Below are 71,444 nucleotides of genomic sequence, written 5' to 3' on the forward strand. Positions count from 1 at the left end.
AATATATATTACAATAATATTCCGACAAAAAATGTAATTACTTATGAGTCTATATAATTACATAATTTATATGTAAGGGAATAAAAACAAGTTAATAGATGCTTCATATTCCAATTAATTGATTAGTATTTACTTATTGTGAATAACTATATATTAATTTTTTTCGTCAGATTATTATTGTAATCTATATTCACGCAACCTAACCTACGTATTATCTTTTTTATTTAAATTTAAAATAATGAATTGAAAGTTTTAATCCTCATATTTGTGTTCTACGGCTTAAATAACAATAATACATGGGATTTTTAGCCTGCGGGAAAAAATGCTTTTGTATTGTGTTAAGTAAGGTGTAAGGAAAGCTTGCATACGGAAAATTTGTATAGGGATAAAGGGTTGTAGGGCTCTTACCCCCCTCCTTTAACCCACGATCAATTACTTCCTTTGACATCATCACTTGTCACCTCTTTAAAGCAGGCTTGTACTCGTTCACCCTTGGCATAGACAATATAAGCAAATACTAATTGTGCTGTTCATTCAGGGGTGCCATAATGGGCGCTAAAAAAAAGGTGACCCCGAAACTAAACCGACGTTTGGGCTTGGCTTAATTTTTCCAACATTATAGTTGGTCCAAGTTGCTCCCATAAAACTAGGGTCTGGTCAGTTTTTAATTGTCCGATTTCATTTTTTTATTTTCTGGCTTAATTTTTTTGGAGAGGCCTCTGCTTAGTTTTTTATGATTTTACTGATATTTCAAGAGGTTGTAAACTCTTCATGTGAGTTCATCTCTGATATAACTTTTACCGAAGTTCTTGATCTATTATTTTTAGATGAGGGGGGAAATGACGTATACATTGAACCACCTGATGTTCGGAATTTAACGAATGAGGATTAGGGGGATTAGAACCTTGATGGGATCCTTAGAGCCGACAATTTGTCGGCTCAGCAACTACATGCACCTGCTGAATTGCGTCCTCGTAATTGAAATACTTTATACTATCCTCAAGGACATAGGGGTATACAATCTCCTTCATCCACAAATATTAGAGGGAAGCGACAAAAAGTTGTAAAAGAACAACACTGGAGGATCTGGTTTGTTTCCTGAAGGCAATTTTCCAAGTACTCGTCATCATCTCCTGTAGAACTATTTGAAATATTTTTCGGAGATGATATCCTTATATATATTCAAATTGAAATGAGTAAATAATCCTTAAAAAAGAATTGGCCTGATGTAAAAGTGAAAATCAAGGAGCTAGAGGTGTTTTTAGCCATATTACTATTAACTGGATATAATAGTCTACCCCAAAAACAAATGTATTGGTCAACAAGAAATTTAGATATTTTCAATACTGCTGTATCTAATTTAATGAGACGTGATAGATTTGATACAATTATAAAATGTTTACTTTTTAATGCCTCTCATATCACGGATACTTCAGACAAGTTTATCAAAATACATCCTCTTATACACCATTTGCAAAAAAAAAGTTTATGGAACACTTTATACCTTCAAAATGTATATCCCATGATAAATGGTCAAATATTTTGGAAAACATAGGTGCAAGCAAGCAATATTAAATAAACCAATTCGTTTTGGTTATTAAGTGTGGTGTCAAAATACATCTAGAGGTTATTTGTGTGCATTCGATATATATGAAGGAAAAACACACAGAGGTAATAGTATAATGGAAAGAAAATTCGGTAAATGCTTTTCCACAGTCCTTCATCTACTATCATTATACAGTGATGAAAAGACCCAACTTCCTTATAATTATTTCTTTGATAATTTGTTTACATTTCTGCCATTACTGAATGAACTTCAACGTAGAGGATGTGAGGCAACAGGAACCCTACGAGCTAATCGACATAATAAGCTATGTCCAATCCGATCCCCGAAAGATTTCGATAAATTGTCAAGAGGCACATATGGTGCAGTAACAGGAAATACTGATACCTCTCAAATAAGGATCACAAGATGGAAAACCAATATTATTGTGACTGCCGCATCCACCAACCTTGGAGAAAATCCAGCAGGCATTGTAAAGAGATGGTCAAAGGTTTTCAAGAAGCATATACAAGTTAAAATACCTCATGTGATCAAACAGTATAATGAGTATATGGGCGGAACTGATCGTATGGATCAAAATATTAATGCATACCGAATTGGAATAAAAGGTGGAAAATGGTGGGGGCCAATTTTTACTTGGCTGGTTGACGCTGCAGTCCAAAATGCATGGATTCTTGCAAGAGATGCTGGTCAAAATTTGGATCAATTGTCATTTACAAGAGAAATCGTTATATCGTATCTGCTAAAATATCAATGTTGTCCAAGAACTATTGGAAGGAAGCCATTGTTGAAACTGGGAGAAAATGAAGCTCGTTATGATCAGGTTGGACACTTCGTAGAACCAGTTCCCAATGGTGGAAGAAGGAGATGCTCTTTGGAAAATTGTAACTCACGTTGACGATCACAATGCTGTAAATGCCTTGTGGGATTATGGATTCAATGTTTTAAAAAGATTTATACTCGGTAATAGTTTCAGATAATAAATAGAATTTCAAAAATATAAATTAGATGTTTCCATTCTTTGCTATTACCCCTTAACTCCTTAAATACGGTGAAGTAATGTCATGCATATCCAAAATAAATAGGTTAATTATATCTAATTTTAAATATATGTGTTTCAACATCACAAAAGTCAAAAATAATCATCCCAAATCTACTCAAATAGTATCCAGGGCATATTTATAATAGAAAGTTTCAAAATACTGACTTATATGCATATCATTTTTGATGATAACTTATACTTGGTAAACTCATTTGAATTTTGTAAAATTATGTAATGTATTAGTGTTTTCTTCCACCTTGTCCTCTTCTCTTATTTCCTTGTAATATATACATGTGTCTTTTACCTCATTTTAAGTATAAATAGTCGTGTATTTTATGTATGTAGCAGAGTAGGTTTTTGTAATTATAGTAATATAGATGTTCCTATAAACAGACCTTTGTATTATTCCCCCACGCCTTTTCTTCCCTCACTTCTCTCGGTCGTCCTGGATTGGCGACGAGGATGGGATCAGGATCACGTGGCTGTGGGATTGTGTTGTGTCTTGACGAGGGAGAGACACACACTTATTTATAGTTGGAGAGATCCAGGATGACCGAGAGACATGAGGAGAAGAAATCACGTGGAGGAATAATATAACACTTATTTATAAGATCATGTGTATTCTTTATAATACAAAACCATACTCTAATTAATTTACACAATACGAGACTATTTATAATACGTAAAACACAGTACTTATAATACATAGACGAATATACAAGAAGTTAAGAACATGTAAGGAAATATTAAATACATAACAGATTGTCGGCGAAGCTAGCCCTGCTCGAGTTGGGTAGCCCTTTTTCGTCCCCAGGGAGAACATTCGTTCGTCTACGGAAGGCGGAACAATACGGGCTGTGCCTCAGTTTGGGCCTTGTTGAGGAAGGAAGAGAACCATGGTGAAGTGAAGTGTGTCTCCTTGTGGATTTCATCCTATGAAGTTCTGGTTCTCCGTTGTTCCTACTCTCCGTTCACCTTATTGGGTTATGGATGTGCAATGGTTTCTCCTCTGGATCATCCAGAGTTGGATGAGGGTACATCAAGTGAAATCGATATGTCTCCCAGGGACGAGCAGGGTGCTCGTGTCCCTAAAACCTCTATAAGGGTGAACGATATGTCTCCCAGGAACGGGCAGTGTGCTCGCGTTCCTAAAACCTTTATGAGGAATAGTGTTCTCCTTTCTCCGGTGCTCGTGCTGAGAGAGCGGATCAATAAGATTCTATTCATGGAGCGGAACCTGTATAAGTACCAGCATGGATTTGGTGCCGGGGGGGGTAGTGTAATGTATTATTATAGTTTTCTTCCCTCTTGTGCTCTTCTATTATTTTCTTGTATATACATATATGTGTAAAGTACAGTATTTTACCTCGTTTTAAGTATAAATAGTCGTGTATTTTATGTATGTAGTAGAGTAGGTTTTTGTAATTATAATAATATAGACGTTCCTATAAACAGACCTTTGTATTATTCCTCCACGCCTTTTCTTCTCTCACTTCTCTCGGTCGTCCTGGATCTCTCCACCTTTAAATAGTTTGTGTCTCCTCAACCTCGTCAAGACACAACAAATTATAAGATTATAATACTTGGCGTAGTTGAAATTTTGTCTCAACATCACATGGTATTTTCAACTATTCCATTTTTTTACATCTAATTTCACTGGATTATTAATTAGGGCTAATGAGTTATTTACTCACGGAGTCAGTTTACAACACAGAAAATATGCATATTTATCATTGATTTGGAGTCGCAAATTTTAAAAATACCTACAGATTTAGAGCCGGGATCTCTAAATATGATAAATCCAACCTCAAGAAACTATTAGAATCATACTCTAGATATTATATTTCACTTTTTAGTCCCTAAAATAATAAATCAATTTAAACAAGTTTATTAAAAATACACGAATCTTAGAATAAATTATTCTTGATTTATAGTTTGTAATAATATTTTGTGTTCTTTGTTTTGAATACATAAATTTCAATTATGTGACTCTAAATCTATTTATTCAAATATACTGACTTTATGAATTAATCACATTAGTATCCAAAGATCAATAATTGATATTAATTAGATATTTGAATGAAGCTTACTTCATAATGATCTTTTACAAACACAAACTTAAGTTGATCCTTTATTTTTGAAAGATAAATTTATCAATTTCAATAATTTATTTCAGTCAAAATTATTATTTCACCGTGAATACATAAATGAAATGAACATTTATTTGCTATAATATTATAGATACATTTATAATATTAAATATAATAATTTTTGGATTTAAACACATACAATTAATTCCAAATACATTTGACTGTTTATTTATTTATTCTTCATTTACTCCAGTATCACAATGTCTTTTGCGTTTTCTATTTTCCTGCACATTAACAGAGGGACTTTTTAACTATGAAATTAGACATTTTCTAAGCTATTAATTCAATCAATTTAAATATCATCGAATAACTTTAATACACACATAGCATTTAAAAACAAGGTCCATTGTATAATGTCTTCCTCCACTCTTATTTATGGTGAAGAGCAAAATTTTAAATTTCAACTTAATGGTATACGAGTTATTAGAAGAAATCAATTACTCAATTTTAGTAATAATCTTTTTTGGTTCCACATAGTCTTTCTACCTTTTAAATAAGGTATGATGTTATGAATTCCATCAACAATCTTAACTTTATTTGAACTCACAATATACACAAGCTTTGAAACTGAAGCCTTCTTATGATTTAAGAAGAATAAAAAGTCAGCTCTTGCGCTAAAAAAAACTTAATTGGATATTTGACAAATTATTGAGTTAATTGAATTAGTGAAACGCGTCTATTTGTTCATTTAATAATTTTCATGATTTCTTGTGTCTTGCTTCTGAAGATACTTAATTCGTATTTCACCTTTAACAAGATTAAGGAGTTTATTTCGGGTACAAATATTGATGGAACTATATTTACCTTTTTTAGTTTGCTTCTTTTTATTAGTTCATGACATGTAAAACTATATGAGTTGTTTTCGAATAGGTTCTTCTTCAAAGTCCTTATTCAAAAATGTTATGAGCCCACACCTGAATTCTAGTAGGGGTCTAATAATTTCTACATATATCTTACTGTAATATCAGAATGTTCTTTACACCATTCTAGATGTCTATTTTTCTCACTCATTCCTTTTGATGATGGTGTCTTAACCTTTTAAAGCTTCTTTACCAGTAGTAAGTGGATTAAAGATTGCAGCAATTGCTGATTGGGAGTCTGATCTGATTATTACATTGTTCAGTGCTTTTTGTACTGGAGTAGAGATTCTACACATTGTGTTATAGCGAAAATCTCTGCTTGAAACACAGAAGCCTCTTTATTCAATAAAGCCATTAAATGCCAAATTGATGGCCCATCCATCCCAGTGTTTCCGTTTTCGTTTTAGACCCGTCCATGTAGATGATTGCGTCAGGATTCTTAATCTGACTATTATTTATCCAAATACGATTACTTTTTTTTTGTAGTCACTTGGATGATCCATTCTGACTTGTATAAGTATTTTATCACTATGGAACCGATACCCACGGCGTTTTGGAAGATTACCTATTCCATTCCAGGTATCGTGTAACTTTCTTTTTGAACGGTGTTGAATATTTTCCTTGCACTTTTCTTTGTAGTGATGGCATGTCCCCATACTAGACACGCATAGGAGAGGTATTACCATAGCTTCATACAACCAGAAAACCTTCTCTGAAGTCAGTCCCCATTTTTGTCCTATGATTGCCCTGGCCATTTTTCATATCCAAGAACACTTGGATGCTTTATTTTTCAAATGCTCTGTCCAGGTGAGTCCTTGATCAAAAATCACACCATGTGGCATATTCTATCACTTTTCCATCCATTTCTAATTGTGGAAAGTATTTTGATCGAAGTTTATAAGCTTTCAAAAAAACTATAGCGCTTGATTTTGATGGGTTAAAGTAACGCATTAAAAGAAATTGGCGCCTCGAAGACTATTTCGTCGTGATTTTTTATTATTTGAGTGGAAACGAGATGCATTTTTTCCAACTAGGGTGCATTGATAGCTGAATAGGTAAATAATTAATAAATATGAAATCGTAATTTTTCAAATTTAAAAGGAATAGGCTAATTGTTTAATAGTGATACTAATAAATAATTTATAAGACTGGGACTATATAATTGAGAATTACGACTTCTTTTTCACTCGCAAAACTTAAAACACTTTACATTGTTAGGTTTTTTTTACTTCTTCTAGTAGTCCTTAACTCAATATACATCGTAAGAACCTATTTAAAGTCCTTGATGCAGTTATTTTTTGTAACCTACCCCCGCCAGAACATTTAATTTTTGAAAAAATCCCAAAGGGAACAGACTTTAACTCTATTAAAAGGTGGACATACTTCCAAGTCAATCCAGAAGATTACCAAGGTCAATCAGAAAATTGCTTAAAGGTGCAAAAAGCGATGGAGGATGGAATTGAGTCTAATAGCCATTAGGAGGTCGTCAGGGAGTAGAACAACCAAAACTGAGAACTCCAAGGTTGGTGAAAAATATCAGCAAAATCCACGAAGATACATACAAAAGCTGACCAAGGATCACAATGTAAGCAGATCCACTATGACCAAGATTGTTATAAATGACATCGGAGTCAAACCTTACAAAATTAAGTATCTTCAGCTTTTGTTAAAGGGTGCCACAACAAAGAGAAAAGGATAGAAGCAAAGTTATGCTCAATGGGCATGCAGTACATAATAATGTCATCATGATTTATTGTGACGAAATGTTATTTACTGTAAGTCTGAAATTCAACGAGCAAAGACATATGACAGCATTGATTCCAGCCAAAAATTTGCCTACGAAGTGCAATGACCAGATTCAATCATGGGTTGGGCACTGTGGCTTCAAGTGGGGGTAAACTCACCTATATTTCGGATTCCTGATGGGTAAAAATTAATCAAAAAGTTAAGCCCTGGTTTGGGACAGCATTTCCACGTCAAGAAGCTTGCTTCAATCAGAATTCAGCTCCAGCTCATGATGCCCACTCAGTTCAAAACTGGTATAACAAAAAATTCCAGTATTTTTGGGACAAGTCTATGTGGCCTCCCTCTTCACCTGATTTAAATCCCCTGGATTTTTTTATTTAGGAAATGTTGAAGAGGGAGGTCAATGCTTATCCTTCAAGAAATAAGGATGCTCTCGTGGCAAACCTTGAGAAGAATGGAAACAAATTTCGGATGATGTAGTACGTGCCAGTTAATAGCATAATAGTAATTGCAGACTAAAATATGGGGAAAGGAGGAGCATATTATTTTTGAGAGTTTAGAATAATCTTCTACTTGTTTTCCAAAGGCAAAATAGTCTTACAAGTACTAAGGAAATTGGTAGTGAGGCTTCAAGTGTTCAAGATGAACAATTGTCCATATTGGCAGTACAACACGAATACAAACTTATAAATGGAATTTCTATTTGTAATACAAGAATATTCTGTAGTGATTCGTGCGTTTTATAAATTAAGGACATTAAAGGACTCTTATTAAGGAAAGAGTTTAACTTAAGTAGGAGTTGACTTTAGGAGGATTTAACAGTTTCAATGAAGGAGCTGTGGGTGGAGGATGATAACTTTCTTTGTTTCTCATTGTATTTTCCATTATATTTTTCTTTGAGCAACTCTTCAGTTCGATAATTAATATAAGTATAGAATTATTTGATACAAGATACAATAACGACTAACATGCAATAGCAGAATAGAATATACATTCCAGACAAAACTATCGAGAAAAGAGAGGCACATTATCTTTAAGTTTCTAGAATCATCTTCCACTTGTTTTCAAATCACAAAAGACTCACAAGTAATAAAGAAATTAAGGGTGAGCATTAAAGTTTCCAGGTTAAATAATTACACATATTGATTATACATTACTAACTCCACATCATAAATGGAATTGATATCAATGTGATGGAGATGAGTCATTTCTGCCTTATATATGTACATCAAGAACACTTATCAATGAAATAGTTTTTTCATAGATTAGGGCGAAAAAGACTCAAAACTTCAATGAGCAGTGGATGATAACTTTCTCTGTTCGTCACTGGATCTTTCAGTCGATTATTCTGTCGTTTTATGGAACTCCTTAAAGTTCTTTTATGTTGAACTAGAAGTATACGATGATAGATGGTTCCGTAGAAGACATAGAGGAATTTATGTATTTTTGAGCTTAGACACAATGATTCACGAGGTCAAAAGTCATTATCACAGACCTTGATTTGAAGGGACAACTGCACAAGGAAGGATTCTTCAATTAAATGAGATCTACGGAGTAAGGCACAAAGAGGCGAGATCCCTTCAATATGAAGCTGTCAGCTGCAGAGAGTATCAGAAGACGTATTGGATATCGAAATGGAAAAATATGAATTCATGGAACGGGAAAAATGGGAGAATGCAGATCCCTATATTATCCAAATGGTTTGTACGAAAGTCCCATCCAAATCACTATGAATTCAATTTATTTCCTGGCAGTTCCAACTATTTTCTTTTCTCGCCTCTCTCTTATACTGAGTAATAATATTTGAAACTCACATCTACACACACGTCCAAAGTTTTCGTGAATCAAAAAGAATATTAATAATATTAATTATTAATTATGGTATTTTTCAATGAGTTCTAATAAAAACTCATTGTTTTTTTCCTTTCAGGTGTTTGAATACTCACTGCCAAAGAGTTCTTCTACTATCGACTATCGTATGCGGTATGACTTATGAGTTATACGGTATAACTCGTTGTCACTGCATATGTAAGTATTATAATTTTATAAATTGAGTCTAGCAGGAGGTAGGTGGATTGAAAGTGACGTCATGCTCCGTTCTACTTTGTGGATGAGGAGGTTGCGGATATTTTGAAAAGGTATAAAAGGTTATTTTGCTGAAGCCTTGCTTTGGTCTGAGGGAATTATTTGTCTTTCCCGGTTTTCAAAATATTTAATATCCTCGGCTGAGATTGAAAGTGAGCTAGATGTTTACTCCGACGAGGAATACGACCCGAGGCGGGACCCGGCGAAAAAGCTCAATCCTTCAGAATTCATCTCTTCAGCAACGTGGGATTCTCTCAGGGTAAGAAGTGACTTTGTATTGAGTGAGGAGAATCCTGAATCATTATTCATTTCTCAACATTTGCAGAAGTCGAAATGGAACGCCTCGAAGTGGCTCTTTCATGGACCAATCCTCTCAAATTCTACTGGAAGAGACAGACCTTCATGTTTTGGAATCCTTCGGGTCCGAGCTGCCTGTGGTGGTGACGGAGATGATCTATTTGTACGAAAAGACGTGTGACATGAGCGTGAATTTCTCTGTGAATGGCTGGGCGTGGCTTGTGAAGGGGCGGAGGTGCATTGTTTGGAAGTACAAGAACCTGGGCATGGGAGTCTCTTACCGGGAACTCACTCTTCCTCCTTCGGATCTGCATCACAACGCACGCCTCGTCAACATCTTTTTTACGACCCCAAACGAAAACGCGTCTCCTTCGTGCATCGCCGTTTCTCCAGAGGGTGTGATACGCTATTGGTCTTCAATTGCACATGAAGGATCCTCCACAGAAATCACTGCGGATCTACAGGGGCAGGAATCATGGATGTTGGCTGACATTCAACCCGTGGGATCGCTGTTAGGAACAACCACCTCCACTCTACTATTAATTCGTGTCTCCTCTCATTCCCGCATTACTTGTCGTCTCCTTCAGTCTCCTCAAGGCCTCTTGGGAGGTATTGGACGTCGAGTCACTTCTCTATTTTGGGGGTCAATGAATCCAGGGAATAACGGATCACCTGAATCCAAACTTATTCGAGTTTTTGGTAATGACCCATTGGTTCCATCAAGTGATACTGCTAAACAAAAGGATATTTATGTTTTAACCAATAAACATCTTCAAAAATGGAGACTAACTGAAGGGTTAGATGAAGACGAAATGTTTTATGAGTTGGAAGTGGAGGACATGATTCGGAATGGATTTCTCAAAAATGTTTGGGTAAGATCTTTTTGTATATTATGGGAATATCACATTTTTTTCTTTTTAATTCTTTATAAAAGTACATGCAATCAACAATTCAAATCTAACAACGGTAGGAATTGTAGACAGAAATTAACAAAGAAAACATATTTTTGAATAATTTTCAATAATAAAATGCATTTTTATTTGTATTTATTACTGATCTCTGTCGGCAGCCATACGTAGAATATTTAATGTTTCATCTCTTAGAAGAAAGGCTATCCTTTCCTCCACATAAGTTGTGTAATATTGAAGAAAGTAATTCAATCGCCCATGTAAAATATGAATAGAGTGAGTGAATGGTGTCCCCATGTTTTGAGCGCATATTATATGAAATATATCTTCTAATCGGATATTTCTCTTTGTTTTTGATAATGGGCGATTCCATGAATCTATGGGGGCGTTACTCTCCTTTCGGAAAAGATTACCCAAGTCTCCATAAGCAGCTATTCGAACATCACTTTGCACTGTTTGATCAATCCCTTTAAAATTTTCTTCTCCATTACCTGTACTAAACATTTTATTATAAACTCTGAGCATTTTAAGAGGTTGCCGACCTCCTTTAGCTGCATTGTGTTTCACTGTCATTTCATGTGCCAATCTCCAAAATTCATTTCTGCTAGATACTGGAGGAATGACATATTCATCGTCGTAAAATGTAGTAAGGCAGCCATATCTAGTTTCTGTTGTACAATACTGTCGAAGATTTGCTTCATTTGTTGCCCTTAAAATGGTATCCTCCTTAGGAATGGAGTCTGGTGAAGTATCTTCATGAATTACTCGAGACAGTGCTATTAATCCAGCTGTCAAAAGGACACCATGAATTGATGCATCGTCTTCTTCCATCATGGAAATGATCTCAGAGGTTTCTCGTTCATTTAACCATCCTCGAAGTACTTCGGTTTTTGGAATGTCTTTAGACTCAAAAATAGGTTTTAAAATTTTTTCTAAAGGAGTTCTTCTGGGTGATGCAAAATTGCCAGTGATTACTTTTTTTGTAATGGGTATCAAATCAGTGATATGAAAGGAGGAATCATTAGAGGGTACAAGGGATTCTATAGAATTCGGTAAGTTTCCTTGTTCAAAGTCCAACGTGGATGAAGATGAATCCTTTTCCAAAATGATATCTAATATGATCATAAACTGTTTTAAAAAGTGAAAAGCTCCCCAAACATCTGTTATGGAAGGATGAAATGTCATAAGAATAAAACTGTGGAATCCCACCTCCTCATCATCAAAGTTTTCTATCTCCGCCTGGTTGACTTTACCCTGAAAATATCTTAGGAAATGTTCCCACCTCACACTGCTTGATGACTCTGTATCCTCTAATATAGCTCTTATTTCAGGTCCCCAGTCTATAGGAGCCTTATCCATGGTTTGTTCTGTGATAAGCTGAACACGCCATAGAGGCCCTCTCTCTGTATCAAACTGATTGTGTAACATGTCTCTACATTCAAAGTCTGAATCTAAAGGTAGGATCGGACATTCCATTGGATGAAAATGTGGAATATTGTTTCTAGATATGATACGACTCGTTAGCTGTGGAAACATGTGTTGAAATTCTTGAAGAGCGCATATAAAAAGCCCTGAAACACACAAAATAAAATAAAAATGATTAAAACTTACTCTGTTAATAAATTAAAATATATAAAAATAAGTCTTGCCTTCATCCAATGCTCGTCTTGTTAGTAGTGTAAGGCCACACATACGGTTAAGGTTTCCCTGCTTATGGCACATATATGAAAACATTTCATTTCCTCCAAGGGATCTTAGGTCTTTATTTCCCCCTGGTCTTCCAAAACTCATGGTGAATTTGCGTGATGCTACTCCACTACACTGTTCCTTACATATGAATTATTCCAATGATTAATTATTTTATTTGCTTCATACCTACTCTTACTTGCTTAGTTTATCGTCAGTTAACTCTCTCTTTTTCTCTGTTTCTTCACTTCTTCTCTCAGCTCCCCCAATTTATTACATTTGTGTTGAAGTTCCGTACTAGTACTACCTGAAGTGAACAGCTTTGTATATGTGCCTGCGTGCGCGAGTATATCATCATGATGTTTATAACCTAATCTTATCAACATTAAGGGAGCCTTTTTTATGTATACAAACTATGCTCTGACTCTTGTAAATGAAGAAGAGGGAGGGAAAGGTACATGCGAATTCCTCTTATTCACTTTTTTTTGTACATCATAGGTACAGATTGAAACATTCACCTCTTTATAGTCAATAATAATATAAACTTACTCCACACTCATTATTCTTTCTTTTAAATCATGAAAAGTCATTCAAATGATGAATTAAATTAAGTGCAAACAAATATATGGCTCTGAATCGAAATTATATTCTAAAAATATGATTTAAAAACCTACTGCGATTGACAATTGTAATGATTACTTTCGTGTTCTATGGCTTAAATAACAATAATAAATGTAGGTTTTAGCTGGCGTATAGTGGTATTCACCACATGTTATAGTTTACAGAATTGAATAATTTCCTTATTCGATAATTAACAATTTCTCAATTTTTATTTAAAATGTGGTATAAGCATGAAGGGAAAACAATAAAATATACATTTATAACTTATGTTTGAAATGATATAAAACCCTTTATTGGAGGGAGCCCTATTAAATTGAGATTCATACATGATAGAAAATTGCACTTGCTCTAGTGCTACTCATGTGCAAAAATATGAAGTAACTCCAAGGAACATGAAAGATTAATCACAATTTAATCCATTACAGGTGATAGGCTAACACTACATATAAGTATGGATTTTTTAATCAGCCTGCAACATTTATTGATTTTTTAAAAAAATATTCCTTGAATTTGTCAGATGGAGTTGCACTGATTATGTATAAGTAAACATTATAGTATTACATTTACTCCATCTGACCTAGGAATTGTCTTTGAAGTCCATATACATTAAAGTATAATTCCTTTTCTAGGAACGAACGAGAACCTACGCCCATTGAGTTCAAGAGAATAATTTAACAGGTCACTAGTGCTTCTGCTATTCAAGTCTGGTGACTAATGAAAGTTATAACAAATGTATATCTGTCTTATTTGTAATTTATTCGTCATATTGACCCGGTTTTCATTTCTTTTTAAGAGAAGCAGCTAGCGAAAGCTCGAAATGCAACAATGGCCTTCCCCTTATTAGGTTTGCTCCTCATGTGTAAGGAAAAGGGGAAATTTGGTTGTTTCAGATGCAACATTGGACAACATCCCCATTGCTTCTATAATTATAAGGAGAAATTGCAATTATACTAGTAATTATGATATTTTTTCTTGAAATGTTGTTCATGTAAATACGAAATGAACATATTTGAATTGGTTAATCTAATTTTTCAAGGTTTAATCCAATAATTTAATGTAAAAAATATGTATCCAAATCGTAAACATATTATTACATTTAAATGCTGCTGATACTGGAAATACGTTAATTAATTAACCGTCTCCTATTAAGGTATCTGGGATCTTCTGATTTTTCTTTATAAACATAGTTTTCTTATTTGAATGATATGTATTATGTAAACTTTATCTCAAAATGGTTTCTAGCTGTCCTAAATATGTATCACCTGTAATGGGTTAAATATGTTTCATATTCAATGTATAGGGGGTTATTTGCATAACACGGTTTCAAACACTGCGGATTTTGCATAACTCAGTGTTAGAAATTATTATGAGACCTCGCATAGTGCGGTATATATCGCAGTTTTTTACATTATGATAATAAATTATGAGATACTTCATTTTAAGGTAAACAATAACATTTATAGTTATCAACAACTATAAAAGTTAAAAGTTATAAGAGTTCGTTGATACTATGCCTATCTGGATATATATAAAATAGAGTTTGTGTGTGGGTCCTTTATAAGTGTCCACAACGTTAGACCTAGGAGGCTGAAATTTTGTATGGGTGCCTCTTTTGTACCTGGTCATGCTAAAACAGGGGTGGCGGGTCATATAAGAGGGGTTAACTTTATACCCGAAACACAAAAATGGTTTTCTGAAGCTAGTAAGGGGTTATATATATATATATATATAAAACAATACTTAATTTATTTAAGATCAAAAAAGTTATGGGCGGAAAAGGAAATCGGTCAAAATTGCAATTTCGTTTTTTTCAGGTGCTAAAAAATGAGCTTTCAATGAAATATTAAATTCGTAACTAAAAAAAAAAAAGTTTTTAGAAATTTGGCTCATAAAAATTGATGTGTAACTGAAATATATGTTTTTCTGAATAATTTTTAAATTTTTTTCTATTTTTTTTTCGTCAAACGTCAATTTTCAATTCTTAAGAAGAAATGCCACAAATGCCAGATTTAGTACTTCATATTTTAGACTCCATCTTTAGAATATGGTTGTTGTTTTTTTTTTCGAAATATTTTATTAGATAATTTTTGCAATATTCGCAAAATAAACCAGTTATTAAGGCCTATTTTTTCTACGACATTATTCTCCATAACTTTTTTGTTTTTGCAAGTACGCAAAAATTAATGGTAGGTTGTGTATTTATCTTTACAATACAAATAAATGTTATTTATTACTTTTTTTTTTGCAAAATTAGTCCAATACAGTTTTTCGTAATTTTCTTCGCGAATAGCGTTTCGGTAATTTGCTCACAAAAATAAAAAATGGACTTCTCTAGACAATTTTTTTGATACATATATGATGGTATGTTATTTGAAGTTTTTAACACATTTAAAAAAAAATTAATAATAATAGTACAAAGGCCAATAGTAAGGGTATAATTAATCAAATGTTCAGATACCATACCAACATATATGAATCAATAAATTGTCTAGATGTGTAGTAACAAGTATTGTCAATTTCCCACTCCAACGTTATTATCATAGTAGGAGAGAATTAGAATTATCAGGATCTTTCTCGACAACAATGAAACATTCGTATTATAATTATTAGTATATTGAATTATTTAGAAAATAATTCAATATACTAATAATTCTAAAAAAATTGACCATTGTCTATCTGATTATCCTTGGCAAAGACGTGTAACCCTTTTTTAGTATATTCATATAATAGAAGTGTATAATTTTGCACAGGGGGAGGTGGTCCTGTTAGTATTTAATTTGATACTTAGACTTAAAACTTTTAGCTATCCCGTACTCTATTATACAAACTTGCAATTAAAAAGGTTGATGAATAAATATTGGTTAAGTTCCGATTAGTTAAATTTCCCAGTATTGAAATGACAGGATTAAAAGTCAAGTAAATACCATGTTAAGATTAAATTTTACAAGTATCTTGCCTGGCATACATATTTTAAAATAATTTATATGAATAGAATATTTTTATCGTCCTAATCATATAAAAAGGAAATAAAAAAAAATGGACTTTGAAAAATAATTTCTCCCATTTTACGGGGTTTAGTACAAAAGAAGTCCTCGTACAAGTTGGATTTCATATAACTCGAATTTTTCTTGTTCCCAAAAACCGCGATAAGGGAGGACCCCCTGTATTTGATAAGGATTTATTGATTAGATGTAAGTAATCTAATCGACTTATTTATATTTAATTTCTGAAAGTTTCCTGCCTCTAAATATTCACTACTTCTTACAATTAGTCAAATAAATATTATATTTAATTATGAAAAAACATTACATATTTATTAAATATTCTATAAGAAAATTTAAAGTTAAACTGAAAAAATCAATCAAAACCATTTTTTCCCGTAAAATCTTTTAATATCGTAATATACTATTTATTCTTTAGTTTTCGCTATAAAACATTTGCATTTACTTGATTTTTGTAAGATTATACATATTTTGTAGGAACTCTTATTCAAGATAACTTAATAATTTTTCGAATGCTGGATTGTTTTTTATTACCTTTAATTTTCATCTACATAACTATTGCACGTCGAAATATGTATTTGAATCGTAATTATAATCTAAATAAGTGGTTAAAAGAAAGGCTTTAGAGACCAAACCTATTGCAAAAAAAAAAAGAAAAATAAGATCAATTTTGTCTTTTATGGCTAAAATAACAATAATAAATGTGGGGTTTAGCCGATTACTCATTTTCTTAATTTTTGTTTAAGATTGATTTTGTGTGTCACATTTATTCTTCATCTTATTAGTAATAATTAAAACTTGTAGAATATAACAATCTGATATTTTTTCCCCCCCGAAATAGTAGTCATGTCTAAATGTGATTAGTTCATAGAACTATGACTAAGTGTCCCACTTCTTCCTTCTCTACAAAGGCTACTCATCACAACATCTAACCCATCACTAATATTTGGACTTATCACATGCCTAGTTTTAGCAATGCCGCCTCTATCTTCAATTTATTATCAGTTGATATTGTTATTATGTATGATACCGATTAAAAAGCTTCCAATTCGAATCTGAATACGATATATGTTCATTTTACGAATTTTGACTATTTTTTTCACAATTATGGAATTTGATTAACAAATTATTTTATTTGACAATGAATCTTTATCATTATTTATGACTAAGGTACACAATTCTTCTCATTCACTTAATTTTTAATTGGATATAAATAACTTCTTGATTATTCCCTCAAATTTTTGATGCAAAATCTTTAGTCCTATTTCAATGAATTATTATTACTAAGCAATATTTCACACTAATGCTTGCATTCAAAAGAAACATTATATTTATAGACTTCTATGCATGAACAATTTTACGAACAAAAATTAAAAGTTTTTAATATCACAGATCAATAATTATTTATTTATTTTATAGAACCATGAGAACATGAACCCTGAATGGCTCAAAGTCTCTCTTCTTGACGTTCAACCTGTGGAAGGAGGAGTTGCAATTTTGGCTGGGTCCGTGAATCCTCAAATATCAGAAAGAGTATCAATAGGTTTAGGTAAGTACTTTACAATGTTTTTAGAAACTGATTGTATGTGCCCTCGCTTGTTTTCGCTGTGAGTTCGCAGAAATCTTTGTCTTCGCCAAGTGTTAAAGCTATTGGACTAACGTAGTTAGGTTTAGCAGAATTATACTGCCCTCTACCGATATACTCCAAAAAAGCATATCTTTCTTTTGCCACTTTAATCGAACCGAGTAAAGCTGGGGACAATTGGGTTAATAGAAAATGCGAGTATCCTATTCGGTTATGTAAAAAGTCAAACATTTGTACCATTTTTTCTTCATGGGGTTGTCTAAATAGCTCTGGGTTTTCAAGGAGGATTCTTTTAATTTCGGATTTGTTAAATCCCATGAGTTCTTTAACTGCAAATATATTTTCTCGCGTCTGAGACGGTACTCCTATCCACAAAATAAGTGATGGATCCTTTGTTGCGAGCTCTCTTACATGAAAACCTTTGAGGGAAAATGTTTTTTGGAAATAACCTAGACGATTATCGATGTCATTTACTCCGAGGGTGAGCCAATCTCCTCGTTTTGTTATCAGTTTTCTTATTTGATGAGGGGTAAATTTTTTGGACTTCATGTATTCCAACCTTGTTTCCAGTACCTACTTATTGCAGTTATAAAAGTAAAAATTGACTGTGACTGTTTTATTGTAACATACCTGAACATCAGTTTTTAAAAGTTGGGGTGCCTGGGTTAGAGTTTGTGATATAACTGGGAGGCTGAGGCCGATTTGCTGAATTATAAACTCTATTGTAGGTTGCACTTGTGCTTTGAAATCTGTAAGGGAGAGGGCCAAGTCTAAATGACCTTCCTTTTCCCATCGTGAAATGTCCACTCCAAGATGAAAGAGTTGCTTTAATGCCTCATTATGATTCACAATTGGAGCTATATTATATGTGGGCTTTGTCGTCACCAATTCATTTCTCTTGGCTTCTCTCTCTGTGAAGGAGAGTGTTTCTAAATTTGAGGAGATTCTGAGTATACATGGATTAATGGTGGTGAGTCGACGAAGAGCGTTTTGGAGCATGCTGAGTTTCAATTTGTGTTTGTTGATTATTGATGTAATTGAAAATAAAAGAAGAGGAAAATGTTATTTCAATGAGTCCTTATACTATCTGGAGAAGTACAAGCTCAAATCACGCAACCTGTTAGTGTAAAAAACATCTATTTCTAATGATAAATTCGACTTGGTAAACTCATATGAACTTTGTATAATTATAAGGCTATAATATTTGTCGTAGTTGTAATGTTCTGTCAACATCACTGTGTATTTTAAGCAACTCTTCCACTTTGGGACATTATGTGATGAAATCCCTAAAATTTGATCTTTAATAAAAAATAATAGCTTGACTGTATTCAAGTCAAAATCAAAGTAGATTTATATTAAAGGGTTTTATAATGTAAATCCTTTAAATATTATCAAACTAATTATTTAATCTGATGAGTTTGTCCTTCAAAAATAAATTAGCAACTTCAGTTTGGGTTTATACATAAATAAATTAGCAACTTCAGTTTGGGTTTATACAAGATTGTTATGCAGTAAGTTTCATTCAAATAATTAATTAATATGAAATTTTATTTTTCGATTGATCTTTGGATTGTATTTTCAGAATGAGTCAAATCGATTTGGAGTCACATAATTCAAATAGTTGGATTTAGAGCCAAAATCACAAAATATTATTCCAATCTTTAAATTAAAAATAATTGATTTATTTCATTATTTTAGGGTCTGAGAATTTGAAATAATTTCGAGAGTATGATTCAAATAGTTTCTGGAGGTTAGATCTTTAATATTTAGAAATTCCGACTCGAATCTGCAGTTATTTTAAAATTTGTGACTCCAAATCAGATACATATTCTTTGTGTTCCAAACCGACTCTGAGAGAAAATACATGTGACTCTTCTGACTCCCGGCTCACTCATCAGCCATAATTATTGCTTCATAGGAATTGGATGTACCTAGTTAGTAAGCATTAAATTATTTTGATCCTTTTAAGTTCATAAATGGGAAAATAGAAAATCGATATATTCTGACAGATGTTTCCAATTGGTTCTATTTCGGCACCAAATATAAGAGTCTTGTTTATCCTTATGAATTAATTACATTATGAATGCAACATTAATGGAGTAATGTTTCATATTTTTTTTTAATAAAAACGTATTCCAATTCCAAATCTATTCGACTCCATGCTTTAATACATGCGACTTTCCTAACTCCCGGCTCAATTAATTGTAATTTCTTATAACTACATTATTTTGATACTTTTAAACTCTTGAATTGGCGTTATGAGTAATCGATACAGTCTGTATGAAGTTGTCTATTCCTAAAATACAAATAATTTTGGTTATGAATTAATTAAATTATTATTTAATTATCAATGGAGCATATAATATTATTTGAATGAAGCTTACTACATAATCTCTTATAAACCCGATCTGAAGTTGACACTTTATTTTTGAAGGGCAAATTCAATAGTTAATGATTTTTTTTAATATTTACATTAGAAAACCTTTTAAAATATATTTACTTTGATTTTTAGTTGTATACATTATTTCAATTCATCATTTTTTGCTCGAAAACAATTTTTTAGGATTTCAAATATTATCACAAAATTGAATAGTTGTTTAAAACACCACGTGACGTTGATAGAAAATTACAACTACGACAAATATTATAGCTTAATCATTGTGCAATGTTCATATGAGTTAACCAAGTCTAATATCAAGAAGGATGTTTTTCACCACAATAGGTTGCATGATTGGAGATTGTGCTCCTCCAGATAGTATTTGAACTCATTGGTTACTTTTATATATGAGAGGGGGGGTCGCAGTACACAACGAAGGGGTCGCGAGATGATTTCCAAAAATTAAGAATAAAATTTAAACTGTGGCATTAAAACTTAAATAATGATAAATGTACTTATTAAGTATCTTCTGGATCATTTTAAAAAAGTATTTCCCGGAAGATAGTTCTCCACAAAAACATAACTAAATACTTAAGGACGGCCGTAGGGGGGTTTGAGGGGCAGTATCCCCAAAAATGGATTTTTAAAATCACTTCTATGGAAAAAGAACTCAAGGAGTACCAGGACGTCCTGGAGGAAGTCCCACTACCCAACAACTCTCTTTCATAAGACAGAGAAAATCATATTTCTCCATTACTACAGTTATTCAGCTCTCATCAATGCAAATAACTTCCCATGACATTGCTGTAATAAATACTAATTAGTGGGAAACAATTCTGCGGCCCTCACAACACACGCGAGCAGAATTTATTATTTTTAGTAGTCATTTGCTTACATTCACTTCCAAATGATGAGCTCGGCCCCATTTAACCTGTCCAGGCAGGGAAAAAGAATAATTGCGGTTATGAAGATTCCCGCTGGTTTTAAAGACTGTGACATCATAAAGTCCCAGATGTGACTGTTCAAGACCTTCGAGGACACCAGCCCCGACTGCAATCCCTGTGACTTCTACCTGTGGGGCGCAGTTGAACTGGATACCAACCGAACATCCTGCAACACGGTGACCGAGTTAAAGTAACGTATCATCGTGATTTTCAACAAGTTGCCAGGTACCAGGTTGAGCGCGGCTGCAACAGGCTCAGTTCCAAGCTGGAGAAGGTGTCAAAAATATCACGTCGACCCTGTATAGGCAGGAACTACTCTGATGTCGACCCTCATTTCTACTTTTAGTCTAACTAGAACTTACACTTACAACTACCCAAGGATTTCTATTAACCTTGCAACTACCCAACTAATCATCGGTGATACTCTTTCATAAGTACATCTACTAGTGATGTACTTATTATTAAATTTTTGAAGAGAGAACATATAAATATAATGTAAATAGCTTTGGAAAGTATAAAAACCCTCTTCATATTACCAAACAGAAAAGAAATCTCGGATACATTATAGTGGTATATTATATACCATTCTAGTTATAAAATGTTACGGTCTACCCTATAGAAATATGCATATACGTCATACATTTATTATTTTTATGTAGTATTAAATTATAGGAGTGACGTAATTGTCTAGCTAACTGATGTTCCGGCCCCTCTTAATATCTGGAGTGGAACAAAACTCAGTCACTCAACCTCATGAAGGGGGAATCTTATTTTTTCTTCTTAAAATATAAATGGCAAAAGCTTTTACCACTCTATTGTACATCTTCATCAAAAAGATAACTTTAGGAGGTAAAATTTGTATCACAAATTCCATTTTAAACTAAGTTTTTAGTGATGGACTTGTAGGAAATTTAAAAAGAAATGTCTGTGGTTTAAAAACTTATTTAAAGCAAATTACTTATTCAAAAACTTATGCTTCTCATTTGAAAAATGTTGTTCGTTTAGAAAAGGCATTCATTGTAGTATGTAACCTTACCTAGATCAAGGACTTCTTGTATAAGAAGTCTTTGCCTAGATTCTCTGATGCTGATTGATGATGCATTAACAAGAGAAAGAATTGAGAGAGAGATTTTGGTCTTGCCATTAGGATTTGGGTAGAAAAAATACACTTCCCCCTCGCTTAGGTTGAGAGACTGAGCCTTGTTCCACTCTAGATATTAGTAGAATTGACTGTCCCTTTTGTATTTGAGGGGGAGGTTGCGAGATGGGATTAATGCTAATGTTTCCTGGTGTCAAGATTTCATTGAGAGTTGAGGTTAGATACTACCTAATATTAAAATTGTTGAGCAGTAGTTTGTTACTAGTTACCTTATTTATTTCACTGACAGTATCCATGTAACTCATGTGCTTTCCTCCGTCTGTAAATGGGTGCCACTCGTCTACTCCTCACATCGGGGGTCTCTGTCTTCCGTTCCTATTCATCTCATCTCCCTCGTTTCACACCTCAAGAAGTGACACGAATCCTCAGATCAAATGAGTTCACGAGTGGAGAGTTTAGTCCTGGGACAGGCCCTGTCAAATCTTTTGATATTAATTCCTTTAAATCCAACAATCCTATAGAGGATTCCCATGCAGAAGGGCTTCTTAAAGTTGGAAGCAAAGGCTTTCTCTTTGGAGTGATTGATGGACATGGAGGTCCAGCTTGTGGACAAGTAATTATTCCTTCCACTTAGAATGAACCTTCTACATTATTTTCTTTATTTCTTATTGAACTTGGTCTCTCTAGGTCGTAGCTAAAAGAATATTGCATTATGTTGCTTCGGGTCTTCTCTCTATAGAAGATCTAACTCTTCACCTTCAAGCTTTGGAAAGCCAAGATATTGAATCAGAGCATTATAACCTCATTTCTACCTTTAATGATCCTTACACGTTAGTCAAAGACCTTCAAATACTTTATAGTCAATCGTATCTCGAGCATATCCGAGAAATTCATTCTTGTATCGTCACTCGAATGGATCATGACGAAGGGATGAGTTTAGCAGAGTCCTTTATCAAGTCATTCGAATCTTTAGATGGCGCAATGTCTAAAGAGGCAGAAAATCGAGACATGAAAACACTTTCTGTTGCCATGTCAGGAGCAGTTGCTGTTATGGCTCATATCGATGGACCTCATCTTCATGTTGCATCAACGGGGGATTGCTCAGCAGTTTTAGGAACATTGAGTGAAACAGATACATGGATTGGTAAGAAAATGACTGTCGAGCACAATGCTGATAATGCTACAGAAGTGAAAAGAATCATTAGCGAACATCCTGAGTCGGAAAAGAGAACTATTTTGAATAAAGATAGACTACTAGGTGTTCTTGCGCCCTTACGAGCATTTGGGGATTTTAAACTGAAATGGTCCGAAGACAAAATAATTCAATTAATGGGAGACGCTCAAGGGGATCATGCTGTCCTACCAAACTACAAAACACCTCCCTACCTCAGTGTAACACCTGATGTGATTAGCCATAAGCTAACTGCTCGGGATAAATTTCTAGTCATTGCTTCAGATGGACTTTGGGACACAATGACCCCCATGCAAGTGATTCGATTAATTGGAGAACATATGTCGGGTAAAATTACGCTTACGCCACTGGAGCTCTCAAAAGAATCCATGAAACTCAGCGATGTGAATGCCCTCCTGCGTGTACGACAGGCTGCAGTTAAATTAAAGCCTGCCGATTCCAACTCCGCAACTCATATTATACGCTATGCATTAGGAGGTACAGCATATGGAGTGGACCATGATCGTTTGTCTCAAATGCTATCCATTCCTCAGGACATGGTTCGTATGTTTAGGGATGATATAACAGTCCAAGTTATATTTTTTGATTCAGAGTACTTAAGACATTGCTGAAGAATTTATACCTATCTATTATAATTGTATGTATTACTACTACTAATAATAAAAAGCTCCATGTTTTAAGGAATATTTATTGATAACAAAAAGTCTTTAAAATAGTTTCCTAAGCTGTTGCGTCGTCTTCCTTGTAACCAGTTTGTGACAAATGGCGGATCACATCCACCCAGTTCCATCCACGAGGCCTGTCATGCTCGTCAATGCCACCCTTGTTCCACATTCTTCGTTTCTGCGCTTTTGTTAGTTTCTCCTTCTTGAGAATCACCTTTTTGTCTTCGGTGGCTAAATGAATAGAGAAATGAGTGTAAGTTAGTGAGCATGATAACATATTTATTGTCTTTCATCCTACCCGATGTATTTTCCCCAATGTCTAGTGATTGGACAGAGTCTGAGATTTCTTCGACTTCCGGCTGCTCAGCTACGAGTTCATCGTAATTCTCCTTGACGTGCTCAAACAAGGAGTACGTCATGGACATGCCAAGGTACTGCGGAATCTCCGCTTCCACGGATTCTATCACCGCTTGACTCACAGTCGACTTCAAGTGAGCATTATAAAAAGTATCCATCGATAGGTCCGGTGCATCATTGGGATATTCCTCAGGCCATCCAATCTCGAGCAGGAAGGATCGGTTAGAACCATCTTCTCCATATTTATATTGAAACTTCGTATCGGAAATGACCTTGAACTGTAGGTCCCCCTCGTAGATGGACTTGAGAACCTCCAGTTCCTCACTTTGGAGCTCTGACGTCTCTCCCATCACACAAGTTCAAGCGCTTGAGTTTTAAATAAAAGAGTATGACGTCATGCGAAGCCTTTACGCATTCGCTCCATCTTTCGCGCCACGCCATGCAGAGTATCTTCACTGACGTCATAAATTGCATCATCATTGAAGGAGACGTCATTTGTGGGGCTCAAAGTTGATATTTTTACCACATAAAATAGACAAATTTCCAATCCATCTTGATGAAACTTCATCCAATAAAAAAAATATATATATCAATTTGGGACGGGAAAAGTAGGATACTTAAAGAAGACTAGCTTATTTTTTCCAAAGTAATAGTTACTTTTTATCTACAAGACGGAAGTAATGGTTTACGATGTAAAAACATATTTTAAATACATTTAATGGTCAAATATTTATTAAATCTAGGCTATAGAGCGTTTTTATGTGACGTCATCATTGTTGAAGTGAGGAACCTAAACATCCAAATTTTGTAAGAAGGAAAACCCTTTTTTCATTGATATTAAAGGAAATAGTCAACTATTGTATGTCAAAAGGGGCTTGCACTTTATTGTCTATCAAAAATATATCCCTCTACAGAACATTTCCCCAGACGTCATTAATTTGATCTACAATATAATGTCACGTGAAAACGCTCTATTAAATAAGAAATGAAAGAGTGTGACACCATGTGAATCCTTAACACAATGCGCTCCATCTTCCGCGTCGCGTCGCCTTATCGTAGCGTATGTGACATGTGCCTCCCCCTAACTCTTATTTCTCATACTGGTATTTATTTCCCGCTCAAGTCTCTCCATTTGGCCGGAAATTTGAATGTAAATGTTAGAAGGGGAAGTGATGAAGAGAAAAGAATGTGAGAAGGAGAACGACTCCAGTGTGAGCGACTTGCCCTCCAGTAAGAGGAGACGAGGTTGCCCCAGTCTGGTTCTAGGTGAAATCACTCAATTTTCCATCAAGGAGGAGCAAGATGAAGAAGAATTTGTGTTGGGTCGTCGGAAGGATGTTGCGCTTCTTAAGGAGGAGGAGGGAAGAGATATTAACACAGAGCTGTGTGAAGAAGTGGTTCTTGGAGTCTTCCAATGGTTGGACAAAGGGACCCTTGGGAGGTGTGCACGTGTGTGCCGACAGTGGAATCGTCTCACACAAGACGAATCTCTATGGAAACGACTAGATTTGGGCTCCAAGACCCTTTCTGCCCAAGTCCTGAGCCTCATTGCAGCTCGAGGCCTCCTTGCCTTACGTCTATGCAAGGCTTCCATTCTCCCACGAGCCCTTACTCCTCCCAAAAGCCCCTTCCGGGTCCAGTACTTGGACCTCTCCATGTCTGACTTCCCTCTCCCATCCCTTGCCTCCTTCCTCTCGTACACAAGGGATCTCCGAAAAGTGGCCATGGAACATTGCTTCCTCGATGAGGACATTTGTGCACTTCTTGCCAAGAATACAAACCTTACTGTGCTGCATCTTGCCATGGTCAAAGGACTCAATCTTGAGGGGCTCACTCTTATACTCCGTTCTTGTCATGCCCTAGAGGAACTTAATATATCTTGGACTGATTTGTCAGAAGAAGCCATTGCCTTCATGTGTCAAAATATACCCCCATCTGTTAGGCGCCTCAATATAGCAGGCTGCAAAGACTATCTTCAAGACAAACATCTATTGCAGTTAATGAGAAATCTCCCTAATCTCAAAGAGCTTGATATATCAGATGCAGGCTCTGTCTCAGAAGAAACAATAGACTCCATGTTGTTGTATTTAAAGAAATTAGAGCACCTTAGCGTTTCTCGATGCTACGGTATTTCACCCAATTCTTATATTTATTTGAGCGTTTTAACGTCACTTAAAAATTTAACGGTTTTTGGAACCATGAAAGATGCAGCAATACAGGAACTCCGCCTACATCTTCCTGGGATACATATCAATAAGTATATGTTTAGTACAATCGCTCGGCCCACTGTTGGTATTCGTAAAACATCTATTTGGAATGTTCGAGTTCGAGATTAATATAGAACAAGTGAAATCAACATTTTATTCCTACTGAAGTTTAATCCTATCTTTCTCCTCCCCCTATCAATTCATGGAATTAGTTTCATTAAATATATATAATAATATATTATAGGTATATGTATGTGAATTTATTATGAACAGTTTATTACTTACTTGGTTTATTGCATTTAACTTGCATTAAGTTTTAATTATACAAATAGAAGCATATTGTTCATTTGCTCCCCTCTTTATTCGTTTAAAAAAATAAATAATTAAGCAACATTGTCATTATAATGCTAATTCCGATTGATTAGACTTATCAATTATAAAAGGTATCCCTTATTTTCAGGGGATTGTTTCAAAATATGTCTATATTTTTATTTACCCTCTTCTAAGAATAGCAGTTTTGACTAATGATCACATTTACAATATAAGAATGGGGTATAATTGCGCATGGAAAAAAGGAGCCATCCGTATGGATATAGGTAGATGCTATAGAAACGACTAAATCAGATAATAACTTATGCTATAATTTCCAATGAGCGCTATGGCCAATGGTCCCTGGAATGTATTTTTAGCGGGAGGGACAAAATTATATAATGTTGACGTCATCAGGGCATCCACATGATATTATTTGTTTTAAAAGACCCCCTACACTCTCCCCCAAAAAAAAAAAAAAAAAATCGTTCTACGATTTATAATTTTCTCGTAGACTAAGTTTAAACTAGAATCTTTTTTTTTTAAAAGAAGAGAAATCCATTTTTTTTCCTCGAAAATTATGACTTAAATTCATTAGACAAGAACTCTGCAAAAGTGGGGTGGAGCATGGCCCCTATTATGGTTCCGGTAGTTAATAATAATATTGTGTAGTTTTCTAGGTTATAAAATATTTGACGAATTTTTTTGAATATCATAATTTCTATACAGAGTTAAATATTTCAATTAATGAGTAAAATAGATAAATTAATTAAAATTATCGTCAGAAAGTGAGGGTTCTCTCTAATATATAAACTTTTTCTGCTTTAAAAATTAAATTAGCGAGCAAGGAGCACTACAGTATTTATGTCAGTGATATGTTGTCTATCGAAGTTGCCAACAAATACTTTTCTTTTTGATTTAAACTCCCGTGGATTTCGACTAATGTTCACAACCCTAGTGGTCTTTTTAACTGTTAACATTAATTTTCATAAGTTGACTCTTTATTGTATTATTTAAAGTTCTGACTCAACGTATTATATATTCAAAAAAGGTAATGCATAGAATTTGGATTTTGATGTTAATTAATATAAATGAAGGGCCTTCCTTTAGCACGTCGTTACTCTGATTATATCACGCAACCTATCATCCAAATAGAAATAAATATAAGGTCCAAAATCAGTTTTTTTACAATAAAACTAATAATATCTAATTCAATTTTAACCAATCAACTTTCAGAACACTGATTACGAAAAAAAGAAAGGCGACTATTATATAAAGTAGTGTTGTATCGGTCTTTATTTAGGACCGCGTTCCAGTCCGGTCCCATTCAGTCCAGCTGAATCCCATTTCACGTTTTTCGGTCTTTAAGGTTGTACAGAAAGTAAAATCCATCCCTCGTGACGTTAGTGAGTGTGTTTTCACTTTCATTACGTTATATAATAGAATAAATTATATAACCCATTAACAATATAATTTGTTCGTACTATAATGGAAAAAAAAGAAATCTTTTACAAGATATGTGCAATAATCTTAATGCATATTTCATATATATTTTTTGTCTTAATAAACCATAGTTATTTTTATGAAACATTCCTAAGACCGGCAGTTAAGGACGGATCCAAGGACCGAAAAGACTGGTCCTAAGACTAGATTGATCAGAATAATTAAGGACTGACGCAACACTAATATAATGTACGTCGATAAGAAACTTGGAACGTGTTCTAATTGACGTACCTGACAACTTTTTTGGTAACGTCACAACGGAGCCAAGTTCAGTGTTGATGACTAGTGTTAACTCATATTATTCCAAGAATTATGTCTTCATCTAGAGGTACTAGGCATATTTGTGCTGTGGCAATCTGTACAAATCCATCAAATGTCCACTATTTGTGTATATTTATTTGAAAATTGATGTATGTGCTTTTTGTTAAAAACAACTTTTAATTTTTCTTTTTTAAATAATTTTAGTATCGTAATCGTCGGAGTGTAAAAATTTACACTAATAGGTATTGTCTGATGAGAAAATAAAATTCTATATCATGCATTAATACAAAGTCGAATTTCCTCCTAAATTGGCTCCTCCGTGACGTCATCAAAATAGCCAGTAAACAGAAGCGTATTAATCTCTTATCGACACACCTTATATATAATGACCTTGCAAAAAATCTCCATATTTTTGTGTTAGAAAGGTAGTACCGTGTTAGAATTTGTGTCATTTCACAGTCATTGATTAGAATATCAATTCAATGTTTATAATAATCAAAAACTTTTTTCTAAATAATAATTAATAGTTGGCAACAAGAAAAATACAAAATATTTTTTTTAAATATTAAAAAAACAATAAGCAATAAAGCTATTTCACCATTCAATAATACCACAAATTTGTATATGTTTAGAAGATTTTCATAGCTTTAAAAGCTACCGAATATTTTTTTCTCAAATTTTTCCTTTCCCCTTATGACAAACGAGATTGAAAATTATTAAAAAAGCTATTTCGTGTGAGACTGGAAATTTTATTTCTTTAAATTTGCTTCATATTATATAATTATTAATATACATATATATATATTAGGGGGAGGAGAATAATCCAATATGTAAGCCGAGAGTAGCTATATATCGCCTTTCTTGATGTAAGCCTATAGATATGCAATGGCATAGGTGTTTAAATTTTTTATAATAGCCTGCAAGGCACTTTATCTAGGGATAGCGACTGGTCTTTCAACACTAGCATAAATATAGTAGCAAAGGGTTATCTAGAGTTGCTCGGGCAAATGTTACGGTATTTTTGAAGGCATTATAATTTATAATATAGCGCCTTTATATTATATGAAATGTATTATTAAAAATTTAAAAAAAAATGTTATAAACTCCAAATAACATAGTAATATATATGCATCAAAAATTTTGTATAGTTGAAAAGTCCATCTTTTAATTTGGTCAAAAAATTGTCAAATCGAAATTCGGGAAGAAAATTAGAAAAAACTGTTCTGCACTAATTTTGTAAAAAAAAAAGAAGTAGTTAATAACATTTATTGGAATGGCACCCACAAAAAAGACACACACAAACAAACTCTATGACATATATACCGATAAACCAGTTCCATAAAATTTTGAAGAAGTGTTTGACTTTACATAGACAATCAAAAATTTATCTAGGGGATTATTTGATAAAACTCATGGGCTGAAAATTCCCGTTTTAAAAAATAAAACACATTTTTTTTGTTCAAAATTGGCTGTTTAAAAATAATAATAATTTATTTAAATTTTTTATTCGCTTTATGGAGCTGAGCCCCCTTGACACTTTTCAATCCATTGCTTAATTTGAAAGATATTTTTTCCCATGAAGAAGCACTGTAAAATCAAAACATGAAATTGTTTTTGATCTATTGTTTTAGAAATAACAAAAGTAGCGTCAAACTTAGAACAATAACTCACAAACTAAAGAACATATCGTCATGAAATTTTGACAACTGTCTTTTGAAGTTTGGTACTTACTGACAATGAGATGAATTAAAAAAAATACGCTATCTATGTATCAAGCTCGATGTTAATATTCTTTTTTTAAGCAATAGTTTAAATCAGGCGTGGCACTCTAACTACCATATCCAGCAATAAGGCTAGGGGAATTTTGTGCCAAACGCTTTGGATTGAAACTCTTAAATGAGCATTATAGTTTTTAAAATTTTGACCATACTGATAAGTTCATTGGATTAAAGTTTGATAACAGTAAGTCTTTTAAATAATGTTTATTCTACCAAAACCATAGTTATTGATCATCGTTATATTTTAAAGTCATGCTGGAAGTATTAATTGTCATTCCATTTTGTTGTAAATAGATACTCTAATCATCACGTAAGATTGCAGACTCTTTAATTCAAGAAGCATTCATACCAATGACACAATAATTAAAGTTGTTGTGAGTCATTTTATGGATGAATAGCTTCACTTGTCTGTACTTCTTTCATTTCCTTTAACGACTTTGAATATCCTATGCTTTCGGAGTTTTAGTAATGGTGAGAGCCTGCTTTCTTTGCAGGGCAAAAGCAAAAGTTCATAGATTGATCAACGGTTTGGGACTGGTAACACATTATTGTGTTCTCCTTAACAAATTTTTCGAATTTTGCCCCATTCACTTTTCAATAGCTTTACCAAGATTGTTTGTTTTGATCATAAGCTTTTACTTTAAGATTGATCTTCCATGTATCCTCGTTATTTGTTGCAAACTGTTGATTCGCGATTTTAAAACTCTTCCCATTCTCTGAGTCAGATTCTTTTTTCGGATCAAATTACTATTTAATTTAATTTTAAAAATATACTTATATATTTATTACTCGAAACAAATCATACAATTAACCATTGACTGTATTTTTAAAAACAAAGCAATAAAGTTATTTTACTATTCAATACTATAATAAATTTGTATGACTTATGAAAGATTTGCATAGCTTTACAAGCGTTTTTCATATACCCCCAAGCCTACCATTTTACAAATCTTTGCACATCCAGATATTGGTTGTTTCTGACAGGGAGTAGTTATAATTTCATCAAATTATGTGAATACATTTTTTTAATATATTTAGGATGAAAAAGTATCAGATCAAACCATACTTTTCATAGGACACACAAAAAAAGTATATATTTACAATAAAATTTATTGCTCAGTTCAACAGCTGTGTGATCTGATTCAAGTATATGTGCCATAGAAATAAAAACATAGATTGATGATATGAAGAAGAAGTTGACGTAGTTCACCAAAGTATTCAAATAGGGCATGAACGTTGTCTGCATATATTAGTTTGTAAATAAGGTGAAAAAGAGTGGCACCGTATAGCGACAAAATAATACGACTCCCTGAATGATAGTTATCATTAATTTATAGAGGAGACACCAGTGCCTTCAAGCAATCTATACTTATATTAGCCCAAGCTACAGAAAGTCACACTACCCTGCGGATAATATATATAATTTTTAATATGTTAACAACATAGATGACGCTTCAAATATTTTTTTATTCAATCCTCACTATATTTTACACTTAAATATATTTTTCGTTATGGAACTTATCAGTTTTTATAGAATTATAGGATGATTCCATACTAGATCTGGAGTGATTGATTTATAACTAATTATATTTTCCATTGTTTGGGTCAACTAACTTGCGGCTTCAAAAAATATCCATTGTTTTTGCTCAGCGTAAGCACTCTATGTATTTTATCTCTATGCTATGTACCCATGAGTAGCCTGAAAACTATTATATCATAAAAAAGGTCTTATAGGCAATTATTGATCAAAGGGTTCATTTGTCATATCCAAATATAATCAATTTCTTTACTGATTCATTCTGGTGAAATAATATTATTTATATTAGTAATTATATTACATTTGAAAATATACTTCTTCTTTTTTTTATAGGGATTCTTTCAACGGGTACTAGTGCTGCACCCATGAACTTTCGATCCTTTTATTCTCTATGCATTAATTTAAAAGAAAGTATTGAAAATCTTAATTACAAGTTTCTTTATCCTCGACCTCAGTACGTTTATCTATATAATGATAAATCATTGTTATGTATCTCTGGTAAGTCGTTTAGTATGTACTTTTTTTTAATTTTAATTTTAACTTATGTATTGTATAGGTGTATCTGACGAACAAAACTACGATGTAATGGACTTTGATACCAATGGAAATGGCATACTAGGAATCGGATCAATAGGAAAAACTCCACTTATATTCACTCGAAATAAGGGACTAATAACTGTAACTCCAACGGAATTAAAGAATGCATCTATCAGTATTACTGATCAATCCCATGGCAATGACAGCAGATCTACTAGTCTTTTATTTGACAAAATATCCACAAATCCCGCCAATCTCTCGGTTTCAAAAGTTGGGATTGATAATTTAACATCCTCCAAGTCTATACCAGATCAATTTAAAGGGGCATTTCTGTGTTTTTGTGAAGATAATATGCGTACTGCCTTGTCCATTGTTGAAGACCTGTTTCCTCCAGGCCAAGTTCAAGAAGGGGAAATTAACTCCTCTACTAATAAAGTCATCGTTCAAGTATCGAGGGATGTCATTGATGACTATCCTGCAATGGATCCACGTTGGATGGAATCATTGCCACCTTCTGAACAAAAAATAGAACGTGTTGGGGCATCCATGTCTATGCTCATTAAACACCAACTGGAGGATAAAAAAACAGCCTTGGATCTGTATGTTAATTTTATTAAAAAAGTTGGTCTTTGGAAAAGAGTAAGTGTTTTTATTTAACACACGTTTTAGGTCGTTCTAAATGAATTTATTTTAATTTCAGATGAGTGGTGTTGTGGTTGATGATAGCCCTCCCATGTCTACCCATCTAGCTCTCGCCGAACATTTGGAAAAGATAGTTGCTGCCTTAGCTTTACGAAATATGAAAGCAGAGTAAATTATTGTCAGTAGTTGTTCAAAATTATTTAATAATTTATTTTTTTATGTATTGAAGATTCTCTGAAGTGATTGAGAAGGCTATCAAAATTGTACTCAAGGACAGAAGTTATTATAAAAAAACTGGAAATTTAACACCCCAGGATCATTTTTATAGAGAAGTTTCAAAGGTTGAACAAATAGTGAGTGGACTTTTGGAAGTTGTGAAACATTCGATAGCCACTGATCAACCGGATAAAATAACTAGTATTGTTTCTTCTTGTAACAGAGTCGTCCTGGTGTGTGTATCTTGATATTGTAGTGCTTTTGACCTAATTTCGATTTTCTTCTTTTTCAGAGCATTATCAAAGAAGCTGTAAATTATAGAAGTAACAAACTTGATGAGTTTCTTCCTTTAGGCAATGCTAAAGACTTAGAATACTTACCTTGGACCTCTAGTCCAGGACCCTCTGGGTTGCGAAGTTGTCTCATGAACTTTTATAAATACACTTTAGAACAAGTTGTTCCATTATCAAAGGGATCAATTGATCGCTCTGGGTTCTACCAACAATTGGTTGAGTTTGCTGATATTATTTTAGATGGCTATAATACTCAAATAGAGTCTATTTGTAGTAAAAGTATATCAGAACGAAGAGAAGAGGTGGGAAAACAGTATGAAAAGGATCGTCTTTCACTGATAATGCCACTGAGTAAGTTTACATAAGTTTTTGTAATAGATTAATGAATGATTGATGTCAATGACTCTCGGTTTTTTTACTTTAAGTTACAAATGAATATTATGAAGAGGCTGCTAGTTTGGCTGAAAAATATTTCGAATTTGGAGGCCTTGTAAAACTGTGTGAGATAACAAATGATAAAGAGCGGCTAGAAAGATATATGGATCGGTTTGCTGCTCAAAAATTTTCTGACTTTGTGTTTGATTGGCACGTTAAAGAAGGGAAGCAGGGGAGACTTCTTTCACAGGTTCAAAAGTCTGGTAATAGGAGACAGGAAGAATTGGGGAGATTTCTTAGTGGTCATGCAGGATTTTCCTGGGTTCACGATGTTCAAACAAATAAGTTCAAGGATGCATCCCTTACATTGAAAAAATTAGCCCTTAACGAAACAGAGATCTTAGCTCGTAAAAAGGTAGGAGTCATCACTAATATTTTATTTTGATTAGGCAGAGGTCTTAAAAATATCATTTTTTTTCTTCATATCCAGACAATGCTCAGCCTTTCCAAATTGACTGCTTTAGCCTCTGATGAAAACGAAGAGGTGGTAAAACCTTTTATTGAGGATATAGAACAAGAGTTAACTACTTCTTTAGCCCAAGAACAACTTCCATTAGCTGTTTTAGAAGCCTTCAATCTCTCCCCAGATTCAATGAACGTTTTATCACCTAAGGAAATCATTGAGCTCTATATATCGGATGAAAATTTTAATGCTGATCATATTGATTTTAAAAAAGCACTTGATCTCATGGACTACATTCGTGATATGGATATTGAAGATAAGGAAGCTCTTAAGCTGCATATTTGGGCTCGTTCTATTTTAAGAAACAATTGGGAAAATATGGATGCTGCAAATCCTGTTGATTCAGTTAAAGAAACTACATTTTTTAAATTGGCTGAGTTTTGTCAGTTGCAAGGCTTAGAACTTCAGTGCCAACTTTTATCCTACGAAAATTTGTTAGGAGCATCAGAGCTTCAGTCCATTTCCAACAATAAAAACTTTCAATTTTTCCTCCAGACTGCTTATGAACATCTTTTACGATCTACAGAAGCATACTAACTTTTTTTTACTTAAAAACATAAAATTTGTGCTGTATTTGTCTTATTGATTAATGTCTTAATTGGAATAAATTTATCGAGCTGGAACTTTTTCTTTTTTTTAAAAATATGTATTGACGATCTTGGTATGGTATTATTATTATTGCGAGATATTTTTAATAAATGTATGTAATATCCTAGGGAAATGCTATTGCCCAAGATATTAAGAGACACTTATTATTGCCTATACAATATACATTAAATATACTGTGTAGTATACATTATAAATAAAATTATACTAGGTATATTTTGATTGTTGATTCAGTATAGACCATACTGCTGCAGGTTTGGAAAATATATTATTAAAAAAAACAAAAAAACAAAACAAGGTAAGCGTGTTAGTATATGTGGTAAAAAATAATCTACCTGTGTTATATGGTCTTTGCCTGTGAGTAACGTAAATATTTGAGCCATATTATTATCACTTATCGCTCAGTATTATGCCGGTTCAACAAAGGCCTCAAAGAATGACTTCCTTACAGCCTCCAGTTCCTCCACCGTATCGTGCTCCTCCTAATCCAGCTCAACCATTCTCCAAATTAAACGTGAGTGAACCAAATATACAGGATCCCCATCCTATACGCAGCATGTCTCCCAAAAACACATCCAGCTACCGACATACTATTAACCATGATAGCTCTCAGGCAGTGCAGCATGGACTTAAGAATATGCTACATGACCAACGGAGTGGAAATAGTTCTAAACACGCCACATTAGACGGATCGACTCAAAATATTGCGCTTCAGCAATTACGCAATCATATGACGTTCGAACGAGGTGGACTGAAAGGAAATGGTTTGCCAAATTCGGACTCTTTGAGAGATTCAATGTCACGCTCCTTTTCCCAAGAAGATCCTAACTCTAAAAGACTTTCTTATAACAATAATAGTTTTCGGAAAGCTACCCAAGACGTTTTCTTATCTAAAATTCCCCCACAAGTACCTCCCAAACCTCGTTCAAAAGAACAGTCAAAATATGATCTTGAAAATGATCCTTTAGAAGCTGAGTTGAAGCATATCTTAAGAGAAGGTGGCGGTAGTAGGAATATACATAATCATGGAAATAGCACTCCCCCACTTCCTGCATTGTCTCCAGGTAAATTATTATTATCAAATCTTTTTTAATGATAAATCTAACTACCCTAATTTTCTATTAATTTATTAGAGTCTTCACCTAACGTCATTCTTAAGCATACCAAAAAGCCAGAGTTTATGGAACTGACAAAAATCATAACGAAAAAATTACACCCCTTAAAGAATGAGGATGTTAATAGTGTTACAACGACTGGTTTGGATTTAGAGTCTGTTATTGGTCTACAGACCGATCTGACTTCTGATGATGATGATGATCTTTCTACTACACATCTAGATATGGGAGATGCTCAAGCCATCAGAAAACAGCTGGATAGTCTTGAAGGAATGTATTCAGAAGTTCTTAAAATGCTTGGTTTGAGGAAGTTTGGACGACCAGATACAAAATTAGGCACTCGAAGGGGTGGAAAACTATATGGTAGTATGAGCTCTCTTCCAAGTGTCAGTTCAATTGGCAGTCGACACTTATATCATGCTAGCAAAGACAAAAGAAGAGATGGCGGTGTATCGAACAAGCGCAACGGTGGGTCGAGGGATAATAAAGCTACAAATAAGCGATTTCAGCGTTTAGAATCACATGTCGTCACTCTAGCAAGATCAGTTGCTCATCTTTCTTCGGAGATGCGAGCACAACAGATTATAATGCAGCAGGAACTTGAAGGACTACGTAAAGAAGTTCAAATGAGTCGACATCACGGTAATCGTCTTAGTAATGTTCCTTTTACATTACCAAATCAAAAATCTAAGGTATCACCAGTTCATGCAAAAAGAGTACGAAAGTTAACGCATTTTTTTGGTGATGAACCTCCTCTTCTCAGAATATTCTTGAAAAACCTTGGTTATGAAAAATATGCTAGTGTTTTTGAAGATTCGAAAATAGGGCTATTGGAATTGCCTTATTTATCAGAGGACACACTCGAGAAGTTGGGTATTCCCATGGGTCCTAGAATGCGCATTTTGCAAGAAGCTAAATCTAATATAGCAAACGAATCTGATTATAATGTTTATATACTATAATATTTACTATATTTAAAGATTAGACTTTCGTCTATGGTATAAAATAATTATTGTTATTATAAAAATAACAAAATATAAAATTCACTTGTTTAGTCATTGCAATAATTATTATCAATCATTACTTAGTAATCTATCTTTTAAGTATCCTTAAAGCATTGTAATATTATTCCATTGCTTTTTTCTTCAGCATCTGATCCTTTGTTTTAGATATTTATCAGTAGAGGAAAACGAAGAGATGTAGCTGGAGAAAGCAATCATTTTTGGAAGAGAAGCTGTTTCTCACCCCTAGCTTTTGAATGGGAAAAGCTTATTAAGAAAATAAACATAAAATAAATTGATAAATCAGTGCACAACTATGTTATCAGGCCTTAAAGGATCATCCAATTGCAATGATATCAAGTATCCTGCCAATTGTTCCAGCCGTGTAAACGGGAATGTAACTGAATCTAGTGAAAAGTTGTATGAACCTAAGCAAGACAAGAAATTCGTAAGATGTGTAACTGTCATTGCCTATGTTTTCTCCGTGTCATTTGGGGCCATTCTTCTATCCTTGTATTATATATTTATATGGAATCCCTACTCAAATAAAGCTGGGTTAATTCAATTGAATACAACTCTCAAGCCATCCGATACAAGAAACAAACCCATAGCTTTAGAAAGAAAGAGTTCTTTGGAATCATTTGAAGAAGCAGAGAAATTTTTAAGAACAATGTCAAGTAATGAAGAATATGGAATTGAGGCAAGATCCTACTCAGGTAATACACAAAAATCAAACTTCTATATCTTTATAAGAATTTTAACTTTTTAGATGGCTCCTATACAAGTCGGAGACTTCGAAAAAAGAGAAGAAAGCGAAAATAATATATGAAATACTGGCTGCATGGTTTAATATCGATGATAAATTTTTCAAAACGTATTTATTAATCAAGTAAAAGTATTAGTTAACCTCATTTCAGTATTACTTTACTCCAGAATAATAATAATAAAAAATGAATTATATTATCCAGAAAATAAATTCTATTTTATAAATTTGTGATGAAAATTATGAAGTACAAATAATGGTTCAAATGAAATATATTACTATATCTTAAGTAATATTCATATAAATGGATGAGTTTTACTAAATTTGTTTCTGAGAGAACAAATGAAAAAAAAGCGAAGAGATGGAAAGAAAAAGGATCAAGAAATTAATAGAATTTAACTTAGATTGTAAGGACAAACTGAAATCAAAATAGGATATTATGGTCACTTAGAAGTTTCCTAAAATATTCTCCATGGTACAATATCTCAGCTCACACACATGGAGTTCAAATTCCTTCTATATTCTCGAGCACTAATATCACTGAGTAGCTTTTCCAGTTCAAAGTTCTTCAAAACATTTGACAAAAGGTTTGATTGAAAATGTGGATTTTCTCGAATTTTAGTAAGTCTAGTAATCTAATAAACAACAATTGAAGAGATAAGTCAGGTTTATATCTGGGTTAAGCAAATTAAATTAGAGAGCAGTGTGAAGCAAAGTAATTAGGTGATGTTTCATTTGTGCTGTTTTCCTTGCTACCCCCAAGGAATGGGCTTGAATGGTAGATTAATTTATTTTTGAAGTGTTTATTTTAATGTTTAAATCAAAAGACAATAATTACTAGCAAAGCGAGACATACCAATTTTATTTAAATACTCATTAAAAATATTTTTTTTTTGGTTGACTAGATATTCTTGTTCTTATAAATAAAAAATATTTAAATTGCTATATTTTTTATGGGTCAACTTGTCTCCCTTCAATAAGGCAAGTTGTGGAAGCTCTGGGATAGGTTGAGACAATTGGTGAAAAAAAAGGTGATATCATTTATTGGTATAATTAAAACAAAATGTAGTTTGATCAAAAATATAGTCAAATATTGAATTGTTGAACTTCTTATAATTTCTATTCATATGAACATTTATAAAGGGAAAAAATCTTCATTTCCCCCCTTTTTTTTACTACTCCGTACCTTTTAACACTTAATACTTAGACGATTAACTCAATTTATTTCTCAAATCAACTACAATAATTATGTTTTATTATAAATTGATTTAAAAATGTAAACTAATACTTGAATTTCAGAACATATGAACATGGATAAAAATTACTCCAGAGTTGTAAATTTAGGAAATGTATCACATCTCAGGGTTGGGTCTACAAACCACCGTCAATGAGCCGTAGCTAATGCAATACTAATAGATGATTATTCCACGAACTCGTATAAACTTGCTATAAAATAGAAAACGGCAACACCTTACAAAAGTACCAAATATTTGTGTTAACTGTTGGTAAATTCTGCTTCTTGTCCCATCATCTTCTCTCTAAATATAAATTTGTTGAATTGGGATCAGTTCTTCTTAAGCTGTGAACAACTCTCAAGAATTATTAAAGAATAATTACACAATTTTGAAGGATTGGCTAACTACCATCGGACTTTATATCTTTTTCTCTGTTTCTTTTCAGAGTAAAGTTTTCAAGAAACAATTCAGGTAACAATGTGATAAATGTGCGTACTAGTTCTTATCAAGAACATTACATTCTAGTTACAAATCAGTTATTTGTTTTTCCATATCAAATCTGATTTTCAAGAACTTTGGATTTGAATTTTTATAGAATCCTTTATATTGTAGGTTTGAGCCAACTTTTGAATAAAACTATAAATTCGTAATCTCCATGAAAAACAACATATTCACTGTATTTTTGTTTAAACTATATAATTTCAAAAACCGTTTTGTATTTCGAGGCATTGCATTCAATTATGAGAAAGTACAATTACAGTTTAAAACCAACCATGATTAAGGGTTTTATTTGAAAAAACAAACAAAAAAACAACAACAAAAATTTCAAACCTAGGTTTTTAATTTGTTTGTTAGCAAAATGATATCAAAAAGTTTTTCTATTTATAGTGTGCGTAAGCAAGAATGAAGCAATGGGCCAATATGTATGCCAATTACATTGTGGCAATCTGTCCCAAGTTTCAAACTCGCATGGAGGATGTGATAGAGGCTGGAGGGTGCCATATTGAATAATTCTTGCCAAGATTGATTGCTAAAAGTTTTTTCAATAACATTTTTCATTATCTAATAAAAAGTTATTTATGTTTTGTTTTTGCTTCTTGATTGAAGAAAATTACGTTGTCGCACTCTGTACAATACGACAGCCAAAATTTTTATAAAGGCTGAAGAACATCATCAATATTCATAATGAAATAAATCATCATTTTAATCCCCACCATTCAATTATTGAATCCTTTTTTTACTCTTTAGTTTTCATTTTAATTGAACTTCTTCTTATATATTTTTTAAATATCATCATTTACTTCTGAATCTAAATGTTTTGTCTTGCATTCGAAAATTTGACCCAAATATAAAATGATCAAAATTATGTTCTTCTTCACGTTTAACGTCAAGAATTTCTAAGAAATATTGATCATATACTCATAGTTTTGATATATTATAATTAGTGTAAGTATTATTTTTTTGAAGAAATAACTTCCTTGAATATAGATCTGTTTTTTTTTTAAATTTCTGGAAATATTGGATAAAAAAACGTACACACTAATAAAAGTAAGCACAATAGTGATTTTTGTTAGACTTAGATGCCTTGTAACTGCTACATCATTCTGGAACGAAACAATTATTCACCTTAGACCATGGATTTTCAACCTTTTTTTTCAGTAATGCATCAATTGTAAAAAATTTATCTAACACAAATACCCACTTACCAACACAAATAAATTTTATTTAAAAGACAAGGGATTATATTTTGGAGGGGGGCTTAGTTTTTGGAATTTTTTTCAAAAATTCCAAAATATTAAATTTTCACAAATTAAAATTCAAAAATCCATAGCATAGAATTTTTTTAATTTTTTCGAATTTTTTTTCTCTATTCTCAAAAAAATAATTTAAAAAAAAAATCCAAAGCTGGTCAGAAAAAAATATCAACTATAAAATTTTTAGAGAAAAAAAAAATTAAATATTGAATTTTTAGTGAAAAGTTTCAATTATTAAATTTTTGGAGAAAAAATTAAAAATTCATAGCTGTTTACAAAAATTAAATTGAATTTAAATATAAAATTTCAAAAAAAAATTCAGACATTACATTTTTTGAAATTTTTTTTTAAACATTAAATTTTCTAGTAAAAAACAAGCATTTCTTAAGTTTGCAGGGCTACAGCCCCTCTAGCCCACCTGCTACGGACGCTCCTGAGTTATGTACCACAAGTAAAATATTCTTTCAAAATTTCAAGTGCCCCCGGAGTGTCTCCAAATACCCCAAGGGTGCACATACTCTATTTGAGAACCACTGCCTTAGACCAAAGATAGTTAGTCAATAAGACCTTACGTTTTTTATATACCTAGATGTTTATGAGTATATAATTGTAATAAGTGTAAATCGTAGTTAATTAATCAATTATAAAATACATTTCAAATTCTCTTGGGTCGCTTGGAGAAGTTTGAGATGAAGTCTGGCCTTGCAGTCAAAAAAAATAAAACGTCAATCCTACCAATTGGTAAGTGGACTATCTTAAACCGAAATTCGAGGTTGCGTGATACAATATAGTTTATAAGTTCTTGGGATTAATTGGGACAGACACGAAGTAACGTTAGGAAACTGGACTTTCCTTAGCAGATAATAAAAAATTAGCGGAGCAGATAAATTTTAACTTACAAAAAAGGATCGACTTATATAACACACAAGTAATTCCATGGATCTTGTATAAAGCTACTTAGACTCCGATAATCGGAGAGAATTCGATTAAGGAGGAAAAAAGTTGAATTGAAAAGTTATTTTATAAATCTTATATTCCGTCATTAAAAAGAAGCAAGGAGCAACTTAGAGGTGGACTTGCTACGATTTCTACTCTCATCTCTTAAATTTACAAGAAGATTTTTTTCCACTTAATTGTGAACTCTGATGTTGGTTGGAGGTTCTTGTGTTTCCTCCAGTAGGGTTTGAAAGTAGATTTTGTTTGGAACGAAAATGAGAAATTCGTAGGTTCTCTTCTTTTATTCGGACAGCTCATAGAATTTTGCGGTTAAACAATGTGATTGTTGACTCAAACTCGACAATATACATAAGAACAGGGGAAAGAGGTATTTCTTTAAAAACCATGAAAATTCGATAAGCATGGATAGAGAAGCGTTGGATAATAACGTTATTTGAATTAATGATGGTATATGTAATGTTATTTTATCGAAAAGGAAGTTTTTATTTCCTTTGTAAAGGACAGTAGTAACAAACATACTGTATACTGACTCTTTGGCTTAGGAAAATGGGTTCATTTAAAAAAAAGTATCAACCCAAGCCATCACGATTTGTAGAAAATATCTCCGTATTCTAAGTTTGAAAGACGATTGGAGCCATACAACGAATTTCACAAAAGGAATTGCCGATGATAGGAAATTCTCTGGCAAATTTTAAGTGACTACGGATTGAATAATATTTAATTATTATTGCTAAGACTGTGGTAAGGTGTTTCCTCTTGCTGTTCATGCTTTTACTGAGAGTCCTTTTTAACTGTTTCTTTTTGAGCTTCCCAAAAAAAAGTTAATTCCTTCGAAGAAGGCTAAAGCAATCGGGGTTGGCTTACTTAACTCTAAGTCTTATATGATAAAAAAGTTAACCTGGAAGGAAGCAACGGGTGGCATGGAGTTAAGAGGGATACTTGTTGCGTTTATGTCAAGATACTTGGCTTTTGAATTGAAAATACCTAAGAATGGTACATTTACATTCGATTTAGCACTTGATATTACACGGTATTTTCCGAAAAACTCAATTAAATACATTAAAATTTCAAATCACATTATTAAAATATTGAATAGATTGGCAAATCCTAGATACTTAGTTTTAGATTTCTAACTTTTTTGGGTATTTTATGTTTTGTTGTGTTGTTAGGGTTTTTGTTAATCTTATTTTTTTAGTATTTTATTTATTGTATAGATTTTTAGTGTACTTGTGTAACTATTGAGATTTTACTATTATTTATATTTTTCCTAATTTATTACGATGTATTTTTTTATATTATATATATTGTAAAATAAAGGCCCTTAAAAAAATATAATAATGCTAACAAATTAAGATAAAATAAAAATTTAAACTTAAATCAAGGAAACACATAAGTAAATACATATTTATGTAGGTGCATTACACCATTATTTACAAATTATAAATATTAAAATAATTGCAAGTGTTAATGTCATATTAATATACTTTAAAATTGTCAAGGTATACCACTTAATCAATCCTTTAGTGTTAATGATTATTTTTATAGAGTTCTATCATATATACGTAGCTAATAAGAGAGTTGAATAAGTTTTGCGGCTTTACTGATAAAACTGTCTAGAAAAAGAAGACCAAATTAAATTAATGGCTTAGGATTATCTTCTCCTTATTTTCCAATCACAGAAGAGACTTATAGATAATAATCAAGGTTATACACGGTTCAGGTTCAGCGGTTCTATCGGTCCCAGTCTTAGTTATTTCATTCCAACAGTTCCTGTCTTTGGTCTCCGTTCTACAGTCTCAGGTTGGTAACTTGCACTAAAAAAAGGGCGTCACTAGAAAATTCGGGCCCAAGAAATGATATTAGATTCAAACAGGGCCGCCGCTACCTTATACGAAGAGTGCATAGTAGTCTAAGTTCCAGCAGGGGCTCCGAAAACTAAGGTTGCTTAAGACAATGGGTTTCAAACCGGGGCCGTGAGGTGAGGATAGGGGGGAGGGTGTTGGAAGAAGGATACAATAAAGATAATGACGTTTTTCAATTACATAAAATTATGTAGATGAAATATAATATGGTTATAAATATAACAAAAATACAAGAAACGAAAATAAGCACAAGAACCGAGACCAGAAAGCTATATACTGCAGTGTCGGTTCCGGTTCTAGCGGTTCAAGAACCAGAACCACTAGAGGCTAGACCGATAAAGATACACTCTTGGTAATAATGGAATCGGAAGTGAAGATGAATTGTGTAGAATTACAGAAATAATAAAGGCTTATCAGTTATTGGTTGTTTATTTCTTATGTACATCAATGACACGCAATGACTCAAATCAAAGAAAGAGTTTTCCAAGAATATTAGGAGACGAAATAGAGAAGACTTTCCAAGAAGTTTTATTGGAAGAGCTGAAAATGAAGGATAGGTCTCTTATTCCTCACTGTACATTTCTTTCCAGTATTATTCATATTGATTATTTACTTATAGAAGTATACAATGATTCCATACAAGAACTATTGGATGATGAAGTAACAAATTTCGATGTTTAAGGATTTATAAACAGTGAGTGAATGATACTTCCATTAAATGAGATGACATCCATCGAGTAAGGCGCAAGAACCTTTTATAAAAGTTGAGATCCCTGAACAACATGGATATCCCGATGTCATAAATAGATATGAATTCAATGCAACTATGAGTAGACTGAGATTCATATATTCAGATGTTCTGCGAAAAATATCAATCCAAATTATTCTTATTGTCTTAGAAGTCTTTAATTTGATGTATATACCATATAACTATTCTGACTCAAGTTTATCACACGAACTGTTTTCACAAAAAAGTGCTTAATCATTTTATTTATTTCTCCTTTATCCCATGAAGTAGTTTGAATGTAGGAGGTACTTCTTATGTATAAATAGCTATGTCTGATGAGTATGTCATCAGTGTGTGCAAGACCTCTTGTAGAGGCTGCAATTGAGGCTAAAGGTGGACATTTTGAATTTTAAGGAACGAAGGGTTCCCGGATTTTATGCAGACAGTGGATTAAAGGGAGGCATTTTTTTATCTATAAATTTGGAGACATCAGATTATAGAAATACCTAAACTTAAGTAATATTTGGATGATACAGACCCCTATCAGTATATAGCTTTGATTATTTTCTCTTTCTTCCTGTCTACTTCTTTTCTCTTTCTTTCTTCCTACAGATTAGTCCAATTCTTCCTTTTTAGAAAAAGTTTAGGATCAGTAAAAAAATGAGCTCAAATTAGCAAATAATCTTACATTTATACTATTTCTATATATTTTGTTTAAAGATGGCTGGAAAAGCCTTACTTTAAGCATTTTAATTCACATTACCGGCATAATTATAACAATAATCTGGCCGATATTTAGGTTATTTGGCACTTAGAAAATACTTGTGGCTAAAACTACCTCCATATAATTCCCAAAAATCCCTGAGCGGACTTTATTGAGAAAGTGATTTGATTGGTCGTCCCCATATGCTTTTTTCACTAGCTCTTGATGATTTTGTTATCGTTATCTACTATGATCAAGGTGCTGTATAAAAACAATCTAAGCTATGATTCATTTTTTTTACGCACACTGTATAGTTATCCCTTCATTGAAATACAATTATATATGTACTTACAAAATATTTAGAAACATTGAATTATAATGAACTTAAAAGCACCATAAAGCTACAAATGATAAAGATAAAAACTAAGCTCCAAATTTCAGATGCTTGTAGCTTATTTGCTCATTAAATCCTTTCTTTTGTATTAAGTAAGTTTAAAAAGTACATAAATCCTTTAAAATCATATTTTTTAACTTATATTTTGAAAAAAACAAAAACACAACAACTAAATTTTGATACCCAACACCCTACATTTTGACTAAATTTTGAAGAAATGTTACTTTATTGTACAAGATATTTAAAATATTAAAATTTCAGTGTAAAATATCAACTCCTTCAAAAGTTATGATCATGGATCAAAATAATATTATCAACCAGTATGCTAAAAAACAAAAAAAAACCCAAAAATAAATGTGGTCATCCTGATAATTTGAAGCATTTAAGGGAAAAGAGCAGCATAGCTGTCATGACGTTTCATTAAATTAGCTTTGAAGAGCTATGTGATGAAGGAATTAAACATAAACCACACTCCGTGTATATATAGTACAAATATGGTAGGACTGACCCCGATGTCAATTCAACTCCAAGTCCAACAAGGTCTTAGACTTATAACTCTTCACCAAATCCTCAGAGTTACTCTTTGTCTTTCACGCGCTATTGATTATTTTAATCTTATTGTTCTCCCTTCAAGAGTGAAATAATAATGATGACAGCTTTGGTAAGTAAAAAACATATACCCAGGTAATAACTACAAAAAGCCTGGCCCTCTTCTATGATTAGGATTAGTAAATGGAGTGATTTTTTTAGCTGGCCCGTTTTTTTGGAATTGATAATTTGAAGAATTAATTTTCTTTTCCTTAGCAGATGCTATTATTATTTAATTCCTGAGTAGTGAACTTATTTTCCCCAATAAATTCAATTATATTCAAAACCTGATTGTGGACTTATAACAGTCCTTGTACTCAGAGCATTTCAACGAAATGGATAGTCTGGAAGAACAAAGGAATTGTAATGAGCGTCGTCAGATTCAAAAAAATTATTTTTGCTTGGAATGTTACTAATTAAGAATCTTTATGTGCTATGCGAATCTTATGTGCTGCAAGATAACGGTCTTAACTTGATGATTCCTGAAGCATCTGGATTTGGATGGGGCTATGGTCTTCATGTTATTTAGTATTACTCCTAATGTCGGGGAAATGTTGAAATTTTTAACATGGATTACAGGATCGTGCAATATTTTTTAAACAGAAATGGCGTCGCTATGGTCAATATTTGTTTGTTATATCGAATAATTTATGTTTTCCTTCCATCTCCTCGTATCTGTATTTATATAAAATAGAATGTGTGTGCCCTTTATGCTTGTCTACACAGTTGGACATATGAGGCTCAAATTTTGTATGGGTCCCTCTTTAGAAGCTGGTCAGGCTAAGACGGGTGTCGATTTTTTTTTTTTTTTTGGGGGGGGGTATATGTAGTATATAGAATAATTTTTTAATGTTGTCAATTAATTTGCCCATTTTCAATGTGATTTCTCTCTTCCTCCTTGGTTCGGGCAACTCCGGGTAAACCTTTGCTAATTTAATCATATTGTGTGTGTTTTTTTTCTTTTTATTGTCAAGTTTTATTAAATATTATTGATTTGCCAGGTTCTTTATTAATGTTAATTTTTTAACACGACCCTCTTTATTCTTTAAGGTATTTCTTATGTCATTGCTACTTATCAAACTAGAGTCTTAATAATTTGTTGTTGTTAAATCATACATAATTAAAATAATTATATTTCAAAATAATTCTTACGGAAGGACACCATTATGCAATTAAGTTTTCAAACTAATATGTAATTCCGTTTTTGAAATAATTAAAAAAAAAAAATTTATTAATTTCATGTTGCAAAATGTTTTTTATTTCAATTTTAAAATTGAATATCAAACGATTTGATTAATTGTCCGTAAAAAAGTTAATGTGAATGATTTTCAGCACAAATGTACTTATTGACTGTTTTTAAATGTACTAGTATTGACTCGGATAGACTTAAATGATAAGTTGATTTTAAAATTCGAAAAAAAAAAAAAACAACAAACAAACTGGACTTGATATTTTTATTGATTAGGGTTCAGTTTATACTATATCTCATCATATGTTTGGAGTTGTGTGACACTGTATATAAGGGATTTTCTAATTAATACTAGTTTGACCTATTTATAGAGCTAAATAAGATTTTATAGATTTTTCTCAAAGAGCCATAAGACATTTTCAACCAATTTTAAGGATTCCAAATAGTAAAGGTGTATGCTATTTTGGTCAAAATTGTTGCTCAATATGTTTTTATCACTCGACGTATTTGAAATTTCTACGATATATGCAAATATATTTGAGCAAGGGAGTCTAGTCTGAAGGATTATATCCTACATAATATTAAAATAATTTATGTGTGTGTATATGATGTAGTTCTACGTCTTACTTAGAAAAACAATGATGAAAACGCATTTGTATCAAAACGGAGACTGATAAGACTTTAAACATCAAATAAAAGTTGTTCAGAATTTTGAGTTACGTACGTAATGTTATGTTTAATTATGATAAGACCAGATTCATTGGGTGTGGAGGGTAAGTTTGATTTGAGGTAATAAATTGATTTTTTTTATAAAACAAGATCGTTTCACCATGTCTCAAAGGTTTTTTTTAAAGCTATGAGTTGTCGATTAGAAAATGCACCAAAAAATTGAAAATCCAAAAATTTAATTATTATACGAACAGAAAAAGGGAGAATGTAAAGGGTTTTTCAATAGAGACGCCCACATTTTACGTTGATTGGTTTCGAAAACGACGTCATATTTGTTATTGTTTCTTTGACAGTTGTGCTTAGAAATAATTGTAGTTTTATCATGGAGCAGTACACACTCGAGCAACGCTTGCAAATTATTAAAATTTACTACAAAAGTGGTGAGGCTTTGATCCAAACTTTAAGAGCGTTAACGCCAATTTATGGTCAACGTAATCGACCTGCAAAATCAACAATTCAACGTTTGGTGAAAAAAATTGAGTCCACATACACGCTACATAATGTTCCTGTGCCAGTGAGATAAAAAAATGCACGAAGTTTGAAAAATATTGCTGCCACAAGCGCAACAATTCAAGATGACCCAAATTTGTCTCTTACGCGCCGTTCTCAATCGTTGGGCATCTCTGTGACATCGTTGTGACAAATTTTGCGAAAAGATCTTGGCCTACACCCGTATAACATCAAGTTGACACAAGAACTGAAGCCGCTTGACCACTTTAAAAATCGCAAATTCGTAAAATGGGCTGAAGGAAAATTCGAAAATGATCCTGATTTTCAACGTAAATCATCTTAAGCGATGAGGCATATTTTTGGCACGTGGTGGTCATTCAAAAGACATCAAATTTCATTCATAAATTAACTTGAATGTATTTTAACGGCAAATAAAGAAATCGTCGATATCTCTAACCGTTTTCGTTTTATTTAAAAGAAAATGTGAGCGCTGTTAATGAAAAACCCTTTATATTAAATACGAATGAAAAAAAAACGAATTAGGAAGAAGATGAGCGAGTTAATCTAAGCATGTATCTTCAATTTTCATTATGATTTATGAAGGAACATCGCAAGTTAGTAATGGCAATGTCAATAAATAAATAAATCGCTGGGTCAACATTTGAAAAAAATGCTTTATAGTTACCAAAATCAGTATTTTCATATGTTGCATTTTCAAGAGTGTCAAGGGGGTACAAGATTGATTTTATTTACATCATATTGATAGAAACAACAAAAAATGATGTATTTTTTGTTTTGCTGCATAATTTCACCATATTACCTTTTCTTAAAGAAAATATATCTTTCAAAAAAAGAAGAAAAAGAAATCATCCTGATCAAAAAATATTAACAAAAAAGCAAACATTCATTCATTTGTGTGTGTGTGGGGGGGTAAAGTCTCCAGTCTACCCGCTACAGACGCCCCTGTAGATGAATTATGCAATATCCTGTCTTAGCGAGGACCCTAACTCCGTTCATTTAATGCACCTTACCTTTTCTAATAACTATTTAAGGTAAATTCAATTGGGATATTTATAAAAAATATTATTCAATCTTTTGCCGAATAACCTTTATAATTAGAAAAAAATAGACATTCTTTAAAATAATTGGAGGAATCAGTTCTTACTAGACGAATTAAACGGAATACATTTTTTTTTTGTAATTTGACTTTTTAAGGGAGGCAAAATTTTGAATAAATAAAAATTATAAATATCACAATTACAACAAATGAAAATTTTTATTAAGCTGCAACTACAGGGGAGGGGGCTAGCCCCCCTACCCGTAGTCAAGGGCTTGATTATACTTTGCTTATTACATATTCCCCTGAAGGAAAGTAATTTATTTATAATACTTATTACTTCTATTGCAAAGTAATATCGTTATATACTCTTATTAACTATAACAGTAACGTTAAAACAGTGATATATTATAAACTAATTTGATCGATCCTTACAAGAATATGATCATTTACACAGGAGAAATGCCAAATTTAATTCAGGGCGAGTTGGGAGAGCTTATAAAATCGATCCAAACAATATGAACTAGTTATTGAAGCCAATTATTTCTATAGGAACGAACTGTCACCAAAGTTAACATCTTAACTGTTGACAAGAACAAAAAAACAAATAATAATATTTGTGTTGTGATTGTGTTATAATTTTTTTATAGGTCATGGCTTCTAAAAACACCACCAATCTGTCAAGTTCAAAAAGAATGATCTTGCTGGATTTAACGTTACAAAGCCTATAGGTGTGGTTGTGTTGAAATATCCTACTCCTAAAAAAGAAAGTAAAGTAGCTATGATTAAAACTGACTAAAATTAGTTTTCTTTTAAATACTTGTGTTGCTTCGTTCATTTTTCTCATTTAACTGACTTAATTTACAATACTTAGCTAATAATTGCAATATTTTTATTATATGGTCTATTAAACAAAAGAAGAAAAAAAAAGATTTCAGGCAATTTTACGACTTTCATAGCTTCAGTAATAATGTTCAATGCAAACTAAAAGATAGTTTTTTTTGACAGTATTCTGTTTCGGGCAATATTCCTAGAAACCTTAAGGATACAATATTTAAAAAAAAAAATTAAAACTAAAAATTTCATAGTAAAGATAATAAAAAAATATTTGGATTATAAAATCTAGTCTAGTTAGTCTTACTTAAAAACATTTTTTTAGTTTAATACTCCAATTTGGGTGCCTTATAATCATAAATAAATATTCTATACATTAAATGCGCTTTCTTTTTTATTTTCTCCTTTCTTTACGTACTAAGGGCTATTTCTTTTTCTTTCTTACATTAGGTTGAAGAGTATGAATTAAAAAATAGAATTGTCTAACAAATACATTAAGAAACTATAAATTTTAAATTTATTGATTTAGATATTTTATATTATCCGAATAATTAATTAATAATTAAAACAATCGTAAAAAGGAATGTCTGAAGAAAAAATATATTTTCATTTATTTATCAATATAATTTATGTTATCAGAATAAATAATTATATATATAAATATGCTTTTCTATATTAAAAATGTATTTATATAAAATATTTTATATCAGCGTATCGATATCGATGAAAACTTTGAGCATTTTCTACTTTGTATCTCATTTATTTTACGAGAAAAATGTTTTTTTTAGATTGTGATACAAAGAAATATGAAGATTGGCTATGACAATGGTTATAAATTTGGCAAAATTTTGAATTTTAATTCGAAATAAATCGATATTATTTAGGCTACATCAGTTAACCTTAATTATTATAAGGATAAAACATAAAAAACTTGATTATCCCATGAATCAGCTTGTAAATTGAAAAATAAATTTATAATTAATTTATCGGTTCCGTGGAGTCCGTGGAAAACTTTTTTATTTTTTTAATATATATTACACAATTATACACACATTCAATATTATTTAAACTGACCTTGAGAAAATTGCCATGGAGAAAGATTGTAAGTTAAAAAAATTGCCCGTATTTTGTTCTGTATTTATGATTAATAATAACACATTATTAATTCACAGAATATTATTTATGATAAATATCTAAACATATTTGTTTGCTCTATCCCTCAAGAGGTGCCTCCAAGTGTGTTTAATATTATTGCAATATGGAAGGGGGGATGGGTGGAGGGTAGGGGAATAAATAGCTTAGGGCCTCTTAAAATATAGATCCAGGGGTACCCCAAGTTATTCTGCTCAACCCAAAGACTTGGAACTATTTTTTGGGCATTAGAGGGGTACATAGGATGTATTGGATAAATTTGCATTGTTTTTAGCAATCCCACACTATTCCTGGGCCAATTCGAAGGCGAAAGGTATTCAATCATATTTTGAGAGGTCCTAAGCTATTTATCCCCCCTCCTTACCAATCCTCTCGATCCATTTCTTAGAAGATTGGATTTAATTTAAAAAATTGCAAGGAAATTGAGTTGCAATATACTCACACTTGAAAGTACTCCCTGGGTGGAATAGAACAAACAAAAATTTTAAGCAAATTTATAATGAGTTATTATTCATCATGTCCTTTTTTAAATCTTCAAATTGTCAGAGTTACCATGTTGATTTTCAATTTCTTTTTTTTAACAAGCCCATTCCACACTGGATTTTTATCATTGAAGATCAATTATAATAATGGTTTTTTTTGGAAGAGCGCGAGGAGAAGGCGGAGCGATAGATATGGTGTTACTGAATTAAGATCATTGTTAGTGTTAGCTACATACTATAATATTTGTCGGGAAGAAAGTGAATTACTGATATAAAAAGGAGAACCTTCTACATTTAATATAACAATATTGCAGGGAAAATATTATAATTGTATTTGAATTCATGTTTTATTATGCATTTTTAAATCAATTTACTCCAAAGATAGGCTATAATTCTTCTTCTTGAGGGAGACATATAGCATCTAGATGCTATCACCACGACGACGTATTAAATAATGAATAACAAAGAAGTTGGTTCACTGAAGTGCTTACGCAAAATTTAGCACGCATTTCTTCTTCTTTTTAATATTATTATTATCAATATGTTGTAAATTTTTAATTTTCGTAAATAAGCTATGAAGTGAATTGCAATAATAACAATAAAGAGGGAGAAATTATACGTGGGTAAGGGCTTCATTGAACCCCCCCTTTAGTTTCTTCTTTAAAGAGATCCCTTCTTTAATTATAATGTAATAGTTACATTTTTATTTAACAATATAGCGATCAGAAAGAGCTATAAAAATGAATGATCAATTGTTAATCATTCATTTCCGTTGAAAAAGGAACAAGAAAGTCTGAAAACAATATATTAAACACGTTTGATAGAAATTGGGGTTTCAAACACCCCAGAAAGAGAAATTGAGAAATTGAGTAATATAACATTATTCAAGGAGTAATCATAGAAAGGAATGGGTATTTGTAGGGCGGGATTGATACTTATGGTATTTCTGAATTAAGACCCTAGTTAACCTCAACTGTCTGTTATATGATTGGGGGAGGGTGACAATATGAATTTCTACTATAAATGATAACCTTCTACATTTAACTGAACCTTAGGGCAGGGAAAATATCATAATTGCATTTAAATTCATAAATATATTTATTTTATATGTCATTAAAAAAAAAAAAAAATACAGCAAAGGTAAGCAGAAGTTCATTTATAAGATATAACCTGAAAATATGAAGAATATTTGGAGATGCTTAGCTGTCAAGACGTTTTATCAAATCTACTGCCAGCAACCTTGAGATGAAGGAAATAAACCCAATTCCCACGCCGTATCTATAAAGGATAAATGCATGAATTACTCCGATGTCCATCCTCAATTCTACTTTGAGTTCCATGAAGACTTAATAATTACCCAACAAATCATCAGCGCTACTCTCCATTATTCATGAGCACACACACAAATAATTAATTTATACTTACGTGTTCCCTCTTCAAAAATTTAAAATTAATGGTAACAGGTTTGGCAAAAGAAAACAACAACCTTTTTTAGATTGCTAATTAGAAAAAATATCACACTCCTGCAGTGTCTATTTTATACAACTCTGGAGATGTTACCACCACGCCGATTTATTATTGAGTGAATAGAACAAACACGAGCAAAAACCCCAACATTTCTTCCAATTTTAATTTGTAAAATGTGTTTTTTTCTCTAACATCCTATTTCTAGGTAGAGAGTATTCCTGGATTAAACATCCCAATAAAGATATGTTTAGGTAAACTAAATAGGCTCAATGTTTCCTAACATGAATGTCGATAATATATTGAAGTTTTATTTGAACATCAATATTTAATTAAGTAGGAATGATGTTCGCATTCAATTTTGACGATATATGACTCCAAGGACAAATGGTTAGAGTATTAACGACTAAACCTTGTCTTCTTTTTTATTTGGACAGAGAGTGATAGTATTTAATAAAAGTGGACTGTTAATTATTTCTTTCTTTATAAAATATATTCTATACCTCCATATTAACAGAAGGGAAAAATCCCCTCAATTCTAAATGTTAGGGTAAATATCATAATTCATAGATGAAAATAATATTATTTTTGGCTTTTTGTAGTAGTTACATAATTGAATATTTGTTTTTTTTTAATTTTCCAAAGCTGTTTTCATTCTTCTTAAATTCTTGAAGAGACGACAATAAGTACAAAGTAATCGCAAGTTCGTGAAAAACAAAAGTAACGATGATAATTTGTTGTGGGGTTATAAGTGTAAGTCACTCTTGGACTCAACCACAAGTGGACAAGTGGGATTTGTATTTTTTTATTTCATCTCAAATAACTAAGATAAGCAACTCTTCTCCCCAACATTCATCGAATTATCAGAGTTACAAAGTTTATTTTTGGTTTATTTTTTTTTTTACAGGCCGAAAATACTTCGGATGTTTATCCCTACATAAAAAAAATAAATGAATGTGTTTTTTTTTTGGCTCTCTGCATTCAACCATAGCCCTTTCAAAATGAAGCATACATTAACCTTTGATAATACAAACATAGTAATGGTTAGTTGTTTGAAGGAAAGTATATTTATTAAGATAACTTTCTTGAAAAGTAAACCTGTAAGTGTAGAGATATACAATTAATTTATTTTTTCCTGCATTGCAGATCATTTTGATCAATTTAATTTAAGAAATATTTTATCATCACGTAATTTTTTTTCCGTTTTTACATTATTTTTAGTTTTTTTAATCTAATTGCATAAAAAAATATATATTTGTTCACTGAACAGCCATACATACTTTGTGCTGTGAATTAATAGGTGAAGTAAAAAGTTCTGAGGGGTTTTCCCCTTTATTTTGACAATAAAATTAACATTGTTAGGATTATTTGATTTAGATCAAATTTTGTTTGACAACTTTTTTCCATTTTGAAGGTGATTTCATAATTTTGCAATCAAAGATGTCTTCATCCCTATTGATAAAAAAAAATTGACCTGCTCATTTTATCAAGCCTCCCCTGATATCATTTTTTTAGTATCAAGACAATTTTGTAAAGGCTTGAAAAGGTAACAATCGCTTGGTGCCAAGTCTGAACTATACGGTCGATATAATAGAATCTCCAATCCAAACTCTCTGAGATTCTAGGGCGTCGTTAAAGATATGTGTGGCCTGGCATTGTCTTGATGGAATCAAACCCTTTCTACTGGCCAATTTTGGCAGCTTCTGGTGGATCACCTGCTTTAATATAGCCAGTCGACAATATAAGTCCGAATGGAGCGTTTTGCCCGATGGGAGCAGCTCATAGTGAATGATTCCTTCCCAATCCCACTAAATACAAAGTATAACCTTCTTGTCCGTTAATCCAGGCTTGGCAATCGTTTGAGCCGCTTCACTGTGTTTTTACCATAATTTCTTTACACTATTGTGCTCGTATGTGATCTTTTTTTCATCACCAGTCACAATACGCTTTAAAACGGGATCAATTTTGTTACGTTTCAGCAAAGAGTCGCAAACATCCATTCGATTCAAAATGTTATTTTGCGTCAATTCGTTTGCCACACATTCATCGAACTTTTTTGTGGGATCAGTCTTATGCAAACGGTTTCAAACATTTTTTTGCCTAATCTTCCGTTCCTGGGCAATAGAATAAGTGCTCACATGTCCATTCCAACTCGACAATTTCCATTATTTTAATCATCATAAATTATTAATTATCGTGTAAATTGATTACTTTCTATGAAATGTCTCATAACACACCATTTTCAAATCACTAGACTATAGAATGGTCCTGTATGAAATATGTATTTTAAGTTAGATTTGAGATCAATTTTCTACATACCCATTCCTTTTTCTTGTTTTTATTACTAGACAATTTAATATAATTAGGTTATTTGATTAATTTTACTTCCAATCTTCTGAAGGTTGAAATAAAGTTTATACACTGTTACTTTTAGAAGCACATCAGTTGTAGACATAACCGACCAGTTGATAGAAAAATACGACACAAAAATTATTATTTGCTACAGTTTATAAAACCTTAGTCTTAATAGAAAATTTTATACTTGGGTTGGCTAATTTAATTCAAGTTTTTCGAAAGCTGTTATCCTTATTTCTTAATTCTTGAGCAGATAACAACTAAGTATTAAGTCACTCCGAGTGCGTCTACTCATAAATGTCGAAGAGTAATACTTAAGAATTATTGGAGAGTTATAAGCAGTGATACTAATCGTAATACATTTGATTATCGTGGGATCTTAGAGAAGAGAACTCTTGAGAATACGCGACCATGTGATCATCAAGAACCAGCACATACCTCGACCAACTAGATAGGATAGGTCGGGTAAAGTGGTGGAAGTTGGAAGACATGATCAATATACAATAATAGTAGATTGTTCGACTTTGAATTAGAGGAACATGCATTTTCTAAAGAAACAGGACGATCCATTAAGGGAATATGGGAATAAGAATAAGTGAATCAATTTTGAATCACAAAGTGATCGAACAATTCCACATGGAATACCTAGAAGGTTGTGGAAAAATTGAGGAAAGAAAAAGTGTTATGAATCTGACAATAGAAAATACGTATGTTAGAGTGAAAGTATGTCATATTTAAAAAAAAGTGTTTATTATCTTAAAATATCAAGGAGGGGATGAAGAATCATATAGTTTTATCTGGGAGCCCTACAGATTATTTTATTTATAAGAGGAGAAATGATCCTGATGGGATTTGAGTCGTGTTTTTTTTAAAAGGGACTCCTTGTAGAGGCTTTGTTCGCATAATTACATATTTATTTTATTATTAGTTAGTGGATTGATCATATAATTAATTACGATTAATTTTTAATTGTACATCTCTTTTAGCATGTTATCATCTTATAATATATTCGTTGTTTAAGAAGACTTTTATTCAACGAAAAATAAACTTAATCTACAAAAATAATAGGAAATAGTAACAAGCAGATTAAAAACCCAAATGGGGTGGGAAGGAAACGATGAAATTGAAGAACCGAATGAGTAACTAAAAAAAAAAAAAAAAAAGCAGCACTAACTCGAAAAGATTCAACCCCTATGTGGATCGGAAAGATAATGTAGAACGAGTAAGAAGAATGAAATGAATCCAATAATGGTATTTTATATATCTAGGGACGCATTTGGAATAGATACTGCAGAAGTAATTGACTTTGGAGAACATACTCTATTCAGACCTCAATTTACTACAAGAAACCTCCTATTCCTGGATAAAAATGCACAAAAGAGTTACACCGCCAATGTAATACATCTTAAACAGGATAATTGGAAATACATATAACTCAATAATTGACTTTAGAGAATTTACGAGGACTAAAAGGGAAAAAATAATTCAAAATAGAATTGAAAAAGGCTGCCAATCTCCTGATCCAGACCTCTTAAGAAATATTTTGAAAAAATTATCGAAAAAAGTTAATAAAATAGAGAGACCTCTATATTCACAATATATACGGAAACTGATAAATGAAGATGAGGATTTATAGGGGATTGCAACCAAATCAATACAAAAAGGCTTAACCTAGAAGTAACCATAGAACAGAAACCGACAACCCTATCAACATATGCACCTTTGGAAAACACCATTTCTAAGATGGAATTCCCTAAGCCAGTGGCTCCCAACCTTTCAAATATAGCAACCCATTTTTGAACTAGGAAGCAATCCGGAAATAACCCAATTCTTAAAATATGGCGTATATTTCAATTATGAAATATATATTATTTTTTTCGTGAAGTAACTATACATTACGTAAATTCTTCATTGGAGAAAAACATCATCAAGTCGCCATGATGTTTGATGTGGTTAAGAAGATTCCTATAAAACCCCATACGGAATTGCTGATGCTTTTGAGTGAGGAATGACCACTCATCAAACCTCTTTATCTTCGACCCATTGACACGTTATTCTTAAAAAAAACTAGATGCTAAATGATAAAAAAGTTCACCCAGATGCTTCTAAATTTGGCTAACATAGTCAAAAATTGGTTAATTTGGCAATAGTAGTGGGAGAAACAACAGTGGTGGTACGAACAAAACAAAAGAGAACCTGGTTTAGACATTGTGCTGAGTGACTTAAGAAACTGTTTCCTTTAGTGTCATTGTACAAACTGCCGTAATATTTTTTTTCACCCTATTATATATTATATTCACATTCGTCTCAAAATCAACTAAGGACCCCATGGGATTGATGTTGCGACCCCATTTGGGGTCGAGACCCAGAGGCTGGGCTGGCTTAAGTAAACAAGCCAATACTAGAACTGTTTATTATTCTTTAGATGGGAAAAGAAAAGAAAGACGGCTCGAAACCATGATACCATGTTAAGAGAGATTCAAGGATGATGAAACTGCTCCTTGTGGAGGAGTCAGAGGTTGGAAAGGTGGGAGAAAATATGTTGGAAGGAAACAGGTTCGATATCAACGAAAACGAAAAGTGAATTTATCGTGTCAACAGAAGACTCTGGGGAAATAAATAATACATTAAATACTCATGAGAGGAAGTGAATTTAATAGCTATGGAAAAATTGTGGGACCATGTTAAGAGAGATTCAAGGATGATGAAATGAAATTATTCATAAAGCAAGACAAGGCAAATGAGATTAATAATTGGAACGTTATATAAGGAAGCACATCTGACAAAGTAGAAATGATTACAAGCGGAGAAGACGTCAATAACACAGAAGGTGGAAAATAGATTGAGCTTAATTCCTCAGTAAATACAGTACACTGTACAATTGTACAAAGGAGGAAAAAAATATGTTTGAAGAGCGATCGGAAACAAATCTTATTACTAAATCTGTTAACAGTTTAGAAGATACAGAAAATCAACCTATTTACCAGAACATAATTGATCGATGAAGATCAGAATAATGAGTGCAAATGTCAAATGAATCTCAGATTCACAAAAGCGAAGAAGATTTGTCAACTATCTAAGAACCCTGGATTATCCAAACATTGTTGCTTGCTATGATACTAGAATAGTAAACGAGGTAGATTACGAAATTTTCAGTTAAGAATGCCATATATCATTTATTTTTGAAAGGGGAGTCATGCGTGCAGAGGAGTCGCCCTTCTAATAGTTAAAAAATCAACAACAAATTAACAGAAATATCGTTGAAAAATAAACTTAGCATCCTCAAGATGTACGAAGAAAAATATAACTCTCCATGATGAAATAAGAGAGTTTATTTAAAAATATGTTTGAAAGACCTGATAATAGAAGCACAAATGAAAATATGATAACAGAGCACAACTATTGAAAGAAAAGAAAAAGGCATTATTTTAAGAATTCATAACTAATATGTGTACAAAAAATTAAAAAATGATAAATCTCCAGGGTCCACTGGAATAACTGCAGAATTCTACAAAAAAAAAAATAAAGAAAAAAAAAAAATCCCCAATACAATGACGATATAATTACAATACTATTTAAAAAAACTCATAGTACTCGAAAATATGAAAGAGGGGATAATTGTTCTTTTCAAAAAGCAAAAACAAAAATCCAAATTATATTCAAAACCTAAGCCCACTTTCACTTGTAAATCTTAATTGCAAATTTTTTACATTTTTTCTATCCTAATGGGATGAAGAAGAAGCATTGTAATTGGAGGAGGAATAGGTATACAAATAAATAAAGGCTGTCCACTAGGTGATCCCCTAAGCTTCTTATCATTCAATATTGAAGTAAGACCACTTCAGAGTGGAGCAAATGAAATATTGATGGGCTCACAAGTATATCTTATGCAGACGATGCCTCATTTCTAACACAAGAAAAATATATTGTTACGGACACTGATAATTTCATTTATTCTTTGGATGAATTTAAAAATATTAGCGCCCTAGAAACAAATTTGAACAAAAACACATTCTTGACAAATATACCTAAGAAGAAAAGTACTTTCCAAATTAGGGATGCAAGAAAAAGAAAAAACGGAGTTACAAAGAATGACAATACAAAAAGTAAAAAATTACAAAGATAATATCAAAAAAAAAAAAAAAAAATGAATCCTTAACACAAAGCAGAATTAGGGTGACAAAAATACACAATCTTAATTTGTATAGATAGAATTAAATTACTAAATCAAGTTATTATTCCATCCATAAACGACTCCCTAAAAGTGACAAAATATGACCAAAAATCAAGACAAAATATCATAAAATATATGTGAAGAGTATTTAAGATTTCCTCAATATAAAAAGAATGATAGAATATATACAATAAAAAGTAATTGGGGACTAGGAGCGATAAACATAGACGTACATTTAGTCAATATACCACTAAATAAATATAAATAAGAGTTCTTATTTTTTTCAATTGCTTTATGTTATAGCTAAAACTAAAGAATACACCCCAAGTTAAAACTTCAAAAGATTTACTCTAAAAAAATTGTAATTGATTTGAATAATAACCTTATAAGTAATCGTCTAAATTTTACACTCAATGAATTTTCGATATATATTAACACTGAAATAAATAAATTACATATGATTAAATGAAACTTTAAGTATAAACAAATAAAATGCAGGATCTTTTGGTAATTTTTCATATGTGTAAAACCCAAGAAATCCTGGGTTGTTTTGACAATAATCCTTATACAAACATTCACTATGTGTAAACTAAACACACATAAAGCTACGATCTAAAAATATATTGAAAAACGATTTTTACTCATTATATAAGCAACAAATTCAATATATTCTATTGTTAGTGTATGACAAAATTACTTAATACACATAAACCAATACATGAGAAAACAATGTACGACATCAAGGATTTCTGTCTGAAAATCCTATGCCAACTGTTATGATTTTTATTCGCTCGAACCATGTTTTTGAACAGAACGCAAAATTTACCGCTGTTTACCAAAATAAACGTTAAATGAATGGCACCTGATTCTTTTAAAACTTCGAATGCTAAAAATGGGATTTATAGATACATACACGTATACGTGCATGCAAACGATAGATGTGGTAACCCGAGGTTAAATGTGTTACATAAATCATATTTGTATCCTACATAAATCAGGATAGGAGAGAAAATTTAATAATAGTTTATAATTGTTCACAGCTTAATAAGAAGTCATTCGAATGGCACCAATCGATATTAAAAACACTGATTAGAGGTAAACAAGAAGAAACATCGACAGTTGACAATCAAATACAATGTATATTCTGTGTTGGTGAGGTAACACCGTCTGGATTAAGCACGGACAAAGGGTAACCTGGATAGATGTATTTTGTTGTCTGCTATTAAACTATTTGCTTCTTTTCTGAAGGTTGATTTGATGAATTGAAATGAGCTCGTCTTAAGCTATTAGCCAAGTACCCCATGTATGGAATTATTATTCTATAGTTGGGAATAACTGGTTAATTGCCAACTGATTTTGGCCTTTTATCTGTTTCTTTTCCGATGTAAGGTTGAATGATACAATGAAATTAACAATGTGTGCAATACTTGTCAACAGAACGGGAATGTAAGTAAATACCCCACTATCTCTGCAGTATGGTTTCCCACTAATTAGCAGTCCGGTTTTCCCTATCTTGTTGAGTGCTGGGTACGTATCAAATCACTTACACTTTGTCTATTGGTCTCCATCTCGACAATCAATGAATTGATTTTAGTAAATTGTAGCTCATTTGAATGCTAATGGTTGTGTTAAAAATCTTGAAAACTAGTTCTCAAATGAGGTCTCCCCGACACTATCAATGTGAAAGTCGCCATTTGCTGTCGTACAGTGTATATGGGACTACTTTATGATTGGAATGCAAAACGGAACGGAAATAATGGCTGAACGCGGAAGACCAATATAACGGAACGCTTACAAGCCTCCTTCTAGTACTATTACAGATAAATTGAGATTTTATAGGTCATTTCTTTTTTTAAACTAGGATTAAGCAATACTATAAGATTTTTAAGATCCGAAAAATACATCGGACCTGTTTTATTTTCAGCTCTTGGGTCTTTTGTGCAGTAAAGGTTTACTCGTACTGAATACTTCGGATTCGGATAAACGGTCTGTTATATTTCTAAGTCGGTCAATTAGTTTGACAATAGAGGAATTAATCTCATTGGCACCCGTTTTGAAGGCTGCAATTTTGACAATCATCTGTTCTTTGGAGAGTAAAAGTAAATATAAATAAGTCCGACAAAAAGAATATAATTGTAGATGAGATTCGTGTAAAAGCACGAGGAGAAGGCGGTAGCCAGGCCTATTGAATTAAGTAGTATATATGATATATAATTTTGACAGGATAAAATGAATTACTAATACAAAGAAGAGAACTTTCTTCATTTTAAATTGCATTAGCTTAGAATGAATATTATAATTATATTTAAATTCATATATATATATCAATATGCACTTTTAAATCAATTTACACCAAAGATAGGCGAGAATCCTTTTTTAGTTGGATATGTATTATTAAATAATGAAGAAAAAAAAAATGCAGCCATCAACTGTTTTCCTTGTCTAATCACTATATTTAGTTTTTTCTTTACACGGATCCCGTCTTTCAATATAATAAATAAATAGTCATGAAAGTCTTGTGTATAATGGGCATTTTTTTAAAAAAAAACCCCGAAAATCAACATGGTTATCCTGAGAATTTGAAGAATGTTTTGGAGGAGATCAGATAAAATAAACTGTGACAAGGGAGGAGGGAGAGAAGGAAGTTAACAAGGACATTGATAAGAATATCTCCGATGTCAATCCCCAAATCTACTATTAGTCCAACAAAGACTTGCAATTATAATTCGGCAACAAATCCTCTAGGTTCCTCTCCATCTACCCATGAATTAGATACTATGGAAAATAAAAACTCATTCTTCAGATTACCAATTCTAAAAAAACAGACCAGCTAAAATTTTTACACAATTTACTTCACTTTATTTAAGTAAGGAACACTTAAATGAATATGGAAGGTTCTCCTTTTTTATATTTATACCAGTGTGCAAAATAAAAATTATAAACAAGATTTTACTTATGTATGCTGTTTTGAAGGTGTAACCAATCGTTTCGAACTCGAAATGAGTCTAAAAAGAAATGTAAAAACAAAATAGTATAATCCGATATTAATTAAGAAGTAATGTCTCTGTTCCGGGAGGAGTTTCAAATTCTACAATTGATTATCTCAAATAAAGACTTGGATCTTTAAATGATAAAGATAAATTTGCGTCAATAATAATTGACGAAGTTTATTAATTATAGCGAGTAGAATTTAGTTATGACATTTTTTTTTTGGATACGAACATGGTGGAAATTACTCTAAAACCTTGCTTTAGTTCATGATTAAAGATATTCTTGGAAACTACATTGATGTCGTGGCTATGGTGTCTATAAATTGCGTTAAGTCCTCCATTATTATAGAAAATTATAGTAAGGTTCTTAAAGTAGCTACCGAAGTTGGCTTTAAACCAGTTGCAACAATTGTTGATGCCCTTGCAACAAATTGTAAATTCTATGCTTATGAACTTGAAAATGGAACTTTTCCCATATATATTCTCAACCTTTTTTCATCTTCGGAACTAAAGATATTTATTCTCTTTGATTCTGTACACATCTTTAAAAATTATTAAAATAACTTAAGAAGCTATGAGAAGTTTACTTGTCCTTCCTTTGAAGGTAAAAAATTTGATCCTTGAAACTGATTATGGAAATTTGAAACTAATCTACAATATGGAACTTGATCATGGACTGAAAATAGCTTACAAACTTAATCATAAAGTTATTTCCCTTAATCATTATGCTTCGCAAGATGGCAAATTTATAAATTTCAAAGAAACAGCTCAAGTCTTACATATGATGAAAAGTTTTTAGAACTATGTCAACGTTAGCTCTAACTCCATGTATATCCAAAAGAGGGATGCTTCTTTGAAACCCATATCTGATAATCAAAGAGAGCAAATCCATTTCTTAATTAACTTTGCTGAATGGATTAAACGCTGAGAGGAACACTTTAATTTTTTTAATGCTTTAGGTCAGACCATCATGTAATCGGGCTTGCTACAATTTTCAATTTGATGTATCGTACCGACTGCTGGGCAAAACAGATAGATTTTGACAAAACACGCAACCAATCATATTCTATGATGTCATTATAAAAAGCATGGTGGAAGTCAAACACGCGTTATGTTATAACCTTGTATTTCTATTAACCTTGCCATAATACGATAGTAAGATGTGTTAAGTCTTAAATTTTTTTATAATTTCGTTATATTTTTTTCAATAATGCTCCTATAAACATTTTTATTAATTGAAATATTAATTATTCTTTAATTATCTATGACATTATTGCTAAACGAGTATGTAATAATTACTGCTTCTAATTTATAATATATAATTCATGCAAATAAAATTTATGTATTTATTGTCTACTGTGGGCAAGACCATCCAAAAGGCTGGAGGAAGATCACTTAGAAGAATTGAGAGGCCACTCCCGTCCCAACGTAAAAAATAACTCTGTCTTCAGCGATGTCAACAACTCTTGAATTATCTGAAGCACAACAGCAACCGTGTAATTTTTTACCTTTACCGTGGACCCCGTCTATAGCAAGCAAAATGATCGGGTGGTATGCTTTGTTAAGGCTAACAATAGTATCAGGATAGTCACCAAATCAAACATTCGGCTTATGTGATGGTGTTAGGATTGTGGTATCATATCAACTGGAGAAAAAATACATCCAATTTGGTTTCCTGTTGGATACACGCACCCGACTACTTGATAGTGTTATAGATCACCATGACCTTGAAGAAGTCCAACATGGACTGCTTTAATACACAATCTGAGACCAATGAAGGTAGTACTAAAAAATAGCTACCTCACATTTTTACAAGTATATCTTTGAATCAGTTTGATTTTAAACTACATTATTCATCCTTGTGTCTTCAATAAATTTCCAATTTTATTTAAGTATTTACTAATAAAAATAAGAAAAGAATGGGTCTTTAGAGAATTGAACTCAAATCTACCATAGAATACCTATTTCATGCACGACAATTCCATAGTCCAGTAATTTGCAAATGATGTGCTGTGAGACATTTCATAAAAAGTAATCAATTCAATTTTGATAACTGTTCTTATAAAATTCGATCCATCATATTTTGATATATACATATTAATTTTATTATAAGCACATAATGAAGAAAAGAAAATTGTAGTAAACTTTAGAAAAAAAAATAATATTAGTGAGAACAAAAAAAATAAAAGACAAAATGAGCGCCGTTAATTTTCCTGTTTAATCTCAAGGCCTGTATTACACTCAATATTAGTGTAATAACTGTAGGAGGCAATACTGTAGTAACAAATTATTGTATAAAGAGTTTGTAAATAAACGAAATTTATGAAATTACTTTTTCCTCTTGAATAAATTATGAAATAAAGAGTTTAAAGTATAAATAATTTGATTTATTTTTATTCTTAAAAAAGTACTTTGATTCCGATTCCATTTTTGTGTTGTCTGAAAAGGCGTCGTCATATATTAATTTACTTATGTACATGATAATCATGGTAAATTGGTCAGTTCTAACTCAGTAGATGCCCATTTGTTTGTATAAAGTTTTTATGGCTTATTCATTGTTGAAATGTACACGTCATTATGGCTGAAAAAAAGAAGAATTTTCATGATCTTGGAAAATGAAATCTATTTTAATTTTCATTCATGAGAATTTCTGACCACATTATCATAAATATATATGGACAGTACAACGCATCAGAAAGATACGGGAATAGTCTCATAATGACTACGAGAGTGATGGCAACAAGAAAGATCAGCAAGGAGTAGAGATAAATATTTTTTGACCAAACTACAGGAAACTGTTAACAAAGGATTATCGTAAATCAATATGGTCAATTTCAAGGGATTTAAAGGTCAGTAAGTGTATGGACATGTCCTTCTAGATTTCACACATTGTATAAACTAACATGCAACGGAATAGTTTACGATCTCTATAATTCCAATAACTCCAAATTCATCTGATCTATCTACGACTAATCTTTAAAGCGTTGGTAAGAGAAACTCCATCAAACAGCGGGCATAAAAATTTACTCAGCATTTCTTAATTCAAATAAAGTAACCATGTCAGAAGTTGTGTTGAATCTATGATTGAATAATAAAAAAATAAATTAATAAAGCTACGTAATTGAATAAAAAACAATTTCGATATTTGATTTCTCTTCCTGATAAATATTTTTTTGAAGATGGAGACAGTTTATCTATCGCACCTTGTGGGTTTATGTGAATGCATTTTTTTTTACACTAGGGGTTAGGAAACTAGGACCAATAGTCGTTTTTTGTTCTTCCAAAAAGCTTCCATTATGCGCTATAGATCTGATTCAATTTTCAATATTTACATAGTTTTAAATATCTATATTAATCTAGCAAAGTTTTTTTTTATCTGTATGTATGTACAAGTGTGGTTGAAAAGCTTCAGAGTAAAGATGGCAGTACTCGTAAATAAAAGCTAGTCATATCCATCTAGCATCTTTTGACAGTTACTCACCAAAGTTTCAGCCATACTATCTGGCATTGACTAGCCTGCCAGGATATTCATAGTTAAATACGATTATAAATCATATATTAGGGTGTAATGTAATGACAAATGTTTGGAATTTGATATAAAGGATAATTTTTCTCTAAGTTGCCTCAAAGAATGATTATTTTAGTTCAAGCGTTCTGCTAATAAATAAATATTCTCTTTGGCTACCGCGTATAACGCGCATTTATTTAGACGTTTCCCTTCATTTTTACAATTCAAATCTCTTTTTTTTTTGTACACCAAATGTTTAATATATTATTATAAAATATACTTTCGTGGTTTATTTATACCAAATAAGACCCCCTATTCAAGCAATTTATAATTTTGGACTACAAAAACTGTCACTTAAACAATCAAAACTACGACCTTTTATTTATTATTCCTTAATTTCTAAGGTTGATTTGTTTTTATTCAAATATATTTTTATTTTTATATTCTATAAGTTTGATATTTTTCCTTCATTATGAATATTTAATTTCTTTTTAATTTGTTTTCAATAAAACTAATCAGTTGACTTTGAGAAATGACTACCCTAATAAAAGGCACAGTGGCGTTGTTTACATGCGTGATATTGATAATTGAAGTATCATCCCGATTGAGGTTAGGTGAACTGTATGACCGTACGCTTATATATCCCAAATCAATTCCATCTCATATGTTTTTGATGTCCCGAATTGTTTATCTTTTTGCTTAGAGCTTGATCGTAAAGATAATAAAACATGCTCTGAGAGCAACAAATAAAGAAACTTTCGGGCCATAGACTTTTTCGAATAGTGTATGAACTTCATACCAATAAATTACGGCTATTTACATAATAATGAGCTCGATGGCCCCAAAAATTAAGCTACCTATTTTTCATGTGTCCTAGATTATATGAATAATATAAATCAACTTTATTATGCATTTATCTGTTATAAATTCGGAAACATTGTATAATTATTTTTGGTAATGTTCACGACTTTGAATTTAGTTATAAATTCAGAAAAATAAATTCAAATTTCCCCCTCTGTGAAATGTTTGGAAGTGTCGTTCATGATTTGTCTAAAGTCCAATTTTATGCGTATCGAATCACAAAAATGATTATCTTATAAATTATATATGTATAACTTCTTAAAATGATAATCTTCATTGTGTCACACTCAATATGGCTCATATCTGCAAGTTGTTTCTTGTAACTCTACATCTCAAAGCATGGATGGGCTGGAGATAAAACAAAAAAGTTGCGTGTTATAGTCGAGTTGATTATGAATTTTTACTTCCTTATGTGATTCCAAATTAAAGTAAATTTAAATATTGTAATTGGTCCATCATATACGTTACATCAAATATAATGAATTCAGAACATGAAAAAAAAAAAAAAAAAAAGTAAAAAGTATTGCCATGAAATGTATGGCATGCTGACTCTGAGTATATTCTACTATTTTAACTATCAAGCTCTAAGCAAGAAGATAGACAATTCAGGATATCAAAAATAAGAGACATAAGAGATGCAAGTGATTTGGGAGATATCAATGTAAGGCCATACTGTTCAGTTAACCTCAATCGGGATGCTACTTCGATTATTAATATTCAAGATTGGAATAACGCTACTAGACCTTTTATCAACAGAATAATTTTGTCTCTTCACCGTTTCGACTTCTCAAAATACCATGCCACACACAAAGTTGTAAATGTGCAGTAAAAGAAGTAACCCACCCTTCAGCTCAAAAAGAGACTATATTAAAGCAAAATTAAAATTGCGTTTAATTTTCCCTATTTATGAAACAAAAAAAAAATAATTAGAAGCAATTATTGATTCATAGTTTGTTTTTTGAAAGGTTATCGAAAAAAAAAGGAATTAAATGTTTGTAATAAATCAAAAATATCAAAGTTATATAAATATGCTTAAATAAAAATAAATCAACACTAGAAATAATAAATAAAAGGTGGGATGTTTAAGAGTTTAATTGACAGTTTTCGTAGTCCAAAATTATACAATGGTAAAATAAAGTTGTCTTATTCGGCATACATGAACAACAAAAGTATATTTAGTTAAAATATATAATCACATTTGATACCAAAAAATGAGATTTGAGAAGTAAAAATGAAGAGACACGTCAAAATAAGGGCGCGTAATACGCGGTACAAAAAGTGAATAATTATTCAAGGGTAGCATGTTTGGAACCTCAAATACTCATACCATGAGGCCATTAATAGAAAAATTGCTGAAATATTATTGCAAAAATATATGTTACATCTATAATACTTAATAAAATAAAAACCCTGTAACTGGATTCAAATCGATAATTTAAAATAATAATATTAAAATTTCGTTTTCTTAGACATTTTACGGATTTTTGAATGTAGATACTCCATCTAAGAAAAAATAATACAATCGCATTGGCGGTAATATTAAAAAAAAAGAAAGACAAAAGCTGGAAATTATTCAGCAGAGCACAAATTTTTGAGCTTTTTTCAAAAAAAAAATCAAAATCTGAAGAGCCGAAAAAGCCAGAATTCTCATCATTACTCTAGACTAAAATACTCCCTGGTTCATCAATTCTTATTATTTTTTTAAATCAAACTGTTATTATTATTCATGAGATAGCATTTAAGGAGTACGCATGAGTGTGTTCATGAAAATGGAGTGAAAAACTGTTAATTTCTTGAGGAGATATTTATATTTATAAAGCAAAGTTTCTCTCTCTGTATGTATATAGGAAAACGAGTCACCGAGTGCACTGTATATAGTGATCCATGATGTATATCATAAACATATTTTGATCTAAGGAATACCAATCAAAATATAGTCGTATTAATGAAATATCGTAAAGGTGTACACCCCTATAATATTTATGTTATTTACTGTTGATTACCAATTACCTGGCCTGTTGTAAATCATGGAAATATTATTGATATAAGAAAGAATAATGTAGTCGTATTAATGAAATATTGCAGGCGTGTGTGTATAACAAAAACACTGTTTCTTTTTGTTTTTTATTGGTCTCTTATGTATATATTTAGATTTGAATAAAATATAAACGCTGGTATGTTAATATGAATTTTGTTTGTTTTTATTAGTGAGCGTTCCTTTAGACTTTATTATTCCCAACATCTTAAATTTTTTTCTCAAACTCTAATTATTATTCCTTCATTCTTGAGGAGGGAACACGTCATGTGAATTGATATAAGTATTATTATATTGAGTAGTTACATGGGAGCTTTATCATTAAAAACGGGGAATAACATAAAGGATTTCTTGTGTAGGGCCTGTCAGGAACCACAGTCTTCATCCAATATACAACAACCGTTTCTAGGACACGCATGTAAACATCTTGGTTGTTTCTGTGGTCAAGACTATAAAAATAGGGATCCATAACATGGTCTTCAACTGCTGATGTCATCCAGTGTGATAATAGCAGCCGGGTTTTTGTTTTTGAAGATAGTTAGGACTTTGATAGCATCTTGGCGGATCCACAAATCATTTTGGCGGCTAAATGATCGATCTACAGTGTAGAGATTTTCTTCAGAAACGAAGGTAATCACCAGTGGATTTTATAGAGGAAATAAGTCTCTTCCCAAAATCACTCTTTTGGATTTCATTGTATGAGTGAGGAGATGAGGATGCTTTAGGGGATATGAAATAAGACCTAGATAAGCAGAAACAACTCAGTAGATGGTTGCCTTGCTTACCTGCCGATCTTTTGCCAACTTACTTGTTGGAGAACCTGGAGATGCTGTTACCGGGCGTTTGAACCCAGCCAAGAATCATTTGGTGCGTTTCTTATATATCCATGGCTTGTTTCTTCCTGCTAGCATTGCTAGATACTTTAAATCTGTCTACAATACAGTGAACATTTCGATTGTGGAAATTTATGAGCTTTACAATGTCCTTTGTTTGAATGATTGCGTGGAATAAGGTTATCTCTTTTGCTCTGTTCCATAGTTTATTTTTTCTCACAAAAAAAAAATAAAAACAAAAAAAAACAATACTAAGATCTAAACAATGTAAGCAAAGTGACACAAGCCAATAACATTTGTTAGTTTTTGATTTGAGTCATGATTGATTAAGATTTTAAACTCTGATTTAAGCAGAAGAGCCTGATCTGCACTGTAGAATAGAAACACGACAATTTGATATCTAAGTTTAAAAAATTTAATAAAAATAGATAGACGTATTATTTTACTGATTCCTTTGATGCAGTTTTTTTATGTAATGCTACGGCTCAATGAATAAAACATTAATATAAAAATGAAGATGGATGGAGAATGACTTTTATGTATTTGATTGTTTTGTAATTTTTATTGATGAAGAGCTTAAAAGCAAAGAGGAACTAATATCAATCCCATGGACCGAAAATAATTTATAGAGTTGGCAGTGATTTTTATACTTGTACACTAGGAATAATAGCTCTTGTGTTCGTTAGAAGTGCACTTGTGAAATTACATTCTATAGGTACTAGAAATATGAGTGATTAATTTCTTCAAAGGTTATACTACATGTTACAATATAAATTATCCTCTCATAGAAAATTATATTTAAAAAGATAGATTTAAGGCATTTATTAGAATAAAAAGTGTTATTCAAAAGAATTACATTTATAAAAACTTTTTTTAAAAGAAATCGATAAACTACACATAGCATGTAACTATATTTTCCAGATGTATTATGTTTATGGACATTAAATATACATACATATATTAATGAAGAGCCCGTTCATATAATTTATCTTCGTGATAAATCATTTTATGAGACGTTACATTCCATATAAGTTATCGAGTTGTCTCGTAATGGGATTTTTTTATTCCTAACAATTCATGCACTCTTTGATTAAAAGGAGTCTACAAAATTGCATCTAATTTTTTCTTTGCTAAGTGAGGGTGGGGTGGGGGAGGGGGAAGTAATCTCATCCAGATCCGATACAAGTGCATTCTCATGAATTTTTAGTTATAGTTTATAACATAGATGGTAATAGCATATATATTTTTTCAATATTACCTCCATT

At 32.0% G+C, this 71,444-nt stretch overlaps 9 protein-coding genes and 1 long non-coding RNA gene across 21 annotated transcripts; 6 read left to right on the forward strand and 4 right to left on the reverse strand.

The window, feature by feature from the left end:
• Window positions 1-1,682: 1,682 nt before the first annotated feature.
• LOC121128825 (piggyBac transposable element-derived protein 2-like) lies at window positions 1,683-2,462 on the forward strand. Its single transcript, XM_040724429.1, has one exon. The coding sequence runs from the start codon at window positions 1,683-1,685 to the stop codon at window positions 2,460-2,462; it is 780 nt and encodes a 259-aa protein (XP_040580363.1).
• A 2,289-nt stretch (window positions 2,463-4,751) lies between these two features.
• LOC139907268 (uncharacterized) lies at window positions 4,752-6,768 on the reverse strand. The gene is made up of 2 exons (XR_011783740.1): window positions 5,561-6,768; window positions 4,752-5,503 (listed from the first exon to the last, which is right to left on the reverse strand). It is a non-coding gene; the product is annotated as an uncharacterized lncRNA (long non-coding RNA).
• A 620-nt stretch (window positions 6,769-7,388) lies between these two features.
• Window positions 7,389-34,984, forward strand: Nup133 (nuclear pore complex protein Nup133). 2 transcript variants are annotated; one of them, XM_071893546.1, is made up of 11 exons: window positions 8,661-9,062; window positions 9,293-9,706; window positions 9,773-10,616; window positions 17,381-17,510; window positions 32,109-32,273; window positions 32,332-32,951; window positions 33,013-33,122; window positions 33,184-33,403; window positions 33,463-33,814; window positions 33,889-34,253; window positions 34,329-34,984. In XM_071893546.1, exons 2-11 carry the CDS (start codon window positions 9,609-9,611, stop codon window positions 34,896-34,898), a joined length of 3,474 nt encoding a protein of 1,157 aa, XP_071749647.1. In that variant the 5' UTR covers window positions 8,661-9,062; window positions 9,293-9,608; the 3' UTR covers window positions 34,899-34,984. The 2 variants fall into 2 exon arrangements, with proteins under 2 accessions (XP_040581525.1, XP_071749647.1); XM_040725591.2 differs by having other exon boundaries at window positions 7,389-9,706.
• Window positions 10,612-12,773, reverse strand: LOC121129893 (uncharacterized). 8 transcript variants are annotated; one of them, XM_040725594.2, is made up of 3 exons: window positions 12,538-12,773; window positions 12,302-12,479; window positions 10,612-12,223 (listed from the first exon to the last, which is right to left on the reverse strand). In XM_040725594.2, exons 2-3 carry the CDS (start codon window positions 12,441-12,443, stop codon window positions 10,794-10,796), a joined length of 1,572 nt encoding a protein of 523 aa, XP_040581528.1. In that variant the 5' UTR covers window positions 12,444-12,479; window positions 12,538-12,773; the 3' UTR covers window positions 10,612-10,793. The 8 variants fall into 8 exon arrangements, with proteins under 8 accessions (XP_040581528.1, XP_040581531.1, XP_040581529.1 ...); XM_040725597.2 differs by having other exon boundaries at window positions 12,302-12,473; window positions 12,528-12,670; XM_040725595.2 differs by having other exon boundaries at window positions 12,542-12,669.
• On the reverse strand, window positions 17,255-21,252 carry mTerf3 (mitochondrial transcription termination factor 3). Of its 2 annotated transcripts, XM_071893549.1 has the most exons (3): window positions 20,819-21,252; window positions 18,177-18,546; window positions 17,255-18,119 (listed from the first exon to the last, which is right to left on the reverse strand). In XM_071893549.1, the coding sequence occupies exons 2-3, from the start codon at window positions 18,543-18,545 to the stop codon at window positions 17,520-17,522; spliced, it is 969 nt and encodes a 322-aa protein (XP_071749650.1). In that variant the 5' UTR covers window position 18,546; window positions 20,819-21,252; the 3' UTR covers window positions 17,255-17,519. The 2 variants fall into 2 exon arrangements, with proteins under 2 accessions (XP_071749650.1, XP_040581539.1); XM_040725605.2 differs by lacking the exon at window positions 20,819-21,252 and having other exon boundaries at window positions 18,177-20,631.
• Window positions 22,084-23,842, forward strand: Pdp (pyruvate dehydrogenase [acetyl-transferring]-phosphatase 1-like protein, mitochondrial). The gene is made up of 3 exons (XM_040725603.2): window positions 22,084-22,182; window positions 22,256-22,579; window positions 22,654-23,842. The coding sequence occupies exons 2-3, from the start codon at window positions 22,292-22,294 to the stop codon at window positions 23,767-23,769; spliced, it is 1,404 nt and encodes a 467-aa protein (XP_040581537.1). The 5' UTR covers window positions 22,084-22,182; window positions 22,256-22,291; the 3' UTR covers window positions 23,770-23,842.
• On the reverse strand, window positions 23,831-24,530 carry LOC121129898 (RWD domain-containing protein 4). Its single transcript, XM_040725606.2, has 2 exons — window positions 24,122-24,530; window positions 23,831-24,054 (listed from the first exon to the last, which is right to left on the reverse strand). Exons 1-2 carry the CDS (start codon window positions 24,528-24,530, stop codon window positions 23,879-23,881), a joined length of 585 nt encoding a protein of 194 aa, XP_040581540.1. The 3' UTR covers window positions 23,831-23,878.
• Window positions 25,335-26,786, forward strand: LOC121129895 (S-phase kinase-associated protein 2-like). Its single transcript, XM_040725604.2, has one exon. It carries the CDS (start codon window positions 25,335-25,337, stop codon window positions 26,514-26,516), a length of 1,182 nt encoding a protein of 393 aa, XP_040581538.1. The 3' UTR covers window positions 26,517-26,786.
• Window positions 34,985-35,262: 278 nt separating the features above from the next.
• Window positions 35,263-37,136, forward strand: LOC121129892 (uncharacterized). Its single transcript, XM_040725592.2, has 2 exons — window positions 35,263-36,031; window positions 36,101-37,136. Exons 1-2 carry the CDS (start codon window positions 35,377-35,379, stop codon window positions 37,042-37,044), a joined length of 1,599 nt encoding a protein of 532 aa, XP_040581526.1. The 5' UTR covers window positions 35,263-35,376; the 3' UTR covers window positions 37,045-37,136.
• A 119-nt stretch (window positions 37,137-37,255) lies between these two features.
• inaF-D (trp-interacting inaF-D) lies at window positions 37,256-40,294 on the forward strand. 3 transcript variants are annotated; one of them, XR_011783739.1, is made up of 4 exons: window positions 37,256-37,799; window positions 37,853-38,467; window positions 39,146-39,552; window positions 39,970-40,294. XR_011783739.1 is itself a non-coding variant. In XM_040725607.2 (2 exons), exons 1-2 carry the CDS (start codon window positions 37,400-37,402, stop codon window positions 37,903-37,905), a joined length of 453 nt encoding a protein of 150 aa, XP_040581541.1. In that variant the 5' UTR covers window positions 37,256-37,399; the 3' UTR covers window positions 37,906-40,294. The 3 variants fall into 3 exon arrangements, 1 of the variants encoding a protein (XP_040581541.1); XR_011783738.1 differs by having other exon boundaries at window positions 37,853-39,552; XM_040725607.2 differs by having other exon boundaries at window positions 37,853-40,294.
• The last annotated feature ends 31,150 nt before the right edge of the window (window positions 40,295-71,444 follow it).

This window comes from Lepeophtheirus salmonis, chromosome 14 (genome assembly GCF_016086655.4).
Source record: "Lepeophtheirus salmonis chromosome 14, UVic_Lsal_1.4, whole genome shotgun sequence".
NCBI lineage: Eukaryota > Metazoa > Arthropoda > Copepoda > Siphonostomatoida > Caligidae > Lepeophtheirus > Lepeophtheirus salmonis.

Coding starts and splice junctions, on each gene's coding strand:
- LOC121128825 (XM_040724429.1), top strand. CDS start 1,683: ATGGAAAGAAAATTCGGTAAATGCTTTTCCACAGTCCTTCATCTACTA.
- Nup133 (XM_040725591.2), top strand. CDS start 9,609: ATGTTTACTCCGACGAGGAATACGACCCGAGGCGGGACCCGGCGAAAA. Junction 33,123..33,183: donor TTACGAAATATGAAAGCAGA/GTAAATTATTGT, acceptor TATGTATTGAAG/ATTCTCTGAAGTGATTGAGA. Junction 33,404..33,462: donor CTTGTAACAGAGTCGTCCTG/GTGTGTGTATCT, acceptor CTTCTTTTTCAG/AGCATTATCAAAGAAGCTGT.
- LOC121129893 (XM_040725594.2), bottom strand. CDS start 12,443: ATGAGTTTTGGAAGACCAGGGGGAAATAAAGACCTAAGATCCCTTGGA. Junction 12,224..12,301: donor AAGACGAGCATTGGATGAAG/GCAAGACTTATT, acceptor TGTGTGTTTCAG/GGCTTTTTATATGCGCTCTT.
- mTerf3 (XM_071893549.1), bottom strand. CDS start 18,545: ATGCTCCAAAACGCTCTTCGTCGACTCACCACCATTAATCCATGTATA. Junction 18,120..18,176: donor TTTTAAAAACTGATGTTCAG/GTATGTTACAAT, acceptor TGCAATAAGTAG/GTACTGGAAACAAGGTTGGA.
- Pdp (XM_040725603.2), top strand. CDS start 22,292: ATGGGTGCCACTCGTCTACTCCTCACATCGGGGGTCTCTGTCTTCCGT. Junction 22,580..22,653: donor GAGGTCCAGCTTGTGGACAA/GTAATTATTCCT, acceptor TGGTCTCTCTAG/GTCGTAGCTAAAAGAATATT.
- LOC121129898 (XM_040725606.2), bottom strand. CDS start 24,530: ATGGGAGAGACGTCAGAGCTCCAAAGTGAGGAACTGGAGGTTCTCAAG. Junction 24,055..24,121: donor CATTGGGGAAAATACATCGG/GTAGGATGAAAG, acceptor CTATTCATTTAG/CCACCGAAGACAAAAAGGTG.
- LOC121129895 (XM_040725604.2), top strand. CDS start 25,335: ATGTTAGAAGGGGAAGTGATGAAGAGAAAAGAATGTGAGAAGGAGAAC.
- LOC121129892 (XM_040725592.2), top strand. CDS start 35,377: ATGCCGGTTCAACAAAGGCCTCAAAGAATGACTTCCTTACAGCCTCCA. Junction 36,032..36,100: donor ACTTCCTGCATTGTCTCCAG/GTAAATTATTAT, acceptor TTAATTTATTAG/AGTCTTCACCTAACGTCATT.
- inaF-D (XM_040725607.2), top strand. CDS start 37,400: ATGTTATCAGGCCTTAAAGGATCATCCAATTGCAATGATATCAAGTAT. Junction 37,800..37,852: donor TGAGGCAAGATCCTACTCAG/GTAATACACAAA, acceptor TTAACTTTTTAG/ATGGCTCCTATACAAGTCGG.